A 71,677-nucleotide genomic window follows, 5' to 3' on the forward strand; every position below is an offset into this window, starting at 1 on the left:
AGATTAGGTTTTGTCACTCCGATTGTCGGAGAGGTATCTTTGGGCCCTCTCGGTAATGCACATCACTTAAGCCTTGCAAGCATTGCAACTAAATGAGTTAGTTGCGGGATGATGTATTACAGAACGAGTAAAGAGACTTGCCGGCAACGAGATTGAACTAGGTATTGGAATACCGATGATCGAATCTCGGGCAAGTAACATACCGATGACAAAGGGAACGACGTATGTTGTTATGCGGTCTGACCGATAAAGATCTTCGTAGAATATGTAGGAGCCAATATGGGCATCCAGGTCCTGCTATTGGTTATTGACCGGAGACGTGTCTCGGTCATGTCTACATTGTTCTCGAACCCGTAGGGTCCGCACGCTTAAGGTTACGATGACAGTTATATTATGAGTTTATGCATTTTGATGTACCGAAGGTTGTTCGGAGTCCCGGATGTGATCACGGACATGACGAGGAGTCTCGAAATGGTCGAGACATAAAGATTGATATATTGGAAGCCTATCTTTGGATATCGGAAGTGTTCCGGGTGAAATCGGGATTTTACCGGAGTACCGGGAGGTTATCGGAACCCCCCAGGAGTTATATGGGCCATGATGGGCCTTAGTGGAAAAGAGAAGAGGCAGACCCTCATGGGCCGCGCGCCCCTCCCCTCCCTTGGTCCGAATAGGACAAGGAGAGGGGGCCAGCCCCTCTCTCTCTTTTCCCCCCTCCGCGAATCCTATTCCAACTGGGATTGGGGGGGGGGCGGGAATCCTACTCCCAGAGGGAGTAGGACTCTCCTGGCGCGCCCTCCTTGGCCGGCCAGCCTCCCGCTTTGGTCCTTTATATACTGAGGTAGAGGCACCCTAGAACACACAAGTTGATCCACGTGATCTTTTCCTTAGCCGTGTGCGGCGCCCTAGCCACCATAGTCCTCGATAATATTGTAGCGGAGTTTAGGCGAAGCCCTGCTGCTGTAGTACATCAAGTTCGTCACCACGCCGTCATGCTGACGGAACTCTTCCCTGACACTTTGCTGGATCGGAGTCCGGGGATCGTCATCAAGCTGAACGTGTGCTAGAACTCGGAGGTGCCGTAGTTTCGGTGCTTGATCGGTCGGATCGTGAAGACGTACGACTACACCAACCAAACGCTTCCGTTGTCGATCTACTAGGTATGTAGATCACACTCCCCCCTCTCGTTGCTATGCATCACATGATCTTGCGTGTGCGTAGGAAATGGTCGAGACATAAAGATTGATATATTGGAAGCCTATGTTTGGATATCGGAAGTGTTCCGGGTGAAATCAGGATTTTACCGGAGTACCGGGAGGTTACCGAAACCCCCGGGGGCTATATGGTCCTTAGTGGGTCTTAGTGGAAAAGAGAAGAGGTGGCCTGAGATGGGCCGCGCGCCCCTCCCCTCCCTTGGTCCGAATAGGAGAAGGAGAGGGGGCCAGCCCCCCTTTCTCCTTTCCCCCCTCCGCGAATCCTATTCCAACTAGGATTGGGGGGGGGATCCTACTCCCGGAGGGAGTAGGACTCCTCCTGGCGCGCCTCTCCTAGGCCGGCCGCACCCCCCCTTGATCCTTTATATACGGAGGCAGGGACACCCCAGAGGAACACAAGTTGATCCACGTGATCATATTCTTAGCCGTGTGCGGCGCCCCCTGCCACCATAGTCCTCGATAATATTGTAGCGGTGCTTAGGCGAAGCCCTGCAACAGTAGTACATCAAGATCATCACCACGCCGTCGTGCTGATGGAACTCTTCCCCGACACTTTGCTGGATCGGAGTCCGGGGATCGTCATCGAGCTGAATGTGTGCTAGAACTCGGAGGTGCCGTAGTTTTGGTGCTTGATCGGTCGGGCCGTGGAGACGTACGACTACATCAACCAAACACTTCCGTTGTCGATCTACAAGGGTACGTAGAACACACTCTCCCCTCTCGTTGCTATGCATCACCATGATCTTGCATGTGCGTAGGAATTTTTTTGAAATTACTACGTTCCCCAACAGTGGCATCCGAGCCTAGGTTTTATGTGTTGATGTTATATGCACGAGTAGAACACAAGTGAGTTGTGGGCGATATAAGTCATACTGCTTACCAACATGTCATACTTTGGTTCAGCGGTATTGTTGGATGAAGCGGCCCGAACCGACATTACGCGTACGCTTACGCGAGACCGGTTCTCCCGACGTGCTTTGCACATAGGTGGCTTGCGGGTGACAGTTTCTCCAACTTTAGTTGAACCAAGTGTGGCTACGCCCGGTCCTTGCGAAGGTTAAAACAGCACCAACTTGACAAACTATTGTTGTGGTTTTGATGCGTAGGTAAGATTGGTTCTTGCTTAAGCCCGTAGCAGCCACGTAAAACTTGCAACAACAAAGTAGAGGACGTCTAACTTGTTTTTGCAGGGCATGTTGTGATGTGATATGGTCAAGACATGATGCTGAATTTTATTGTATGAGATGATCATGTTTTGTAACCGAGTTATCGGCAACTGGCAGGAGCCATGTGGTTGTCGCTTTATTGTATGCAATGCAATCGCGCTGTGATGCTTTACTTTATCACTAAGCGGTAGCGATAGTCGTGGAAGCATAAGATTGGCGAGACGATAACGATGCTACGATGGAGATCAACGTGTCGCGCCGATGACGATGGTGATCATGACGGTGCTTCGGAGATGGAGATCACAGGCACAAGATGATGATGGCCATATCATATCACTTATATTGATTGCATGTGATGTTTATCTTTTATGCATCTTATCTTGCTTTGATTGACGGTAGCATTATAAGATGATCTCTCACTAAAATTATCAAGAAGTGTTCTTCCTGAGTATGCACCGTTGCGAAAGTTTTTCGTGCTGAGACACCACGTGATGATCGGGTGTGATAGGATCTACGTTCAAATACAACGGGTGCAAAACAGTTGCACACGCAGAATACTCAGGTTATACTTGACGAGCCAAGCATATGCAGATATGGCCTCGGAACACGGAGACCGAAAGGTCGAGCGTGAATCATATAGTAGATATGATCAACATAATGATGTTCACCAATGAAACTACTCCATCTCACGTGATGATTGGACATGGTTTATGAAAGTGCAACTATCCCTAGGTGGTTTTGGTAATTCATAACAACATATAGCTCATTGAGCTAATGCTATTCCAAGATGATTATTTCAGGAAAGCTCAATGATTGGCATGGCATGGATGGTGAAAGTGGAACCCTCAAAATGCTAAGGACAAAGGATTGGCTCAAGCTCAAAAGCTCAAGACTCTTCATTTTATATTTTAGTGATCCAAGATCACATTGAGTCTTTAGGAAAATCCAATACTATCAAGGAGGGATGAGGTGTTGCTTAATGAGCCTCTTGCTTCATGTGCTTAGTGATATGCTCCAAAATCCTCAACTACTTTCCCATATCCACATATGACCTAAACCCTAAGCCAAACTCGGTCCTACCGATTCTTTCTATCCGGCGCCACCAAGTTTCACTTGTCATAAGCCACTGCCAAACCCTAGCAATTCGTTTCTACCGATAGGGATCTCGGTCTCACCGAGATGGGATTGCAAACTCTCTGTTTCCCTTTCGTAACTTTTCGGTCTCACCGAAAGAGTGAATCGGTCCCACTGAGATTGCAATGTAAATTCAGTGTTTCCTTTTTGTAACTTTTCGGTCTCACCGAAAGAGCAAATCGGTCCCACCGAGTTTGCCTGACCAATTATTTGGTTAGCTAATTACCAAAATCGGTCTCACCGAGTTTGTGTAATCGGTCTCACCAAGATTACGTTATGCCCGAACCCTAACCATATCGGTCCTACCGAGTTGCATGTCAGTCCCATCGAAAATCTCTAACGGTCACTAGGTTTACCTTTTCGGTCCGACCGAGTTTGTTGATTCGGTCCCACCGAGATTGGAAAACTGTGTGTAACGGTTGGATTTTGTGTGGAGGCTATATATACCCCTCCACCTCCTCTTCATTCATGAAGAGAGCCATCAGAACACATACACAATTCCAACTCATATGTTCTGAGAGAGAACCACCTACTCATGTGTTGAGACCAAGATATTCCATTCCTACCATATGAATCTTGATCTCTAGCCTTCCCCAAGTTGCTTTCCACTCAAATCTTCTTTCCACAAAATCCAAATCCTATGAGAGAGAGTTGAGTGTTGGGGAGACTATCATTTGAAGCACAAGAGCAAGGAGTTCATTACCTACACACCATTTGTTACTTCTTGGAGAGTGGTGTCTCCTAGATTGGCTAGGTGTCACTTGGGAGCCTCCGACAAGATTGTGGAGTTGAACCAAGGAGTTTGTAAGGACAAGGAGATCGCCTACTTCTTGAAGATCTACCACTAGTGAGGCAAGTCCTTCGTGGGCGATGGCCATGGTGGGATAGACAAGGTTGCTACTTCGTGGACCCTTTGTGGGTGGTTGCTTCTTCGTGGACCCTTCGTGGGTGGAGCCCTCCGTGGACTCGCGCAACCGTTACCCTTCGTGGGTGGAGCCCTCCGTGGACTCGCGCAACCGTTACCCTTCGTGGGTTGAAGTCTCCATCAACGTGGATGTAGGATAGCACCAACTATCCGAACCACGGGAAAAACATCCGTGTCTTCAATTGCGTTTGAATTCTCCAAACCCTTCCCTTTACATTCTTGCAAGTTGCATGCTTTACTTTCCGCTGCCAATATACTCTTTGCATGCTTGCTTGAACTGTGTGATGATTGCTTGACTTGTCCTACAATAGCTAAAATCTGCCAAGAACTAAAATTGGGAAAAGGTTAAGTTTTTATTTGGTCAAGTAGTCTAATCACCCCCCCTCTAGACATACTTTCGATCCTACAAGTGGTATCAGAGCTTTGGTCTCCATTTGCTTTGATCTCCATAGCTTTTGGTGGTCATAGCCTTGGTTTCACAACCTAGGAGAGTATGGCGTCTAGCGAGGGAAATTATCACCGTAGAGGTCCTTACTTTGATGGTACTAATTTTGCTAGTTGGAAGCATAAAATGAAAATGCATATTCTTGGACATAACCCCGCCGTTTGGGCTATTGTGTGTGTTGGTTTGCAAGGTGACTTCTTTGATGGGAAAGAACCAAACCGTGAAGCTACCGCGGATGAGTTGAAGATGTTGCAATACAATGCTCAAGCTTGTGATATTCTCTTCAACGGATTGTGCCCCGAAGAATTCAACAAAATCAGCCGTCTTGAGAATGCAAAGGAAATTTGGGACACTTTGATTGATATGCACGAAGGTACCGACTCCGTCAAGGAATCCAAGTTGGATGTGCTTCAAAGTCAACTTGACAAGTTCAAGATGAAGGATGGTGAAGGTGTCGCTGAAATGTACTCTAGGCTTGCTCTCATCACAAATGAGATTGCCGGCTTAGGAAGTGAAGAGATGACCGATAGATTCATCATCAAGAAGATTCTAAGAGCCTTGGATGGAAAATATGATACCGTGTGCACATTGATCCAAATGATGCCCAATTACAAAGATCTCAAGCCAACGGAGGTGATTGGAAGAATTGTTGCTCATGAGATGTCACTTAAGGATAAAGAGGAACTTCACAACAAATCAAGTGGTGCCTACAAAGCCTCATGTGAAGCCCCTACATCATCAAGTGAGAAACAAAACTTCAATGAAGAATTGAGCTTAATGGTGAAGAACTTCAACAAGTTCTACAAGAGTAGAAGCAAAGATAGAAGCTTCAAGTCAAGGTCCTACAATGACAAAAGATCTTCTAGTCGAGAGCGAAACTGCTACAGTTGTGGAAGACTCGGACACTATTCCAATGAGTGTACGGCTCCCTACAAGAGAAGAGAAGATTCTCCAAAAAGAAGAAGCAAAGAATCACCACCAAGAGAGAGAAGGAGTAGAGATGATCGTTATGAACGAAGATACTCACGGAGAAGCAAGGATTCGGAAAGGAAGGAAAAATCATCAAGGAGCTACACAAAACGAAGACATCAAGCTCATGTTGGTGAATGGGTATCCGGCTCCGACTCCGACAGCCACTCCGAGAGAAGTTATCACTCCGACTCCGAAGATACTCAAGATGAAGGTGTTGCCGGTCTAGCACTTGTGTCAACCAACTCCTACGACATATTTGACTCACCAAATGAAGGAATTGGAAGATGCTTCATGGCCAAAGGTCCTAAGGTAACACACCCCGAGTATGTTGATTTCAATAGTGATGAAGATGACTTGTTAGGTGATGATTTGCTTGTTGACAACTCTAGTGATGAATACTATGATGAAACGTCAATTAATCATGCTAATCAAGATAAAACGAATGACAATGATAAGGAGAAGATTGAGGCTCTAACTAAAGAACTAAACACTCTTAAGTTAGCTCATGAAACTATCTTCGAAGATCATCGAGAACTTTTAAGAGCTCATGAGAAATTACGCTTTGAAAAGCTCAATCTTGAGCAAGAGCATGAGTTCTTAAAAGCAATCAATGATGATCTCCGCAAGAAAAGTTCTTCTTACATTGCCAAGCGTTTACTCTTATCCACTTACATGCCTCAAGTCAAGTCTAGTAACAAGAACAAGAAAGATTCTTCCTCTAGCAGTAACAATGATCATGCTAAATCCAATATTGTTGCTTCTAGTAGTTCTCTTGATTCCACTAATGATTCTCTTAGCCAAGTTACACTTGAGCAAGAAAATAGCTTATTGAAGGGAATTATAGAGAAAGGAGTGTACAAAAGCCTTGCCGGGAGTAAGCAATTCGAGGAAATTGTGCGCAAGCAAGGAATGCACCGGAAGAATCAAGGTGTTGGTTTTGAACGAAAGTTCAATGCCAATGGAGTTGAGTGGGAAGAAGATCAATACCCCAAGACAAAGTTTGTTCCTCAACAAGAGAAGTATGATACTTCTTTCAAGGGGACACAAGCTCAAGATGATCTTCCACCACAAGACTACAAGCAAAAAGGCAAGGACAAGCTTCAAGAGGAAATTGATGCATTTGAAGAAGCTCCTAAGACCTTAGTCAAGTGGATTCCCAAGACTACTTCAAGTTCCACTTCATCAAGTACGACTACAACTCCAAGGATTCCCATCAAGATGGTGTGGATCCAAAAGAAGAAGAACTAGAGAGTTCTTGAGGGTGACTCCGCCAACATACTTCACTCTTATCATTTTGGCAAGAACAAGTGCAATCAACTTCCACATCTTGCACTAGTTCAAGGAGTCACAAACCCTCTTGTTGGTAAGACAAGGGACAAGGTAACCTAAAAGTTTTCATGGACATCATCTTGTGTGTGCATCACTCTATGTCTATGGATATCCTTGTTTGTTCCTTGTGGGACTAACCCATGTAGGTATTGAAAGTGCAATTCACTCAAATGGATAGCTCCAAGTGATCTACATCAACATTGAGCATCCACATCTTCAACATCTACATGAAGTCATCATCGACAAAACCCGAGGTTAGTTCATCCCTCTAAGGGGGGATATCACATCTAGGGGGAGCTTTACTCTAAGACTTGAGCTAAAGCAACTCTAAAGATGTGAACACAACAATGCTTTATGTAAAAGTGGTAACCCCACTTGAGCTTAAACGATGAGTATGACCTATGATCAAGTGTTCTCACTTGACTCCTAAGTCAATATACTCATATATAGATGACCTTGTCATCGCAAATTGCTTGATAGATGCTAGAATTGGTTGTGCATGCCTTGTCACATATTTCATTTGCCATCTTATTGTGTGAGCATGCTGGTTGCATATTTTACTCATTCGAGGACATCCACTTGTTGTTTTGATTGTTTGGTTTTATTTCCTTTTGCCAAGTGGATGGACAAGAATGCCTAAGAACCTCCTCTAGCTATCTATGCTTTTCTCGTCTCAAACTCTATTCATGCTACATCACAAAATTTGATCAAGTTAGATTCGAACCACTCTGTGTGAGGAGCGCTCGGAGTCCCCGATTCGTCATAGACTTAAACTTCCAAAACCTCTTTATGATTCTCGGTCTGACCGATACCCTACTTTCGGTCCTACCGAGATCATTAAGTTGATCTAGCTTTTCGATCTCGGTGCAACTGATTTGAACCTTTCGGTCACACCGAGTTTCAGTAACTGCTTGCAGTTATGAATCTCGGTGCCACCGAGTTGTTCCACTCGGTCACACCGACAGGGTCGGGCTATATAAAGTCACGGGCAAAAATTTGGAAATTTCTCCGAACCCCTTCACCCGCGCGATAGCCTGCTCTGCCAACTTGGTCTCCGGATCGTCTCCTCGCCGCCAACCGCCTCCAGTCGCTGGTCTCCATCGCCGTTAACGGAATTCTACCCCGATGTTGCTGCCGTAGCGAGTCTCCACCGAACTAGGGTATGGACTCGATCTTTGTGCTATTCTCCAATCCAATTCTTAGCACATTGTGATCATCATGATTCTTGCCACGATTGAAACACTCCTATCCAGTCAATGCGCTCGTAGATTAGGTTTGATTCGAAAATTTTAGGGTTAGGTTTCCGCAAAACCATCTCGGACCCACCGAGTTGAAAAACTCGGTCCCACCAATTTGGCTCATGCCATTGCACAAGTGAGACTCAGTCTGACCGAGAATTACTTATCGGTGTGACCGATTTTGGAACTTTGTGAAACCCTAGCAGTCTCGGTGCCACCGAACTATGACTCGGTCTGACCGAGTTCACTAGTTTAGGTGCCAAAACTGCTTCGGTATCACCGAGTTTAAAAATCGGTAGATCCGAGATGATTTCAGTGGGAAACTAAAACTAAGTTTTTGGATCATTCTTTTGCAAAAATCTTTGCATTTTGTGATGCTCATCCACTCTATCTCATCTATAAGCTATTCACAGGGTCAGTAGTCAGAGTTTGCAACATGTCTGATCAGAGTGACAGCCAGAACATGTCAGAACAACAAGTGCAGATGAGTGAGGGCACTAGTCCCTCAAGTTCTTCAGATGATGGCATCAGAAGTACTCCTAGCAATTTGCCAAAAGCTGCCACCAGACAGAGGAAGAAGAGAACTTCAGATTCAGAGGATGAGGACTATGTGGCAGAAGAGGAAGCAACTTCCAAGAGAGTTGAGTCAGCACAGGGCACAAAGCCAGGGTTAAATATCAAAAGGCCAGCAGGTAGGCAGCCTATGCCAAAGGCCAGAGTTTCAACTCAGATTCCTGAAAAGCCTGCACCCAAAGAGCCAGTTGCTGCTGAAGGAAAGAAAAGGAAGGAAAGAGTCAAGAAGACCGTAGCCAGAGTGCTTGGAAAGGCTTCCATCATGGAAGAAGAGGAAGAAGAAGAGGTTGCTGCACCAGCACCTAAGGCACCTAAGCTTATGGGTGATGCTATAAGATCAGGGGCTGCCACATCTAAGCCCAAAGAAGCACCCAAAGCTGCCTCCAAGCCCAAGTCTGCACCAAAGAGGAATACGAGGAGCATACCTGCAACTGAGAAGAACAAGGCCCCAGTGCCTGAGACTGTTGTTGAAGAAGATGATGAAGAGCAAGTTCTCAGAAAACTCAAGCCCAAGATCCCAGACCACAACGATGCTCATCCTATGGCTGGGGATATGAAGCTCAGGAGAGACTCGGGGCTGAGGAAGTGGAGAGAAGCAGATCCATATGCTTCAAGGAGGAGGACTGTTGTTGACTATAGGTTCCACACTAAGGAACAGCAAGATTTCTATGAGACAGTGCTGCTTGATAAGAAGCCCATAGTTTGTGACATGAGATGGGTTGATTGGGAGTACATGAAGGAAAATGAGGAACACTATCCTGGTGTGATTGACAGCTTTAGTGCTTGTGGAGTTGCAGACTTTGTTGGGCAGAAGCTCACAAAGTGGAACGAGGAGCTCATTATGCAATTCTACTCCACAGCATATTTTTATCCAGATGGGAGGATTGTATGGATGTCAGAAGGAACCAGATATCAGTCAACAGTTGTTGAGTGGGCACAGCTCATTAATGCCCCAGAGGAGCAGGAAGATGAGTTGATGTCTATTCCAAGAAGAAGATGGATCATAACTCAATGTCAAACATGTACAAGGAAATTCCAAATGAAGCACTTGACACTTTCAAGTTTGGCTCAATACACTATCTTCTGTCAGGGCTGCCAACCATCAATTGGATACTGAGGCACACCTTGTTGCCCAAGTCAGGTGATCACAAGATGATCAGAGGCCATGCGATCAATTTGCTACATATATTTGATGTGCCACAGAAGTTCAAGGTGATGAGCCTCATGGTAGAGACCATCAAGAGGACTGCAGCAGACCAGAAGAGGAGCTGTGGGTATGCCCCACAAATTCAGGAGCTCATTAACTCCAAGATGGGCACGGGCATATACTTGTTGGACAAGGAACACTTGCCCATCCGTCCAGATTTTGAAGATAATCAAGTGGTCATGACTGAGAATGAGCCATCATCTGCCCAAGCACAAGCCAAGAAGGAGAAGGCAAGGAAGGAGAAAGCTGCCAAGATGCCAACTCAAGAGGAGGCATCTGAGTATTTCTTGAAAACCAAACAAGAGCAGCTTGGTTACTTGATTGCATCCACCCTCGGATTAAGCAAGGACTAGCCACCCTAACTCAGAACCAGGCAAGCTTAGAGAGGATCATGGAACAGAAGTTCTATGACTTGGATGTCAAAGTGATAGAGATTCAGACTGCAGTGGAGCAGCTCCAGGATGACATGCAGGAGAGGAGAGGCAAGACTACAACTGATGCCTTTGCCAGAGTGCCACGAGGTCCGAGGTCGTCTGTAGTGCCAGTTACTGACACCAGAGCCACCACTTCTGCACCAGCTACAGCCTCAGTTCCACCAGCTCCAGCGTCCACTTCAGCTTCAACTCCAACCACGTCTACAGAAGGCTTCGTCCTTGGAGTGCTCCGGACTCCACCACCACCTGAAGATCAAGCCTGAGCATTGATCTAGCACTATGCATTTTCTAGGAACTTTTTGGTAACTTGTTGTCAAAGGGGGAGAAAAATGTATAGATCATAGGCTTTGAGAGAGAGAGAGTGTTGCTTTTTTTTCTCTTGCTTTATTTGGTGGTTTTTCGAACTTTGTTTGCTTTTGAGTGCTTGAGATACTATGCCGTTATCTGTGAGACATTGATGATCATGTGTTTGATCATAAGCTACACTTAATGCTTGGTGAATGCTATTATCTTATCTATCTTATGTGATCATTCACTATTCTTGGTGATGAGTGCATGTATTTCATTCTTATCATTTTAAGCGCTCCACCAAGATGTATGTGACATGGAAGAGTAACCCATGACTCTAACTCTTTGTGCATTTGCAGTCCAAAGCAAATTTTAAATATGCACAAATTTAGGGGGAGCTCTTACTTATCACATACTTCTCAAAGCGACGATATATTTCATGCTTATTATCATTTGTCGAAGCTTTGATCTATATGTTGTCATCAATTACCAAAAAGGGGGAGATTGAAAGTGCAACTATCCCTAGGTGGTTTTGGTAATTCATAACAACATATAGCTCATTGAGCTAATGCTATTCCAAGATGATTATTTCAGGAAAGCTCAATGATTGGCATGGCATGGATGGTGAAAGTGGAACCCTCAAAATGCTAAGGACAAAGGATTGGCTCAAGCTCAAAAGCTCAAGACTCTTCATTTTATATTTTAGTGATCCAAGATCACATTGAGTCTTTAGGAAAAGCCAATACTATCAAGGAGGGATGAGGTGTTGCTTAATGAGCCTCTTGCTTCATGTGCTTAGTGATATGCTCCAAAACCCTCAACTACTTTCCCATATCCACATATGACCTAAACCCTAAGCCAAACTCGATCCTACCGATTCTTTCTATCCGGCGCCACCGAGTTTCACTTGTCATAAGCCACTGCCAAACCCTAGCAATTAGGTTCTACCGATAGGGATCTCGGTCTCACCGAGATGGGATTGCAAACTCTTTGTTTCCCTTTCGTAACTTTTCGGTCTCACCGAAAGAGCGAATCGGTCCCACCGAGATTGTAATGTAAATTCAGTGTTTCCTTTTGTAACTTTTCAGTCTCACCGAAAGAGAAAATCGGTCCCACCGAGTTTGCCTGACCAACTCTCTGGTTAGCTAATTACCAAAATCAGTCTCACCGAGTTTGTGTAATCGGTCTCACCGAGATTACGTTATGCCCAAACCCTAACCATATCGGTCCTACCGAGTTGCATGTCAGTCCCACCGAAAATCTCTAACGGTCACTAGGTTTACCTTTTCGGTCCGACCGAGTTTGTTGATTCGGTCCCACCGAGATTGGAAAACTGTGTGTAACGGTTGGATTTTGTGTGGAGGCTATATATACCCCTCCACCTCCTCTTCATTCATGGAGAGAGCCATCAGAACACATACACAATTCCAACTCATATGTTCTGAGAGAGAACCACCTACTCATGTGTTGAGACCAAGATATTCCATTCCTACCATATGAATCTTGATCTCTAGCCTTCCCCAAGTTGCTTTCCACTCAAATCTTCTTTCCACAAAATCCAAATCCTATGAGAGAGAGTTGAGTGTTGGGGAGACTATCATTTGAAGCACAAGAGCAAGGAGTTCATTACCTACACACCATTTGTTACTTCTTGGAGAGTGGTGTCTCCTAGATTGGCTAGGTGTCACTTGGGAGCCTCCGACAAGATTGTGGAGTTGAACCAAGGAGTTTGTAAGGGCAAGGAGATCGCCTACTTCGTGAAGATCTACCACTAGTGAGGCAAGTCCTTCGTGGGCGATGGCCATGGTGGGATAGATAAGGTTGCTACTTCGTGGACCCTTTATGGGTGGTTGCTTCTTCGTGGACCCTTCATGGGTGGAGCTCTCCGTGGACTCGCACAACCGTTACCCTTCGTGGGTGGAGCCCTCCGTGGACTCGCGCAACCGTTACCCTTCGTGGGTTGAAGTCTCCATCAACGTGGATGTAGGATAGCACCACCTATCCAAACCACGGGAAAAACATCCGTGTCTTCAATTGCGTTTGAATTCTCCAAACCCTTCCCTTTACATTCTTACAAGTTGCATGCTTTACTTTCCGCTGCCAATATACTCTTTGCATGCTTGCTTGAACTGTGTGATGATTTCTTGACTTGTCCTACAATAGCTAAAATCTGCCAAGAACTAAAATTGGGAAAAGGTTAAGTTTTTATTTGGTCAAGTAGTCTAATCACCCCCCTCTAGACATACTTTCGATCCTGCTCCCTTATTGGAAAGTAGTACATCACAGAAAACTGTTTCTGCGACACCTACACCAATTAGTGAGGAAGCTAATGATAATGATCATGAAACTTCAGGACAAGATACTACTGAACCTCGTAGATCAACCAGAGTGAGATCCGCGCCAGAGTGGTACGGTAATCCTGTTCTGGAAATCATGCTGCTAGATCATGATGAACCTACGAACTATGAAGAAGTGATGGTGAGCCTAGATTCCGCAAAATGGCTTGAAGCCGTGAAATCTGAGATGGGATCCATGTATGAGAACAAAGTATGGACTTTGGTCGACTTGCCCGATGATCGGCAATCAATTGAGAATAAATGGATCTTCAAGAAGAAGACTGACGCTGATGGTAATATTACTGTCTACAAAGCTCGACTTGTCGCAAAAGGTTTTCGACAAGTTCAAGGGGTTGACTATGATGAGACCTTCTCACCCGTAGCGATGCTTAAGTCTGTCCGAATCATGTTAGCAATTGCCGCATTTTATGATTATGAAATTTGGCAGATGGATGTCAAAACTGCATTCCTAAATGGATTTCTGGAAGAAGAGTTGTATATGATGCAACCGGAAGGTTTTGTCGATCCAAAGGGAGCTAACAAAGTGTGCAAGCTCCAGCGATCCATTTATGGACTGGTGCAAGCCTCTCGGAGTTGGAATAAACGCTTTGATAGTGTGATCAAAGCATTTGGTTTTATACAGACTTTCGGAGAGGCCTGTATTTACAAGAAAGTGAGTGGGAGCTCTGTAGCATTTCTGATATTATCTGTGGATGACATATTGCTGATTGGAAATGATATAGAATTTCTGGATAGCATAAAGGGATACTTGAATAAGAGTTTTTCAATGAAAGACCTCAGTGAAGCTGCTTACATATTAGGCATAAAGATCTATAGAGATAGATCAAGACGCTTAATTGGACTTTCACAAAGCACATACCTTGACAAGATTTTGAAGAAGTTCAAAATGGATCAAGCAAAGAAAGGGTTCTTGCCTGTGTTGCAAGGTGTGAAGTTGAGTCAGACTCAATGCCCGACCACTGCATAAGATAGAGAGGAAATGAAAGATGTTCCCTATGCTTCAGCCATAGGCTCTATCATGTATGCAATGCTGTGTACCAGACCTGATGTGTGCCTTGCTATAAGTCTAGCAGGGAGGTACCAAAGTAATCCAGGAGTGGATCACTGGACAGCGGTCAAGAACATCCTGAAATACCTGAAAAGGACTAAGGATATGTTTCTCGTATATGGAGGTGAAAAAGAGTTCATTGTAAGCGGTTACGTTGATGCAAGCTTTGACACTGATCCGGACGATTCTAAATCGCAAACCGGATACGTGTTTACATTAAACGGTGGAGCTCTCAGTTGGTGCAGTTCTAAACAAAGCATCATGGCGGGATCTACATGTGAAGCGGAGTACATAGCTGCTTCGGAAGCAGCAAACGAAGGAGTCTGGATGAAGGAGTTCATATCCGATCTAGGTGTCATACCTAGTGCATCGGGTCCAATGAAAATCTTTTGTGACAATACTGGTGCAATTGCCTTGGCAAAGGAATCCAGATTTCACAAGAGAACCAAACACATCAAGAGACGCTTCAATTCCATCCGGGATCTAGTCCAGGTGGGAGACATAGAGATTTGCAAGATACATACGGAGCTGAATGTAGCAGACCCGTTGACTAAGCCTCTTCCACGAGCAAAACATGATCAGCACCAAAGCTCCATTGGATTCGTGTTCATACTTAGTAGTTGCACCACTTCATCCTCCGAGAGCGCCCATATACTGTTGGGTTTCGTAGTAATTTCAAAAAATTTCCTACGCACAAGATCATGTGATGCATAGCATCGAGAGGGGAGAGTGTTGTCTACGTACCCAACGCAGACCGACTGCAGAAGCGATGACACGACGTAGAGGAAGTAGTCGTACGTCTTCACGATCCAACCGATCAAGCACCGAAACTACGGCACCTCCGAGTTCGAGCACACGTTCAGCTCGATGACGATCCCTGGACTCCGATCCAGCAAAGTGTCGGGGAAGAGTTCCGTCAGCACGACGGCGTGGTGACGATCTTGATGCACTACAGTAGCAGGGCTTCGCCTAAACTCCGCTACAGTATTATCGAGGAATATGGTGGCTGGGGGCACCGCACACGGCTAAGGAATAGATCACGTGGATCAACTTGTGTGTGTAGAGGTGCCCCTTGCCTCCGTATATAAAGGAGTCAAGGGGGAGGTGTGCGGCCAGCCCTATGGAGGCGCAGGAGGAGTCCTACTCCTACCGGGAGTAGGACTCCCCCCCCCCAATCCTAGTTGGACTAGGATTCCCCGAGGGGGAAAGAGGGAGAGGGGGGCCGGCCACCTCTCCTAGTCCTAGTTGGACTAGGGGAGGGGGGGAGGTGCGCAGCCCACCAAGGGCAGCCCCTTTCACTTTTCCACTAAAGCCCAATAAGGCCCATATGGCTCCCGGGGGGTTCCGGTAACCTCCCGGTAATCCGGTAAAATCCCGATTTCACCCGGAACACTTCCGATATCCAAATATAGGCTTCCAATATATCAATATTTACGTCTCGACCATTTCGAGACTCCTCGTCATGTCCGTGATCACATCCGGGACTCCAAACAACCTTCGGTACATCAAAATGCATAAACTCATAATATCACTATCATCGTAACCTTAAGCGTGCGGACACTACGGGTTCGAGAATGATGTAGACATGACCGAGACACATCTCCGGTCAATAACCAATAGCGGGACCTGGATGCCCATATTGGCTCCTACATATTCTACGAAGATCTTTATCGGTCAGACCGCATAACAACATACGTTGTTCCCTTTGTCATCGGTATGTTACTTGCCCGAGATTCGATCGTCGGTATCCAATACCTAGTTCAATCTCGTTACCGGCAAGTCTCTTTACTCGTTCTGTAATACATCATCTCGCAACTAACTCATTAGTTGCAATGCTTGCAAGGCTTATGTGATGTGCATTACCGAGAGGGCCCAGAGATACCTCTCCGACAATCAGAGTGACAAATCCTAATCTCGAAATACGCCAACCCAACATCTACCTTTGGAGACACCTGTAATGCTCCTTTATAATCACCCAGTTACGTTGTGACGTTTGGTAGCACCCAAAGTGTTCCTCCGGTAAACGGGAGTTGCATAATCTCATAGTCATAGGAACATGTATAAGTCATGAAGAAAAGCAATAGCAACATACTAAACGATCGGGTGCTAAGCTAATGGAATGGGTCATGTCAATCAGATCATTCAACTAATGATGTGACCTCGTTAATCAAATAACAACTCCTTTGTCTATGGTTAGGAAACATAACCATCTTTGATTAACGAGCTAGTCTAGTAGAGGCATACTAGTGACACTCTGTTTGTCTATGTATTCACACATGTATTATGTTTCCGGTTAATACAATTCTAGCATGAATAATAAACATTTATCATGATATAAGGAAATAAATAATAACTTTATTATTGCCTCTAGGGCATATTTCCTTCAGTCTCCCACTTGCACTAGAGTCAATAATCTAGATTACACTGTAATGATTCTAACACCCATGGAGCCTTGGTGCTGATCATGTTTTGCTCGTGGAAGAGGCTTAGTCAACGGGTCTGCAACATTCAGATCCGTATGTATCTTGCAAATCTCTATGTCTCCCACCTGGACTAGATCCCGGATGGAATTGAAGCGTCTCTTGATGTGTTTGGTCCTTTTGTGAAATCTGGATTCCTTTGCCAAGGCAATTGCACCAGTATTGTCACAAAAGATTTTCATTGGACCCGATGCACTAGGTATGACACCTAGATCGGATATGAACTCCTTCATCCAGACTCCTTCGTTCGCTGCTTCCGAAGCAGCTATGTACTCCGCTTCACATGTAGATCCCGCTACGACGCTTTGTTTAGAACTGCACCAACTGACAGCTCCACCGTTTAATGTAAACACGTATCCGGTTTGCGATTTAGAATCGTCCGGATCAGTGTCAAAGCTTGCATCAACGTAACCTTTTACGGTGAGCTCTTTGTCACCTCCATATACGAGAAACATATCCTTAGTCCTTTTCAGGTATTTCAGGATGTTCTTGACCGCTGTCCAGTGATCCACTCCTGGATTACTTTGGTACCTCCCTGCTAAACTTATAGCAAGGCACACATCAGGTCTGGTACACAGCATTGCATACATGATAGATCCTATGGCTGATGCATAGGGAACATCTTTCATATTCTCTCTATCTTCTGCAGTGGTCGGGCATTGAGTCTTACTCAACTTCACACCTTGTAACACAGGCAAGAACCCTTTCTTTGCTTGATCCATTTTGAACTTCTTCAAAATTTGTCAAGGTATGTGCTTTGTGAAAGTCCAATTAAGCGTCTTGATCTATCTCTATAGATCTTAATGCCTAATATGTAAGCAGCTTCACCGAGGTCTTTCATTGAAAAACTTTTATTCAAGTATCCCTTTATGCTATCCAGAAATTCTATATCATTTCCAATCAGCAATATGTCATCCACATATAATATCAGAAATGCTACAGAGCTCCCACTCACTTTCTTGTAAATACAGGCTTCTCCGAAAGTCTGTATAAAACCAAATGCTTTGATCACACTATCAAAACGTTTATTCCAACTCCGAGAGGCTTGCACCAGTCCATAAATGGATCGCTGGAGCTTGCACACTTTGTTAGCTCCCTTTGGATCGACAAAACCTTCCGGTTGCATCATATACAACTCTTCTTCCAGAAATCCATTCAGGAATGCAGTTTTGACATCCATCTGCCAAATTTCATAATCATAAAATGCGGCAATCGCTAACATGATTCGGACGGACTTAAGCATCGCTACGGGTGAGAAGGTCTCATCGTAGTCAATCCCTTGAACTTGCCGAAAACCTTTTGCGACAAGTCGAGCTTTGTAGACAGTAACATTACCATCAGCGTCAGTCTTCTTCTTAAAGATCCATTTATTCTCAATTGCTTGCCGATCATCGGGCAAGTCAACCAAAGTCCATACTTTGTTCTCATACATGGATCCCATCTCAGATTTCATGGCTTCAAGCCACTTTGCGGAATCTGGGCTCACCATCGCTTCTTCATAGTTCGTAGGTTCATCATGATCTAGTAGCATGACTTCCAGAACAGGATTACCGTACCACTCTGGTGCGGATCTTACTCTGGTTGATCTACGAGGTTCAGTAGTATCTTGATCTGAAGTTTCATGATCATTATCATTGGCTTCCTCACTAACTGGTGTAGGTGTCACTGAAACAGTTTTCTGTGATGTACTACTTTCCAGTAAGGGAGCAGGTACAGTTACCTCGTCAAGTTCTACTTTCCTCCCACTCACTTCTTTCGAGAGAAACTCCTTCTCTAGAAAGGATCCATTCTTAGCAACGAATGTCTTGCCTTCGGATCTGTGATAGAAGGTGTACCCAACAGTCTCCTTTGGGTATCCTATGAAGACACATTTCTCCGATTTGGGTTCGAGCTTATCAGGTTGAAGCTTTTTCACATAAGCATCGCAGCCCCAAACTTTAAGAAACGACAACTTTGGTTTCTTGCCAAACCACAGTTCATAAGGCGTCGTCTCAACGGATTTTGATGGTGCCCTATTTAACGTGAATGCGGCCGTCTCTAGAGCGTATCCCCAAAACGATAGCGGTAAATCAGTAAGAGACATCATAGATCGCACCATATCCAGTAAAGTACGATTACGACGTTCGGACACACCATTACGCTGTGGTGTTCCGGGTGGCGTGAGTTGCGAAACTATTCCACAATTTTTCAAATGTACACCAAACTCGTAACTCAAATATTCTCCTCCACGATCAGATCGCAGAAACTTTATTTTCTTGTTACGATGATTTTCAACTTCACTCTGAAATTCTTTGAACTTTTCAAATGTTTCAGACTTATGTTTCATTAAGTAGATATACCCATATCTGCTTAAATCATCTGTGAAGGTGAGAAAATAACGATATCCGCCACGAGCCTCAATATTCATCGGACCACATACATCGGTATGTATGATTTCCAACAAATCTGTTGCTCTCTCCATAGTACCGGAGAACGGTGTTTTAGTCATCTTGCCCATGAGGCACGGTTCGCAAGTACCAAGTGATTCATAATCAAGTGGTTCCAAAAGTCCATCAGTATGGAGTTTCTTCATGCGCTTTACACCGATATGACCTAAACGACAGTGCCACAAATAAGTTGCACTTTCATTATCAACTCTGCATCTTTTGGCTTCAACATTATGAATATGTGTATTACTACTATCGAGATTCAATAAGAATAGACCACTCTTCAAGGGTGCATGACCATAAAAGATATTACTCATATAAATAGAACAACCATTATTCTCTGATTTAAATGAATAACCGTCTCGCATTAAACAAGATCCAGATATAATGTTCATGCTCAACGCTGGCACCAAATAACAATTATTTAGGTCTAATATTAATCCCGAAGGTAGATGTAGAGGTAGCGTGCCGACCGCGATCACATCGACTTTGGAACCGTTTCCCACGCGCATCGTCACCTCGTCCTTTGCCAGTGCCCGCTTATTCTGTAGTCCCTGTTTCGAGTTGCAAATATTAGCAACAGAACCAGTATCAAATACCCAGGTGCTACTGCGTGCTCTAGTAAGGTACACATCAATAACATGTATATCACATATACCTTTGTTCACCTTGCCATCCTTCTTATCCGCCAAATACTTGGGGCAGTTCCGCTTCCAGTGACCAGTCTGCTTGCAGTAGAAGCACTCAGTTTCAGGCTTAGGTCCAGACTTGGGTTTCTTCTCCTGAGCAGCAACTTGCTTGCTGTTCTTCTTGAAGTTCCCCTTCTTCTTCCCTTTGCCCTTTTTCTTGAAACTAGTGGTTTTGTTAACCATCAACACTTGATGCTCCTTCTTGATTTCTACCTCCGCAGCTTTCAGCATTGCGAAGAGCTCGGGAATAGTCTTGTTCATCCCTTGCATATTATAGTTCATCACGAAGCTCTTGTAGCTTGGTGGCAGTGATTGGAGAATTCTGTCAATGACGCAATCATCCGGAAGATTAACTCCCAATTGAATCAAGTGATTATTATACCCAGACATTTTGAGTATATGCTCACTGACAGAACTGTTCTCCTCCATCTTGCAGCTATAGAACTTATTGGAGACTTCATATCTCTCAATTCGGGCATTTGCTTGAAATATTAACTTCAACTCCTGGAACATCTCATATGCTCCATGACGTTCAAAACGTCGTTGAAGTCCCGATTCTAAGCCGTAAAGCATGGCACACTGAACTATCGAGTAGTCATCAGCTTTGCTCTGCCAGACGTTCATAACATCTGGTGTTGCTCCAGCAGCAGGCCTGGCACCCAGCGGTGCTTCCAGGACGTAATTCTTCTGTGCAGCAATGAGGATAATCCTCAAGTTACGGACCCAGTCCGTGTAATTGCTACCATCATCTTTCAACTTTGCTTTCTCAAGGAACGCATTAAAATTCAACGGAACAACAGCACGAGCCATCTATCTACAATCAACATAAACAAGCAAGATACTATCAGGGACTAAGTTCATGATAAATTTAAGTTCAATTAATCATATTACTTAAGAACTCCCACTTAGATAGACATCCCTCTAATCTTCTAAGTGATTATGTGATCCAAATCAACTAAACCATAACCGATCATCACGTGAGATGGAGTAGTTTTCAATGGTGAACATCGTTATGTTGATCATATCTACTATATGATTCACGCTCGACCTTTCGGTCTCCGTGTTCCGAGGCCATATCTGCATATGCTAGGCTCGTCAAGTTTAACCTGAGTATTCTGCGTGTGCAAAACTGGCTTGCACCCGTTGTAGATGGACGTAGAGCTTATCACACCCGATCATCACGTGGTGTCTGGGCACGACGAACTTTGGCAACGGTGCATACTCAGGGAGAACACTTCTTGATAATTTAGTGAGAGATCATCTTATAATGCTACCGTCAATCAAAGCAAGATAAGATGCATAAAAAGATAAACATCACATGCAATCAATATAAGTGATATGATATGGCCATCATCATCTTGTGCTTATGATCTCCATCTCCGAAGCACCGTCGTGATCACCATCGTCACCGGCGCGACACCTTGATCTCCATCGTAGCATCGTTGTCGTCTCGCCAATCTTATGCTTCCACGACTATCACTACCGCTTAGTAATAAAGTAAAGCATTACATCGCGATTGCATTGCATACAATAAAGCGACAACCATATGGCTCCTGCCAGTTGCCGATAACTCGGTTACAAAACATGATCATCTCATACAATAAAATTTAGCATCATGCTTTGACCATATCACATCACAACATGCCCTGCAAAAACAAGTTAGACGTCCTCTACTTTGTTGTTGCAAGTTTTACGTGGCTGCTATGGGCTTAAGCAAGAACCAATCTCACCTACGCATCAAAACCACAACGATAGTTTGTCAAATAGACTCCGTTTTAACCTTCGCAAGGACCGGGCGTAGCCATACTTGGTTCAACTAAAGTTGGAGAGACAGTCGCCCGCAAGCCACCTGTGTGCAAAGCACGTCGGGGGAACCGGTCTCGCGTAAGCGTACGCGTAAGGTTGGTCCGGGTCGTCTGGTCCAACAATGCCGCCGAACCAAAGTATGACATGCTGGTAGGCAGTATGACTTATATCGCCCACAACTCACTTGTGTTCTACTCGTGCATATTACATCAACATAAATAACCTAGGCTCTGATGCCACTGTTGGGTTTCGTAGTAATTTCAAAAAAATTCCTACGCACACGCAAGATCATGTGATGCATAGCAACGAGAGGGGAGAGTGTTGTCTACGTACCCAACGCAGACCGACTGCGGAAGCGATGACACGACGTAGAGGAAGTAGTCGTACGTCTTCACGATCCAACCGATCAAGCACCGAAACTACGGCACCTCCGAGTTCGAGCACACGTTCAGCTCGATGACGATCCCCGGACTCCGATCCAGCAAAGTGTCGGGGAAGAGTTCCGTCAGCACGACGGCGTGGTGACGATCTTGATGCACTATAGTAGCAGGGCTTCGCCTAAACTCCGCTACAGTATTATCGAGGAATATGGTGGCTGGGGGCACCGCACACGGCTAAGGAATAGATCACGTGGATCAACTTGTGTGTGTAGAGGTGCCCCTTGCCTCCGTATATAAAGGAGTCAAGGGGGAGGGGTGCGGCCAGCCCTATGGAGGCGCAGGAGGAGTCCTACTCCTACCGGGAGTAGGACTCCCCCCCAATCCTAGTTGGACTAGGATTCCCCGAGGGGGAAAGAGGGAGAGGGGGGCCGGCCACCTCTCCTAGTCCTAGTTGGACTAGGGGAGGGGGGAGGCGCGCAGCCCACCATGGGCAGCCCCTTTCACTTTTCCACTAAAGCCCAATAAGGCCCATATGGCTCCCGGGGGGTTCCGGTAACCTCCCGGTAATCCGGTAAAATCCCGATTTCACCCGGAACACTTCCGATATCCAAATATAGGCTTCCAATATATCAATCTTTACGTCTCGACCATTTCGAGACTCCTCGTCATGTCCGTGATCACATCCGGGACTCCGAACAACCTTCGGTACATCAAAATGCATAAACTCATAATATCACTGTCATCGTAACCTTAAGCGTGCGGACCCTACGGGTTCGAGAACGATGTAGACATGACCGAGACACGTCTCCGGTCAATAACCAATAGCGGGACCTGGATGCCCATATTGGCTCCTACATATTCTACGAAGATCTTTATCGGTCAGACCGCATAACAACATACGTTGTTCCCTTTGTCATCGGTATGTTACTTGCCCGAGATTCGATCGTCGGTATCCAATACCTAGTTCAATCTCGTTACCGGCAAGTCTCTTTACTCGTTCTGTAATACATCATCTCGCAACTAACTCATTAGTTGCAATGCTTGCAAGGCTTATGTGATGTGCATTACCGAGAGGGCCCAGAGATACCTCTCCGACAATCGGAGTGACAAATCCTAATCTCGAAATACGCCAACCCAACATCTACCTTTGGAGACACCTGTAATGCTCCTTTATAATCACCCAGTTACGTTGTGACGTTTGGTAGCACCCAAAGTGTTCCTCCGGTAAACGGGAGTTGCATAATCTCATAGTCATAGGAACATGTATAAGTCATGAAGAAAAGCAATAGCAACATACTAAACGATCGGGTGCTAAGCTAATGGAATGGGTCATGTCAATCAGATCATTCAACTAATGATGTGACCTCGTTAATCAAATAACAACTCCTTTGTCTATGGTTAGGAAACATAACCATCTTTGATTAACGAGCTAGTCTAGTAGAGGCATACTAGTGACACTCTGTTTGTCTATGTATTCACACATGTATTATGTTTCCGGTTAATACAATTCTAGCATGAATAATAAACATTTATCATGATATAAGGAAATAAATAATAACTTTATTATTGCCTCTAGGGCATATTTCCTTCATATACACCTTGACATAGTGCACTCCAAGAGTGCGTGTCTCCATGAGTCTTCCCTCCCGCACAGCAAACACTGATGAGTTTCTGACATGTGCCGCTGATGCAATAGGTCCACCGTCGCATAGTGTGCCTCGCCAGCCGCCACAGGAAGACCCTAAGTTTGGAAGGTACATTTATATTCCACAATGTCGTCCAGTCCCTTCAGTTAGCGTTCAGTGTCGAGCCACCCGGGGTTTGTTCCAGCCAGTCCCCTCGTTCCTTCTTCCTGGTCATGACTATCTGGTATGCTGAACTAACTGAAAATCTGCCGCTCCTCTCGGCTGACCAGGCCCAAAAATCCTCTACTGCCCTGGTGCATATCGGTATGGACAAGATGGCTTCAGCATCGAACCGCACAAAGGTGGTCCGGATCAGTTCCTCCTTCCACGACGCTATGGTCGAATCTATAAGTTCGGCCACCATCTCGGGCGGGTTAGGAGTGAGAGCTGTGATCGGTCTAAAAGGTCCAGTCCTCTGTAACCAGTTATCTCTCCATATATTCGTTGTTTGCCCATTGCCAATACGCCTAATAATGCCTTGCTTGAGAATGTCTCTTCCATCAAGAACAGCCTGAAGGAAATATGCCCTAGAGGCAATAATAAAGTTATTATTCATTTCCTTATATCATGATAAAGGTTTATTATTCATGCTAGAATTGTATTAACCGGAAACATAATACATGTGTGAATACATAGACAAACAGAGTGTCACTAGTATGCCTCTACTTGACTAGCTCGTTAATTAAAGATGGTTATGTTTCCTAACCATGGACAAAGAGTTGTCATTTGATTAACGGGATCACATCATTAGTTGAATGATCTGATTGACATGACCCATTCCATTAGCTTAGCACCCGATCGTTTAGTATGTTGCTATTGCTTTCTTCATGACTTATACATGTTCCTATGACTATGAGATTATGTAACTCCCGTGTGCCGTAGGAACACTTTGTGTGCTACCAAACGTCACAACGTAACTGGGTGATTATAAATGTGCTCTACAGGTGTCTCCAAAGGTACATGTTGGGTTGACGTATTTCGAGATTAGGATTTGTCACTCCGATCATCGGAGAGGTATCTCTGGGCCCTCTCGGTAATGCACACCACTTAAGCCTTGCAAGCATTGCAATTAATGAGTTAGTTGCGGGATGATGTATTACGGAACGAGTAAAGAGACTTGCCGGTAACAAGATTGAACTAGGTATTGGATACCGGCGATCGAACCTCGGGCAAGTAACATACCGATGACAAAGGGAACAACGTATGTTGTTATGCGGTCTGACCGATAAAGATCTTCGTAGAATATGTAGGAGCCAATATGGGCATCCAGGTCCCGCTATTGATTATTGACCGGAGACGTGTCTCGGTCATGTCTACATTGTTCTCGAACCCGTAGGGTCCGCACGCTTAAGGTTTCGATGACAGTTATATTATGAGTTTATATGTTTTGATGTACCAAAGGTTGTTCAGAGTCCCGGATGTGATCACAGACATGATGAGGAGTCTCGAAATGGTCGAGACATAAAGATTGATATATTGGAAGCCTATGTTTGGATATCGGAAGTGTTTCGAATGAAATCGGGATTTTACCGGAGTACCGGGGGGTTACCGGAACCCCCCGGGAGCTATATGGGCCTTAGTGGGCCTTAGTGGAAAAGAGAAGAGGTGGCCTGAGATGGGCCGCGCGCCCCTCCCCTCCCTTGGTCCGAATAGGACAAGGAGAGGAGGCCGGCCCCCCTTTCTCCTTTCCCCCCTCCGCGAATCCTATTCCAACTAGGATTGGGGGGGGGGGAATCCTACTCCCGGAGGGAGTAGGACTCCTCCTGGCGCGCCTCTCCTAGGCCGGCCGCACCCCCCCCCCCTTGAGCCTTTATATACGGAGGCAGGGGCACCCCAGAGGAACACAAGTTGATCCACGTGATCATATTCTTAGCCGTGTGCGGCGCCCCCTGCCACCATAGTCCTCGATAATATTGTAGCGGTACTTAGGCGAAGCCCTGCGACAGTAGTACATCAAGATCGTCACCACGCCGTCGTGCTGACAGAACTCTTCCCCGACACTTTGCTGGATCGGAGTCCGGGGATCGTCATCGAGCTGAACGTGTGCTAGAACTCGGAGGTGCCGTAGTTTCGGTGCTTGATCGGTCGGGCCGTGGAGACGTACGACTACATCAACCAAACGCTTCCGTTGTCGATCTACAAGGGTACGTATATCACACTCTCCCCTCTCGTTGCTATGCATCACCATGATCTTGCATGTGCGTAGGAAATTTTTTGAAATTACTATGTTCCCCAACACAGCCCTCCATATCTGTGATGGGTGATGGCCTAATTCTGCCTCCAAGAAGCTTGTGTTAGGAAAATATGCAGCCTTCAATATCCATGCACTGAGAGAGTTTGGATCTTCCAGTACTCTCCATGCCTGACGCGCCAACAAAGCAAGGTTAAAGATTTCCATGTCCCTAAACCCCATGCCGCCAAGATACTTCGGCTTTGTCTTAACGTCCCAAGATACCCAAACTGGCTTCCTCTTTCCTTGTTTACTCCCCCACCAGAACTATCGGATAATGGATTCAATGTTTTCACGTAGACATTTGTGCTATCGCCTGAGACGACTCCGAAAGGCGGGTGTAGCTCTGGGCTTTTACATGGTGTGGTTGGTGGTGGGGGTGTCGGCCGGCCGGCCGCTGCCTATGAAGCAGATGTTTATGTTTTTTACAGCCCAAGCGTATCTTGTTTACGCCAGCAAGATAAAGTTGACATGTCCCGGTGATGTCGCGTACTCAACTGGTAACTTATTCAACTTTTCAACCACACACAATGGCCATACCTGGGCTGGGCTGTCGGTTTCGTAGATGCGATGCGGGTATCTTATTCTCAAGTATACCACGGTTGGGAAAACTAATCAACCACGTTTTCCACGAAATTAAACAAATGCAGAGCGGTGAAAACGACTTAAACCTCCTCCTCCTTCTTCTACGTCGATAATAACAACCTCCAACCGTTGGGGCCGGGCGCCTAGCTCCGGTGCAAACGTGTACCCCGTGTACTCCAGTGTGTCACCGAGCCAGTTCAACATTCTAACGTCAATGCCCCGACTCACTTGCCCAACATGTCCTCATAGTCTCCAGCAGGAAACCTCCGTTATGCAGTGCTAAAGATTTAGGGTATTTCTCCGCCGCGGTAGCAAATAGCCAATACCTCTTCCACGGCTGCAGCAGGGAGAAATCCACAAAACCTTTGTCATGGCAGCCGTCTGAACTAGTTTTCAGAAAAACTTCCAGAAACTATCCAAATCAGCTCCAAAATAGATAACTCTCATAGCAACTCGAGCTAACTTTTGACAGTGAATGGAATTGGTCCGATTTGGTCCAGACGATAGCTGAATTGTCTCCTCTCTTCTACACACATACACAGCAGCACACAAGCAGTCATTGTTCAGCATCCCAAACCGCTCGTCTCACGTTTCTACACAACCTACATGCAGGTATCATCAGGCCTTGGCGGCGGGGGAGCAGAGGCGCTGGAGGTGCCTCTCGACGACGTCGAGGCCACAGAGCTCCTTGACGTCGGCCATGGTCGCCGGCACATCCATCTGAAATGTCAGTGGCGAGTTGACCGAGAATTCCCTCCTAGCCGCTCTGATGGCCTCCCGCATGGCGCAGTGCACCGATGCCGCCAGCAGCAGCGGTGGCTCGCCGGACGCCTTGGAGGAGAGTACCCGCTTCTTGTCGCGTGCGCTGCTGATGAGCTCCACGTTGAACTGCTTCGGGATGGTGTCCACCGTCGGGATCTTGTACGTCCACGTGCCATCGTTCACCACCAGCCCATCGGCGTTCGTCGTGTACTCCTCGTTTGTGAAGAACCCAACCCCTTGCACAAATGCGCCCTCCACCTGATCCATCAACCAAAAATAATTTCAGATTACAGCAATCTTCCAGCAACCAGCTGACTGCGTCGATTGGCGGCGAGCTCACCTGGCCAAGGTCCACCGCCGGGTTCAGGCTCTGCCCGCAGTCGTACACCAGGTCGCTCCTCAGGATCGTCGTCGCTCCAGTCAGAACGTCGATTTCCACCTCGCTCACGGCAGCTCCATAGTTGAGGTATTTTACAAAGGCTGGGTCGGGCGTCCAGAAGGCGTGCGCCGATAGGTTCACGCTCGCCATTGTCGCCTGGGCGATCAAAGCGCTCCATGGCGTCACTGCACCAGATTTGGTCTCGAGGCGCTCTTTGATGGGTCTAAGGCGCTTGACGAGCACGGCGCACGCCTGCCGGACAGCCTCACAACTGACCTCAGAAGTGGTGCTTCCGCCAGTGAAGCTGCCTTGGATCAAGCTCAGCGTGTCGACCTGGATGACGCGCACCTTGTCGAGGAGCCCGTCGGTGTCAGAGCAGAGCTCCCCCAGCCCGAACGCCGTCATCTGCTTCACCTTGGTATGTAGCCCTTGCCCGATCTCCACGCCGCCGACCTCGACGGCAACGGACCCGTCGTTCAGGATGGACACCTTCCCCGGCGTCGGCCGGAGCCTCACCTCATATGTGATCGGGACACACGAGATGCCGCGCTTCTTCCACCTGCTCCCGCCATTGAACCACCCAACCGCCTCCGCCCTACTCCGGTACTCCGACGACGAGGCTAGCTTGTCGAAGATGTCGACGAGGCTGTACGTGGGGGCGTCCCCCGCGGCATCGCCGTAGAATTTCGTGAGGCTCTCAACGCTGTGGAGATTCTTCCTACGGATGGCGTTGGGGTCGGCCGCAAGCTCGGACGCAATGTGCTCGATGATGGCCTCCGCGATGAAGGAGCCTTGCACGTCGCCAGGTGCCCGCATCGCCGACTTGGACGACACGTTGGTCTTGCACAACTTGATGTCGAAGGCGAGGGCACCCCAGTTGTACTTCTTCAGAGAACCGATGATGGAACTCGGCATCAATGGGCTCAAGTCTGGCGATATCCCGGCGTTGATCCCAAGGTCGACGTGCAGTGCCGTTAGTGTGCCATCTGACTTGAACCCAACCGAGTACTTCACCTTCATCGGGTGCCGCCCACCTGTCATGATCATGTCGGTCTTGCGGTCGAGGTACATCCTGACAGGGCGCCGCAGCTTGAACGCTGCAAGTGCACACGCACATGCGACCTGAAGAACACACAGAAAAAATCATTAAATTCATAAATCAATGCGTATGTTGTTATATAGTGGGGCACTTACATAGGATCCTTTCATTGCCTTTCCACCAAAGCCGCCTCCAACTCTTCTGGTGATGATGCGAACATTGTGGCACGGAATGCCGAGGCAGTCCGCGATGACATTCTGCGTGATCTCTGGTAGCTGCGTTGAGGAGTAGACGGTGATGCAGTTATCTTCGTCAGGGATGGCCAATGCGGTCTGCGTCTCCATGTAGAAGAAGTACTGTGATTCAAGTTTCACCTGTTGGAAATTAACAAAAGATACTAGGTGTCAATATTTGGGCCTTATCTGAAACTAAGAATGCAGCCTCCTAAATATCAAGTGTCTACCTCTCCTGATAGGATCTTCTGATCTGCTTCAGACATCCCTTGGTCGAAGTCCCCAATCGGCTGAGGAGCCAAAAATGGGAGAACAGGGAAGTAGCTGTTATGTTGGATGGCGTCCTCTATTGTCAGAATTGGCGGCTCAAGATTCTCGGTGCTATACTCAATGATGGCTTGCTTTGCCGCCATATAGGCGTATTTCTGTGTTTCAGCTATCTGAGTGATGGCAAAGGAACATGATGATGCGATAAGTTCAAATGACCACTTAAAATTCAGGGTAAAAATATACTGCTGCTGGTTATGTATTTTCCTGAAATTGAGTTCAAGTGGTTCAGAAGTAGGTACCACAATGCCAATATTTTGACCAGCAAATTCAGACACCGGATGACCAAAAAGCGCTTCGTCTCCTAGCATCGGGAAGCCGGATCCAACATTTCTTCCACCAGCTGGAATGTCCTTTGCGGAGATAACTGTGATGACCTTTTTTGAAGCCAAAGATGATTTGAAGTTGACACCTTTTATATGGGCATGAGGGTGTGTGCTGTAGATAAATGCTCCATAGAGGCAATCCTTGGGAGCTGGGATGTCATCAACATACACAGCCTCCCCTGAACAAGACCAAGAATATTGTCAAGTGCATGTTTCAGAATAGAAATGCAGGGATGAAGCATATCAGATGGTCCTGCATTGATGGACCAATGTACAAAAATAACTACCAAATGATCTGAGTCTTCAAAAAAAGAAAAGATCTTGATTTCAACTATGCAGAAGAAAATATAAGTTATATTACCGTAACCTTTGTAAGAAGCTCAAGCTACGGGAAGCTAGAAATTGAAGTGCCAGGTCTAGTACATACACAGCTATAGTGAAGATTAATTGAATGAAACATTTGCACCAAATACTGGAATAAGAGTTTAGGAGTATACCAGAAGCTTGAAGCTCCGCCCCAGCTTTCGTGATTGGCTTGCCGACAGGTTCGTATTCATCATTGAAAACCAGTTCCTGCCTTGAGCGAATTGGCAAGCCATCGCTGGCAACCTTACCATGCTTCTCAGGCGATGACTCGGCACATGAGCCATTGGGAGCAATAGACTTTGCAGGTTCATTCAGGTTGTTACTAAGTGAAGAAACGAAACTGAACAAGAAACTGACCGCCAAGCTGACTCTGTACTCAGGGTGTGTGGTGCCTTCTGACGGCGAGATAACATCTTTCAGCAACTGAACCGCTTCAAGTATCACAGGTGCACTCGCTGGTTTCCCCTTCAGGAATTCTTCAACCTTCCGAGCCCGGGTGGCGTGACCAACGCCGTAAGCTCCGAATGCGAGGCAGATATCCTCAATGAGGAGCTCCCCTGATGCTGCATCCCCTGAAGTCCTTGCCAGGAATGCAGAATTCACATAGGACACAGCATTGCCGAACGGTCTTGGAGCTGCACGGGAGGTCTCGAAGATGACACTGTCTGAACCCCAATCTGGGACAAATATGGTGAGCAATATGGTCTTGGCGTCACAGGGAGGTTGCTCCAAGAACTCCTCCAGTGTCAGGCACAGCATCTTGGAAGCCGTCTGGATTGTCACTGTCGAACCCACGGCGAGAAGGACAGTGACGATGTCTGAAGCGAAAGGCAGCCTCTGCGCCATGATCATGTTCCCTCCGATCGTCGCCGTGTTCCGGACGAACGGCGAGGCCACCTTGCTCAGGTGATCGGAGATCTTTCTGAATACGGGAGTGCCATCGGAGAAGACCTCAATGGCTTTGGAGATGGACACGGCTGCCCCGATCTCCACCCCCTTGTTGCTCCTGTTGATGACCGAAAGCTCCGGTATCCCTTTGATGTCGATGTACTTTTCATAAAGGTCTTGATCCTTGTACACTCCGGCGCCGGTGTTTGACGCCACGATCTTAACTGAGTTTTCGTCGAACCAGTTGGAGTCAAAGAGGTTGCGGAGCTCCTGGATGCTCTTGGGACGGTACCAGCCATCGTACGTAGCGGCTGGAACATCGTTTGTTTGACCCTTGATTTCGGCCTTGAGGAACTCAGGGAAGGTACAGACGGCGCCGCTGGAGTACCCCGGTAGCTTGCCTACATCGGCACGGTCGATACCTTTCTTCCAGAAGGAATTGAGGCCAAGGTCCTCGAGGTCGACGTCAGCAGCGAAGCTCTTGCAGGCATCGATGATGGGCCGGTAGCCGGTGCAACGACACAGGTTGCCGGAGACGGCGTGCTCAGCCTCAGAGCAGGTGAGCTTGGAGAATCCCAGCGGTGGGGCGGGATCCCCGGTCTTGTCGGCCTTGACGAGGGCGGAGAAGATGGACATGCACATGCCGGGAGTGCAGAAGCCGCACTGCGAGGCGTGGAAGCCGGAGAGGCGCTGCTGTACTGGGTGGAAGCCATCGCGGGTGTTGCCGATTCCCTCGCTGGTGATCACCGAGCAGTGGTTGAGGCTGCCGACGAGTGTCAGGCAGGAGCTCGCTGAGAACTCAGTCACCTTGTCAGTGGCCAGGTCATACTTGGAGATAAGTACCACACATGCACCACATCCACCTGCACACAGGAATGTGACATTGTAAATAAGAAACACTGCCGGCTTGATCTAACACGCGCACTGGCTATGAATCGGATGAGACTGAAGATAAATCTGTAAATCTCAGAAAATCACGCTAAGTGCACCGTTATGTGTAAATATAAACACCAAGATACGAACAATCGTGAGTGAAGTGACTCTAAGATCTATCAAATCACTGTTGTGTGAAAAATGTAATCAATTGTTCAAGTCTACTCAAAATGAACGTTGTTTTTACTAAAATTAACAAATTGCACATTTATTAGCAAAGCATATTTTAATATGGACTGAAGTTTGCTAGCGTTTGCTAATTGAAACATGCGGCAAAGTTTCCAATATCGTTAATTGCATATGGGACCTGACCACCAAACAGAAAAAACAGCAATTACAAATCAGAGAGTGAAAAGTCCAATAATCAGAGACCATGTTCAGCAGTAGCCCCAACATCTTAAATGGGGTCTCCCCCTATTTCCTGATTCCCAAAATAATGGCTACAACTCGAGCAACAACCCCTATTTCTCAGCTCAATTTTCCTTTGTCCTATTTGCACAAATATTTCATGTTTTACTTTATGTTTGACATCACAAAAATTCAAATATAACTATTTCTAGTGCATAGTCACAATTTCAAACACAGCAATTAAAGTTCAAGTGCATAGGTAAATTTTATCATGAAAGAATATCCATCCGTGTATCGGTGTATGGCTTCACTTTTTATTCTTTCTGATTTCAACCACTCGAAAACACAAAACGTCAAGAAATGCACTGAAGCACTTCACATCCATGTATCGAATCTGATGAATCAACTCACAGCTGAAGCACTCAGTCATTCATAAACATCGATTTCAGAAGCATTTAGTAGCAGCATTACACCATCTATCCAATATACTGAAATTCCAATCAATCAAGCATCACATCTAATTTGCATCAAGGATTTATCCACAGCGGGGCTAATTCATAAGCAATCCCCATGTTGATCTTAGGCTCAACATGTATTACGAACACGAAGCAAAGATGTACAGCGGATAGGATGGACACAGATGCTAGCACGTGATCAGTGACTGATAAAATTGATCATGCACTCAATCGCCCTACCGTTTTACTTTTACCACATACACTAATTAGAAGTCATCAGCCAACCACAACCGCAGGCGCCTACAGTACACCGGCTGCGCGCGCCTGGGGGCTGCCCGCGCGCCCTCCAGCTCGACCTCAGGCCGCTGTCCCAGATGGGCGTACGCACGGTACAGACAGCCGAGCGGGGACAAAACGTCGAACGGGTTACGTGCAGCAGCATCAAGCTGTACCCGTGGAGTATGACATCGCGTACCTCGTCCCGGCGTACCTCCTCGCCGGCGAGGCGAGTGACGGTTTCCTGGCACTTGATGTCAGCCAGCGCGGCGCGCGTGAGCTCCACTCGGCGCTCGGCGGCCGAGATGAGTACCGCCCGCGGGCACGTGGTGCGGGCGGGGAAGAGCCGGCGGCGAGGAGCACTGGACCTCGGGAAACTCGTCGGTGCAGCCGGATTTGGTCTACAATACGGGGGGCGCTAGTGCGGCGTCGGGGAGATCCAAGCCGAGTTGCTAGAGTTCACGGGACGGCGACGGGGGGCGCGGCGAGGCATGGTGGAACCGTGGAGGTGAGCAGGACGTCCCCGTAGCCGGGAAGGATGGAACATTCTCTTCATATATATAAATGTTTTCTCTTCATATATATAAATGTTTTCTTTTATGGTATAAAATAAATATTATTTTGTTATACTATACATGAACCTTTTTTTAACTCATGGGGATATTTTGAATAGGCGTTGAACATTTCTTTAGACAGGTAAATGCATCCTTGGAGTTTGAACTTGTCGCGGATTACCATTTTGAGTTATGACATACACAAAAGTGATGAATTTGTCTTTCATGGATAACCGTGCTGATGCGGCACCATATTTTTGTTTGAAGTAGTCTACTCTGCCGACATGGCGGATGGATCCCACTCATGAATAATAAAAAAATAGTAGTTGCCCATGTGGGTCCCATCTATCAATGACATACAAATAGTATGTTCGGCTTGGGGTCTGAAATAGTGATATGTAGCTAACAACACCGTGCACCAAACATCCGCAGCACGGCTTGAACGATTAAGAGGGTGCTTGGATACGTTTTAGTCCCATGACTAAAAGTAGTGAGACTAAAACTTGCTAGCCTCACCCATGCTTGGATCCAAATACTAAAGAGACTAAAATCAAGTTATTGAGCATTTATTATCCTTCAAACCCTCCAATCCAGAACTCGCATGTGTTAAAGGAGAGGAATTAAATGAGGAGAGAGAGGGCTAATACATATTTTAATAGGTTTCCTATGACTAAAAATTTTTAAGACTAGTCCTAACCTCTCTTTAGTCAGGGGTGCTTGGAACTTTAGCCTCTAAAAAAGACTATTTTTAGTCAGATTAAAAATAGCCCCTTGGATCCAAGCACCCTCTAAAATCCACAAGCCGAAAAAAAAGTTGGGAGAGGTTTGTCACCGTCCGGACATGTGCCACGTAGGCCTCCAACAACCCCGGTCTACACAAAACGCTCTCCCTCATTCCACTCCAACCGCCACTTCGTTGCCTACGCCGCATTCATGCCAATCCAGAGTGAACACGACTAGTCACTGGCGCATGCCGGTTGAATGACATGGCATTCATATAGGTACAGCTGTCGAGACGTCTACTCTAGCCCGCCGCTCGCGCCCTGTTAATGCCGGTTCAAAGAGGATGTGACTGGACTAGGCAATGGGATGACTTCCTACCACAATCAAGTGAGCCGACCGTCCGTTCGCCTGCCCGACATTCACGTTGGCATGACGAACGAGAAGCCAACTCCAGGCTCATTCAAGCCGTCGCTCGAGTGCCCGCTATTTAAAGAACGCTGGCCACGGCACAAACTAGTACCACCTCCGAGCCTCGTCGATCACGCCCTCTAGGATTTTGTGCACAATGCATGCACCATCCACCGTGAGCGTGACCTCCAGTTCGACGGTGACGGATGAGAATGCTGCTAACATTGACAGCTCCGCATCGTTCGTGCCGGGCTGCAATGGATACGGGGCCGGACGGTCCGATTTGATTGTCGACGTCCATTTGATGGTTTTTTTGTGTGCATGCAATGTTGAAGTTGCCCTTAACGGACACATTTTCTTTGCATCCTTTCAGATGAACAACATAAATTAAGAATCTTAACCCGGGTTTGAACGGCGACATCAGGCTATCATGTGACCGTGTCTGCCACTCCAACGAATGACATTTCCTCTCTGTGAAGGATGAGAAGTATAATTATTATTTATGTCAATAACAAAATGTGCTTGTCGGAATTAAATGGGTTGGTGTGGCTCATTTTTCACATGTTAGATTTTACTTTTTTTAGAAATTTTGTAAATATGTAAATTATAATCATGTGTTTTAAATAAAATGAATTACATTAATAATATGTTCATTTAATTTCATAAAATATACAATTATTATTTAAAAATATCCATATAAATAAATTATGAATTATACATATATTTTTATTATTTAGAAATGTGTTCGAATATTTAATAAAAATACAAAAGTAAATTTTTAAAGTTCTTATGAACTTACATAATAGCACGTATAAGTTTTAAAAGGTTCGGAATTTAATAAAATGTTCATGTAGTATATAAAAGTGTTCATGATTTAATAAAAAATTATGTTGCTCTAAAAAGTGTTCACATGTTTTAATAAAGTTTGTGTGTTTTCCAAAATATATATTTATATGTATTTTGAAAACTAAATAGTAAAATATGTATTGAAAATAAATACAAGACTAGTGTGCACCTACACCGCAGATCCTCATATGAATAATATTTAGTCATACGAAAATACTTATTTTTATTATTTATTTTTAAATGATAATATATTTATAATAATACATGAGGATTTTATTAAATAACATGGACATTTTTTAAATTTAATTTATTTGTATGGATATTATTTATAACACACAATTTTTCTAAATTTATTGTTATTATTGTGATTATAATTTACAAATTTCATAAAAAATCTAACATGTGAAAAAGGGCCTCATTGACGGCAGCTCCAATGAGTGTGTTTTGTTATAGCCATAAATGGTAATTATCCTTTACAAACAACAAACATCTTCGATTGGATTAGCTAGCAGGGAGGGCATGATAGCATGAAGTCACTGTTTTGAACCCCTGAGACAGAATCATTTTTCATATTCGGATCAAAGTTCTTAATTTATGTTGTTTACCCGAAAGGATATAAAGCATATGTATCTATTTAGGACAACAAATCTCAACGGTTGGCGTTGCTAGGGACACACGTCGGGTTAGCGGTAGGTCTGTAGCTCGAATCCCTGAGCGGTCCATCTTCCATTTCAATACAACTTTTACTATTTCACTAACATGTAGGACCCATCTATTCATTTTGACTGTTGGATGGCAGGTGGGACCCACCTAATGCCATGTCGGTAGAATAGAAGGATCAAACAAAAATATGATGCCACATCAACGCAGTTAACGTCTACAGACGGCAAATGCATGATATTGCACCCGGAAGCCAAATTCATGCATCACTTTTTTGTATACCACAACTGTAGGGCCCAAAGTGATCATATGTGGTAAGTTCAAGCACCAATGGTGCATTTACCTCTTTTAAAATACATGTTCAACATTTTTCAAAGATATTAATATTTTAAATACACGTCAAACATTTTCCTAAATGTGCAGTAAACATCTTTTGAAAACATTAAGAAAAGGAACACTTTTTACAAGTTCTAATGTAAACATTTGTATACACAAATTAAATAAATAGAAAAAATAGAAAAATAAAAGTAGAGGGCCTACAAGCCATAAAGACCGCTTGATCGGCGATCGAAAATGATAAAATTGAAGTTAGCTGGCCCGACCCATCTGGCAGGTGCGTGTGTGATCCAGCAACATCAGTAACCGTGGATACCCTATATCAACATTTTTCCCTTGATCTGTCGACTTCACCCGCAGGAGAAGGGGCTGGAGGGTTATTCTTGGGTGCCCCCCATCTCAAGGCTATGCAGATCATTTTCACTTTAATTAAAAACTATTCAAAGGTTGTGTATACGAAAATGGTAAACTTACTCATCAGTTTTTTTACTCCAGTATGACATAGCTTCAGCCTTATATGACTTTGCTAATTACTAGTGTGATTGTGTGTGTGATGTTAGATATGTGTATCCTAACTATGTAGAAGCTTGGTGTACGCTTATTATGTTTGTATTCCTTAATGCTACATTTTAAATTAATAAAAGCAACACTTTGTCGAGAAAGAGACCACGCTAAGAGACACTAGAAAGCCAATACCGATATCCATTTTAAGTGGCGAGACAGGTTGTGTTGTATGCATGAGATCCGAGTCGCCCGTCGGCTGGCAAAGCAGCATAACTTGATTAACTACCGTGAACAGGAGGTCCCGTGCATGGTGCAACCGTTGATTGTTGCGGCACGTTTTGTGTTGGAATTGGTCAAAACTAATGTACCAATCTTGTATAATGTAATATATTTTTTGCACAGTTTGTATAATGTAATATTAAACCACCCACCCATGCATGTTTTTTATATGATTAAAAGATTCTATCAATTTTATTTAAAATTTGAATTCGAAAACATGGTAAAAATTTATGAAACTTAGTGATACACGATGCAACACAAAATAGACCTAATAAAACTTGATAATGTTGTTCCATAGCGTTTAGTTTTTTATATTCTATTTTGCCTTGTACCATAGTGTATCATGCCATTAAACTGTGTGTTAAAATGATGAATAGAAAACTTGGTGTATCATAATTCTTCACTATAGAACTTGAGAAACTTGGTGAAAACTCCATGCGCGTGTAATGCAAAATGTTTCATAGAGTTTCATCATGTTTCAGATTTCAATTTTTAAAACTTGTCAAAAATGTATTCAAGTGATCTTGTTTCAAAGTATTCATTGCAAGGAACACAAAGATACAAATGATCATAAATTAGACTTTCCATTCAATGGATAAATTAGATTCGAACTTTGGAATCAAATGGGAAGGCATGGGTGGGTGAAATGTTATATGTGTAGTCTAAGAGGGAAAGGAGGAGAGAGATTGACCCATGCACCGGACCTCGGGAGAATTTCTTTTCTCATGGTAGCATGCTAAGAACATAACAGGTAGCATGTGCCTTCTGATCTCCGCATCTGCGTTGCTTGCCATTTCTGTTATCAGATCATTGCATACTACACAGAGTCTAGACAAGGCAAGGAGATTTCTCCGGGCTCTTATATTTTGGTACAGAGGTGGGGGCTTCTCCAACATACTCACACTGCGTCTGCTTGCTTGTAGTCTTTGTCGCTTTGTTGTCCGGTGGTGGCTTTCAGCCCTTTGTATCTGGTTTTCGTCTGTCTTTCTTAATTAATTAGGCAACTCTTTTCTATATGAAATACAGGAACTCCCTGCCCGCTCGAGGGTTACTTGAAAAAGCCGTCTCACATTTTTGGTACGAAGTTGTAGTAGTACATATTTGTGATGTTTGATGAGTGAAGGATATGATAGCGCTACTCCGCTAGCTAACCTAGTTCGATCGTGCGGCCTCCTTGATCCGGCTTATGCACCTAAAGCTTTTCTCTGACCGGAACGAACTACCCATCAAAGTGAAAGAATTGAACAAGCTAGCTAGCCACTGGAGATGTACCGATCGAGTCGTCGGAGGCGGCGCTCACCTTCGCCGCAGCCGAGCTTGGGGCCCCTGACGGGCGTCCGCGTGCGCAGGAACTCGAGCAGCGTCATGGACGGGTCGACGCCGGCGGCCTCGTGCCGCGCGCCGTTCACCGCCAGCACCACCCGATCAGCTGCCGCCTCCTTCCCCAACGACCCCATCTCTCCACAACGATCGACGGGCTTCATCGATCCAAGTGCGCTGGGCACAGAGCGAGGCCGCCATTTTATATACTCGGCCGGCAGGGCTCCCGCTGGAGCGGCGGCAGCGCTATGCAGTGACGTTGGACGGGAAACGGGCCATCCCGGGGCATGCATTAGCCGGCCGCCGTCGCGATCTGCATCAGCAGTGAAGGTAACGTGCGAGAGCGCGGTTGGTGCGGCGGTGACACGGTCGATCGGGTAGTCAAACTCGTGACGCCGGCCGATACTATTTTCCGCTCCTACATCGGTCTTACCTCTCTTAATCAACGAGGAATCCGGGATCTTTCCAGTGCCGGCCGGGGAGAGTGGAGACGTAGAATGTTCTTCCACTTTCGGTGATGGACGTACTGGCTGACGCCATTCCACTACAGAGGGAGGCGGCTAAGCGATGTTTATGTTTTATTCAACCGGAGCGTTATTGGCCTTCGGCTCAATCACATCTTGCCACGCGAGCAAGATTAAGTGACTTGTTCCCTTAAAAAAAAGATTAAGTGACTTGTACCGGTAATCTGATGTCGCGTAGTCAACTTCTGGGGCCGTCCGTTTGGTAGATTGATACCTGAGGGTATTTTATTTCGAGTAGACGACTGGAACCACCAATCACGTACTTCTTGACGAAAATGATGCAGCGCAGTGAAAACAGCGTAAACCATAGCCGGGTGGTAGCATTTTTTCTAGAAAGAAAACACAAACCATACATCTTTATCTTTACCTCTTTACCTATAACAATGATTTTATATATATATATATATATATATATATATATATATATATATATATATATATATATATATATGACAAATGTTTCCTACAAGCAGTGATAGTTACCATCACTTGTGTTTTGTATGTTGTATGTAGTATCTATCGAAACCGAGAGTATGTACGTGTAGTATGTTATATATAACAATGATTAGGTAGTATATATACTAATTTTTAGGTAGCATGTACCATCTTTTGAGTAAAATTTTTTACGAACAAATATGTACGTATTTCACAAATATAACAAAAACTATGGGCTCATATGTAATTTTTTTATGTAGCTTGCTTTGAAATATCTTAGATATAGTATATGAACATATTTAAAATAATAAAATAGTATATATAGTAGCACATGGTAGTATACGAGATATGTGGGGTAACTACCACTGGGTGGTAGGATGGATTTTCCCTATATATATATATATATATATATAATATATATATATATATATATATAATAAAGCAAATTGAGTTTCTTTCGTCCATCATGGCATTTTTTAGAAAAGTTTCTCTATTTCAAAGAATTCAACCCACAATCCTGTTTTAAGTTAAAACGAATCGTTATTTTCGTATTTCACACAAAAGTCCCTGTCTTTTCTTCAAATCAACCCACCGTCCGGATTTAAGTCACACCAGAACCGTTATTTTACATTTTTCAAAACCCCCCCTGATGTTTTAGATAATTCATCCACGAATCATATTTAAGTCAAACAAATGCTTTTTAAAATCATCCATATCTTTTAAACCGTAACTCCGATTTGAACATGTTATATATGAAATTTGATTAGAAAAATATGTAAAATATGAATATGAGATTACTTTTACCTGTTAAGTATTTTTAAATATTTTTTTGGATTGTATTTGAGTCAAACCAAATGATTTTCTAAATTATCTGTATCTTTTAAACCGTAACCTCGATTTTAACATATTATATATGAAATTTTATTAGAAAGATGTGTGGAATCTAAATATGATGTTAATTTTACATGTTAAATATTTTTAAAATATTGTTATGGAAGCAAACTTATAATTTATAACGGAAGATTCATTTTTTTTCATACCGGCGACGATCCGGATTGCAAATAAACACCCCACTATAACCATATACGGAAAAAAACATCGATAACCACACATGCATACCTCTGAAAAATGTCGCAGGGGAAAACAATAGATTTCTCATCGCGAGAGAAAGCGAGAGAGAGAGAGAGGGGGGGGGGAGGGAGGAGAGAGGGGAGAGAGAGGAGAGAGGGAGAGAGACGCCTTATGATTAACCATATTCAACACACGTTTTTTATTGTTTTGTGTGAACACCGAGGCCATCGTCGGCGAGGGTGAAAAGAAGTATAAGCGGCAACACAAATATGATACCTCGCAAAAATAAAGGAGATGGACCTATTGTGGTCTTGAGTGATGGTTGTTGAGTTAAGAGCATGTGTTATGTTTTCTCTCCCGTTGCAACGTACGGACTCTTTTGCTAGTATATCTCTACTTCCTAATTAAAGAAGGAGTTCGTACGTGGTTCGTTTGTGTACTCCCCGATCGATTCTCCCACCGATGAACAAGGTTAGGTTGGTTCGATCTCCTCCTACCGGCTCCTCCTGTTTCCGCTTTTCTCCTGTGATTTTTTATCCTTACCAAATAAAACATCGTTCCAGGCTTCCAGCCTCTACTTCTCCCTTTACAACCTGCGCGTCACGGCTAGGCCATTCACCAGCCACACGCCGCTGCCGCCGCCACGATTTTGCTCCCACGCTGCCGCCGTCTCGCTCGACCGCTGGCAACACCGCACGCTATCTCCGCCACTCCCGCTCGCACGCGACCTCACCCTCCAACAGACCGAGCAGTGGCGACAGCGGCTCGTGGCTCCCGCCGCGCGCTCCTCGTCCTCTTGGAGATGGAGCTCTGGGAGCTCGTGTCAACATCGGCCAGGTAACCAGAATCTGCTTGGCGCCATCCCACCTTTAATATGCACCGGCATGTCCCCAAGACGCACGCCGCCCTGCAGGTCTTCTAGCGGTTCCGCGGCTGCTGCGACGCCCTCCGTGATCCTCGTTACCTCGTAGCAGGCCCGCCGGAGGCCGTGCTAAGCCTCTAGACATAGCGGAGCTTTTCGGCCGTACTCCCTTGCCGAGAGGTGCTCTGGCCATGGAGTAACACACACCACCTGTCCGATGGCTTACCGCACAAGATGTATCAAGCTTTTTTTCGTTGACATTATTTTTCAATGAATTGCAGCAATGGAGCACTGCTTCAGATTTGATCGGGTGCTACTTCGTTAACTGGACAACAAACTGATATACGATTTAAAAGGTAAATAAGCCATTGCGCTTGTGTAGGCGTTAGAACTTTCAGCGCTAAGATTACCAACAAGCAGCTCCACGAGAGACAAGGTGCTTTTGTTCTTTACAATACACACTAACATAAATGTTATGCAAGTTGATTTCTATTCCTATATGATATCTGGGGTCTTCATGAATCCCTGCCTACAACTTTTGAATTAAGAATTATGTATCTGTTGATCTTGTGCAGGTTTCGGTTGTCGTTCCGGTGGCGTGTAGGGCAGCTGGAGATGCTGACATTCACCCTGTGCGCGTCACAAATTTTAGGTGAATTGTTCCTTTGGTCCTTGTACTTTCACTGGTAGAAAAAGTGTTTGTTGTCCCGGTTCGTAAGGGCCTTTTGTCCCGGTTCTGGAACCGGAACTAAATGATCGGTACTAATGCCCTGTTCCTTTAGTCCCGGTTCAATCCAGAACCGGGACAGATGGGCCTCCACGTGGCCTGTGCGCGGAGCCCAGGCAGGAGACCCTTTGGTCCCGGTTGGTGGCACCAACCGGAACCAATAGGCATCCATGTGTCAGCATTTCTGTGGCTGGGAATTATTTTTTTGAAAGGGGGAGGGTTTGGGGGGTTAATTTAGGTGTTTCATATATTGTGTTAGCTGGCTATAATTAATAGAGAGAAGTGTCCTCTCTTATGTCCGTGTTTGGTCGACGCTACGTACTATACATACGTATAGAGAGGACTAGACACGCTAGCTAGCTAGTAAGCAAACGAAGGAAACAGAAGATCGTCATGAACATATATGCATACAGAGAGAAGTGATATCGACCACCTCTCCTTCTCCGAGAGATTGGTCGAACAACAAGTTCTCGTATATCTATCCGACACTACCGGCTACATATATATAATAATTATCTCTTACAAATATAATCATACGGACTCAGGGTCCACATAGTATTCTCCATCTTCAGGGATCACGTGGTCAAGAAAGAATGCCGCCAAGTCCTCTTGAATTGCTCGCATGCGAGCTGGTGCTAGGAGTTCATCCCGCTTTTTGGTACAAAGTTCAGCAAGAACCTTCCAAATATCGTTATTTGGAAGGCCTTTGCTGAAATTCATACAAAAAGGCAAATTATCCTATCCGGGACACCATTTCAAAATAACTTTGGAGGACTTCATCATGCCCTGGTTACTTCCGGCTAATGATGAAGCCATGGATTTCTTTAATACTTTGACACTAGGAAACCTCTCTCGACCCCTCGGCGATCCTCGACCCCTCGAACCCTCGACGACCCTGGAACCCTCGACCCCTCAGCGATCCTCTTCTTCCTCTCATGTTCGAGAGGATCGCCGAGGGGTCGAGAGGTTGCCTAGTGTCAAAGTATTCAACAAAACCATGTCTTCATCATTAGGCGAAAGTAACAGGTGCATGATGGTACGAAGCTCTCCAAAGTTATTTTGGAACAGAGTCCTAGATAGGATAATTCGCTTTTTGGTACAAAGTTCAGCAAGAACCTTCCAAATATCGTTATTTGGAAGGCCTTTGCTGAAATTCATACAAAAAGGCAAATTATCCTATCCGGGACACCATTCCAAAATAACTTTGGAGGACTTCGTCATGCCCTGGTTACTTTCGGCTAATGATGAAGCCATGGATTTCTTCAATACTTTGACACTAGGAAACCTCTCTCGACCCCTCGGCGATCCTCGACCCCTCGAACCCTCGACGACCCTGGAACCCTCGACCCCTTGGCGATCCTCTTCTTCCTCTCATGTTCGAGAGGATCGCCGAGGGGTCGGGAGGTTGCCTAGTGTCAAAGGATTCAACAAAACCATGTCTTCATCATTAGGCGAAAGTAACAGGTGCATGATGGTACGAAGCTCTCCAAAGTTATTTTGGAACGGAGTCCTAGATAGGATAATTCGCTTTTTGGTACAAAGTTCAGCAAGAACCTTCCAAATATCGTTATTTGGAAGGCCTTTGCTGAAATTCATACAAAAAGGCAAATTATCCTATCTGGGACACCATTCCAAAATAACTTTGGAGGACTTCGTCATGCCCTAGTTACTTCCGGCTAATGATGAAGCCATGGATTTCTTCAATACTTTGACACTAGGAAACCTCTCATATATATCCATCTATAGCCACATACATATATAAATGGAAAAAATGCTATGAACAAAAATACATATATACTTGGTAAATATTCTATGAAACATCGTTTCTCATATATATCAATGCATACATCCATGGATCATCATTGCTCATATATCCATAGTCATATATAAAAAATTTCTGCCTATGAACAAAAAACTTTTTATGAACAAAAAACTTTGTATGAACAAAAAAACATTTTTGACATATTTAGCACATTCTAAATTTTCCTAACTCTTTTACAACCACAAAAATTACTCCAACTTCATGACAGTACCCACACTCCATTTCACCAAAAACCTTCTGATCCATAGTTTAAATTTTTTTAATTTCATTCAAATGAAATTTGAACCAGATTCAAATTCCTTGCTGAAAACCTATTCTAAACCAATCAAAAAATTCTGAAATTTTGCCATCACCTTTGTCTTGCATCAGTACCTCACCACAAAAAATATCATAAATCCTAAAAATGCCCAAAGCCATCTAGCATTTGATCAAACACCCTCTATATGCACTGTTCATATCTGTAAAAAAAATTCAGAAATTTCAGAAAAGTTTGCTGCTGCTCCACTCCTTCTCCTCTCCTCTCCTTCTCCTCTCCTTCTGCTCTTCAATGCGTCGGGGCCGGCGGCAACCATGGATCAGGGGCAGAGAGCAAGGGCCGCACTCGATCGGGACCATGGGAAAGGGGGGGCTCACTTCGAGGGGGGCGGCGATGGTAGGAGTCCGGCGATGAGGACGGCGGGCTCGGGGCGGCACGCGGTGACGGGGACGGCGCGCGGCCGGCGACAGGGACGAGGAGGGGTGGGCTCGGGGAGGCACGCAACGACGGGGACGACGAGGACGGCGGGCTCGGGGATGCCGGCGATGAGGACGGCGCGGGCTTGTGGAGGCGACGACGTTGGCGGCGGCGGCGTAGACGGCGAGGTGGAGCAGCCTGACGGCGTCGTCGGCGGGTGAGGGAGGAACTGGCGATGCAAACTGAAAATTTTCACAAGTGTTTGTTATATAGTCCAAGCTTTAGTCCCGTTTGGTGGCGTAAACCGGGACTAATTTCCCCTTTAGTCCCGGTTGGTGCCAGCAACCGGGACCAAAGGCCTCTTTTCAGCAGCCCAAAGGGCGGGAAGCGGCGGCCTTTGGTCCCGGTTGGTGGCACCAACCGGGACTAAAGAGGGGCGGGACTAAAGGGGGGCATTGGTCACGGTTGGTGCCACGAACCGTGACCAATGCCCCCTTTAGTCCCGGTTGGTGCCACCAACTGGGACCAAAGGCCTTGTGCTGCCCCGCGCCCAAATGTTTAGTCCCACCTCGCTAGTTGAGAGGGAGCCGCACCTGTTTATAAGGTGCGGTGCGCCTTCCCTCTCGAGCTCCTCTCTAAAGCAGGCTTTCGGGCCTAACCGTGCAATGTGTGCCTGTGGGCCTACTGGGCCTCCCGCGGGCCTGAATCCTGGCCCATGGCAGGGTTTCTAGTCGTATTCAGGCCGTGGGTGCCCAGTAGGTGGCACTTTTTTTGTTTTTTTGTTTTTTTTGTTTTCTTTGTTGCTTTATTTATTTTATTTTGTTTCTACTTACAACAAAATACTTATTGTTGCTATTTTTATTTTTATTTTCAGTTTTTTGTTTTGTTTTCTGTATTATTTATTTTCTTTTGTTTTTTGCTTTATTTTTTTAATTCTTTTTTGCTTTTTGGTCAGCAAAATTATAAACTTTCTGTTGCTTTATTTATTTTATTTTGTTTCTACTTACAACAAAATACTTATTGTTGCTATTTTTCCAGTTTTTTTGTTTTGTTTTCTGCATTATTTATTTTCTTTTGTTTTTTGCTTCATTTTTTATTCTTTTTGCTTTTAGTTTTAGAAAAAATGTAAACTTTCTGTTAGTGCCATTAGTTTTCATATTTAAAAACACTTTTTTAGTTTTTTTTGTTTTCTTTGTTGCTTTATTTATTTTATTTTGTGATTAACTTTACTATAAAAATAGTTTTTTTCTTGTTTTTTGATTTGTTTTTTGCATTATTTATTTTCTTTTGTTTTTGCTTTAATTTTTAATTCTGTTTGCTTTTAGGTTAGCAAAATTATAAACTTTCTGTTAGTGCCATTAGTTTTAGAAAAAATATAAACTTTCTGTTAGTGCCATTAGTTTTCAAATTTGAATAGTTAAAATATGAATTCTTTGAAAATTGTTTGAATCACAAGTTTGTGATTAACTTACTAAAAAATGAGAATAGATGCGCTTATAGAGAAAATTCAACCTAAATTCCTAGTAAATTTCTATGAATTTCAGAGAAATTCACTATGAATTTAGGTTAAACTTTTCTCTATTAGGGCATCTATTTTCACTTTGAGAGGAGCTCAACAAGGCAGAGAGGGAAGGGCTTATAAACCGGTGTGAGCCCCCTTCGGTTGGCGAGGTGGGACTAAACTCTGCCCGCAACGAGGACCAACCCTTTAGTCCCGGTTTGTGGCACAAACCGGGACTAATGGTCATGAGCCAGGGGCGAGGAGCAAAATTATAAACTTTCTGTTAGTGCCATTAGTTTTAGAAAGTTGAAAGTTGGCATGTGCCAGGGACTAATGGTCATGGTATTACGAGGGCCGAACCATAAGACATGAAAGCATTTCAAACGAACTCTGAAAAAGTTGAAAGTTGGGATGGTATCATAATTTCACCCACATAGCATGTGCATGTACAAAACGGACAATGGTAGCATGTTCGTGTGTTACAAAGTTGGCATGGTATCATCATAATAGTTGCGGGAGAAAGTCTTCACTTTTTCTTCGCTTGTGTCATTTGCTTATTGCGCCGTAACTATGGATAATCTTCATTGTTTATCAGGATGCTTGGGTCAGCCTTGACATTGAAGGGAGGAATTTCATGAAACTTTTCGTAATCTTCAGACATGTCTGTCTTGCCGTCCACTCCCAGGATGTCCCTTTTTCCTGAAAGAACTATGTGGCGCTTTGGCTCATCGTATGATGTATTCACTTCCTTATCTTTTCTTTTTCTCGGTTTGGTAGACATGTCCTTCACATAGATAACCTGTACCACATCATTGGTTAGGACGAACGGTTCATCAGTGTACCCAAGATTTTTCAGATCCACTGTTGTCATTCCGTACTATGGGTCTACCTGTACCCCGCCGCCTAACAGATTGACCCATTTGCACTTAAACAAAGGGACCTTAAAATCAGGTCCATAGTCAAGTTCCCATATGTCCACTATGTAACCATAATATGTGTCCTTTCCGCTCTCGGTTGCTGCATCAAAGCGGACACCGCTGTTTTGGTTGGTGCTCTTTTGATCTTGGGCGATCGTGTAAAATGTATTCCCATTTATCTCGTATCCTTTGTAAGTCAATACAGTCAAAGATGGTCCCCTGGACAACAAGTACCACTCATCACAAACAGTGTTGTCACCTCTGAGACGTGTTTCCAACCAACTGCTGAAAGTCCTGATGTGTTCACATGTAATCCAGTCGTCGCACTACTCCGGGTGTTTGGAGCGCAGACTGTTCTTGTGTTCATCGACATACGGGGTCATCAAGGTAGAGTTCTGTAGAACTATGTAGTTTGCTTGAGACCAAGAATATCCGTCCCTGCATATTATTGAGTCTCTTCCAAGAGTGCCTTTTCCAGTTAGTCTCCCCTCATACCGCGATTTAGGGAGACCTATCTTCTTAAGGCCAGGAATGAAGTCAACACAAAACTCGATAACATCCTCTGTTTGATGGCCCATGGAGATGCTTCCTTCTGGCCTAGCGCGGTTACGGACATATTTCTTTAGGACTCCCATGAACTTCTCAAAGGGGAACATATTGTGTAGAAATACGGGCCCCAGGATGACAATCTCGTCGACTAGATGAACTAGGACGTGTGTCATGATATTGAAAAAGGATGGTGGGAACACCAGCTCGAAACTGACAAGACATTGCGCCACATCATTCCTTAGCCTTGGTATGATTTCTGGATCGATCACCTTCTGAGAGATTGCATTGAGGAATGCACATAGCTTCACAATGGCTAATCGGATGTTTTCCGGTAGAAGCCCCCTCAATGAAACCGGAAGCAGTTGCGTCATAATCACGTGGCAGTCATGAGACTTTAGGTTCTGAAACTTTTTCTCTGGCATATTTATTATTCCCTTTATATTCGACGAGAAGCCAGTCGTGACCTTCATATTGAGCAGGCATTCAAAGAATATTTCTTTCTCTTCTTTCGTAAGAGCGTAGCTCGCAGGACCTTTATACTGCTTCGGAGGCATGCCGTCTTTTCCGTGCAAACGTTGCAGGTCCTCCCATGCCTCAGGTGTATCTTTTGTCTTCCCATACACGCCCAAGAAGCCTAGCAGGTTCACGCAAAGGTTTTTCGTCATGTGCATCACGTCGATTGAGGAGCGGACCTCTAGGTCTTTCCAGTAGGGTAGGTCCCAAAATATAGATTTCTTCTTTCACATGGGTGCGTGTCCCTCAGCGTCATTCGGAATAGCTAGTCCACCGGGACCCTTTCCAAAGATTACGTAGTGTAAATCATTGACCATAGCAAGCACGTGATCACCGGTGCGCATGGCGGGCTTCTTCCGGTGATCTTCCTCACCTTTGAAATGCTTTCCTTTCTTTCGACATTGATGATTGGTCGGAAGAAATCGACGATGGCCCAGGTACACATTCTTCCTGCATTTGTCCAGGTATATACTTTCAGTGTCATCTAAACAGTGCGTGCATGCGTGGTATCCTTTATTTGTCTGTCCTGAAAGGTTACTGAGAGCGGGCCAATCGTTGATGGTCACGAACAGCAACGCCTTAAGGTTAAATTCCTCCTGTATGTGCTCATCCCACGTACGTACACCGTTTCCATTCCACAGTTGTAAAAGTTCTTCAACTAATGGCCTTAGGTACACATCAATTTCGTTGTCGGGTTGCTTAGGGCCTTGGATGAGAACTGGCATCATAATGAACTTCCGCTTCATGCACATCCAAGGAGGAAGGTTATACATACATAGAGTCACGGGCCAGGTGTTGTGATTGCTGCTCTGCTCCCCGAAAGAATTAATGCCATCCGCGCCTAAAGCAAACCATACATTCCTTGGGTCCTTTGCAAACTCATCCCAATACTTTCTCTCGATTTTTCTCCACTGCGACCCGTCAGCGGATGCTCTCAACTTCCCATCTTTCTTTCGGTTCTCACTGTGCCATCGCATCAACTTGGCATGCTCTTCGTTTCTAAACAGACGTTTCAACCGTGGTATTATAGGAGTATACCACATCACCTTTGCAGGAACCCTCTTCCTGGGGGGCTCGCCGTCAACATCACCAGTGTCATCTCGTCTGATCTTATACCGCAATGCACCGCATACCGGGCATGCGTTCAGATCCTTGTATGCACCGCGGTAGAGGATGCAGTCATTAGGGCATGCATGTATCTTCTCCACCTCCAATCCTAGAGGGCATACGACCTTCTTTGATGCGTATGTACTGTCGGGCAATTCGTTATCCTTTGGAAGCTTCTTCTTCAATATTTTCAGTAGCTTCTCAAATCCTTTGTCAGCCACAGCATTCTCTGCCTTCCACTGCAGCAATTCCAGTACGGTACCGAGCTTTGTGTTGCCATCTTCGCAATTAGGGTATAACCCTTTTTTGTGATCCTCTAACATGCGATTGAACTTCAGCTTCTCCTTTTGACTTTCGCATTGCGTCCTTGCATCGACAATGACCCGGCGGAGATCATCGTCATCAGGCACATCGTCTGGTTCCTCTTGATCTTCAGCAGCTTGACCCGTTGCAGTATCATTGGGCACATCGTCTGGTTCCTCTTGATCTTCACCAGCTCCCCCGTTGCAGCATCACCGTATTCAGTGGGCACATAGTTGTCATCGTACTCTTCTTCTTCGCCGTCTTCCATCATAACCCCTATTTCTCCGTGCCTCGTCCAAACATTATAGTGTGGCATGAAACCCTTGTAAAGCAGGTGGGAGTGAAGGATTTTCCGGTTAGAGTAAGACCTCGTATTCCCACATTCAGTGCATGGACAACACATAAAACCATTCTGCTTGTTTGCCTCAGCCGCATCGAGAAACTCATGCACGCCCTTAATGTACTCGCGGGTGTGTCTGTCACCGTACATCCATTGCTGGTTCATCTGCATGCATTATATATAATTAAGTGTCCAAATTAATAGAAGTTCATCATCACATTAAAACCAAAGTGCATACATTGTTCTCATCTAACAACATATAGCTCTCCAGAGCATCCAATTAATTAAACCATACATTGAAACTATGTAAACATTTCAATGCGAAAACAAATGCGATCATAATTGCAACCAAGGTAACAATTGATCCAACGGCATAATGATACCAAGCCTCGGTATGAATGGCATATTTTCTAATCTTTCTAATCTTCAAGCGCATTGCATCCATCTTGATCTTGTGATCATCGACGACATCCGCAACATGCAACTCCAATATCATCTTCTCCTCCTCAATTTTTTTATTTTTTCCTTCAACAAATTGTTTTCTTCTTCAACTAAATTTAACCTCTCGACAATAGGGTCGGCTGGCATTTCCGATTCACATACATCCTACATAAATAAAATCTATGTCACGTTGGTCGGCATAATTTTCATAAACAATAAATGAACCAATAGTTATACAGATAATCTATATACCACATCCGAATCATAGACAGGACGAGGGCCGACGGGGGCAGATACCAAAACCATCGCACTATATAAGATGCAATAATAAAAGTAAGAAAATAATACAAGTATCTATGTAAACATACAAGTAAGAATATTTTTCCTTTCAGAAAGAAGATAAGAACAAGAGGCTCACCACGGTGGTGCCGGCGATGAGCTCGGAGCGGGTGATCGACGGCGGTGAAGACGGGGACGGGGCGTGATGGACCGCTAAATCTAGACAAATATTATGGAAAATGGAGTTTGGAGTTCGAGCTTGGAGAGGAGAAAGCTTAAGTAGTGTGGCTCGGGCATTCCATCGAACACCTTGTGTGCATAGGAGGTGAGCTAGAGCACCACCAAGCCCTCTCCCCCTCGGCCAGAGAAAAACAGAGCACTGGAGTGCTCTGCTCGCGAGCGAGGGGTATATATAGGCACCTCATTGGTCCCGGTTGGTGATATGAGCCTGGACTAAAGGGGAGCCTTTGGTCCCGATTCAAGCCACCAACCGGGACCAATGGTGGTGGGCCAGGAGCTCAGCCCATTGGTCCCGGTTCATCCCACCAACCGGGACCAAAAGGTCCAGATGAACCGGGACCAATGGCCCACGTGGCCCGGCCGGCCCCCTGGGCTCACGAACCGGGACCAATGCCCACATTGGTCCCGGTTCTGGACTGAACCGGGACTAATGGGTTGACCCGGCCTGGGCCAAAGCCCTGTTTTCTACTAGTGTTTTGGCCACCATCACCACTGCTAGAAGAACTCATTTGAAGGTTAGTCCAGTCGCCCCGCCTCCCAAAATTTACATTCACAATTTTTAGGTGAATTGTTCCTTTGTTCTCTGTACTTTTGTAGATTGTAGCATTAACAGTTAAGGAACATGGATGCAACTTCTTGTGTTCTTCATGTCGTGCTGAACCAGGGAAGAAGCCCACATGGAGTGCATGGCAATCCTTATCTCTTATTTTGTCTTTTTCTTGATTTCAGATTTAGGAATCACCTAAATACAGGCTCTACCTTGACACTGGCTACTATCCAGGGCATGTCTTTTGTTTGTGTTACTGCTCAAGTGGATATATGTTCTTACACACACGTATTCTACTTCTAGCTTATACGTTGGTAGAATCCCTCTTGATATTTTCTTTAAATGTGTGTAAACTAGCTAGACTTGGACAATAATGCTTATGTGTGTTAGTGGGTTGCAGGTAAGGAGTAGTTTAGTAGACATATCCACTGAAGTACAGATGGTCATGATTTGTGTGAAATCACTAGAATATGTGTGCCATCTACTGAGCTGCTTGGGAGGTCCGTCTCTCTCTCTCTCTCTCTCCCTCCCTCCCTCCCACCCCCTCCATCTCTCCCTCTCTTTCTCTCTCTCTCTCTCTCATGAATATTCATATCATAAACCCACAATTCATTGGATCCCAACAAACACACCACAAAAAAAGATTACATCGGATAGAACTCCAAGAACATCGAGGAGAAGAAGCCATCTAACTAGTAGCTATGGACCCGTAGGTCTGTGGTAAATTACTCACGCATCATCGGTAGGGCAGCAAGGTTGATATAGAAGCCCTCCGTGACTGATTCCCTCTCCGGCAGAGTATCGGAAAAGGCCTCCAGATGGGATCGCGAAAGAACAAAAGCTTGCTGCGGCAGAAAAAGTGTTTTGGGTGGCTCTCTGTTGGTTTGGGAATATTTGGGAATTTATAGGCCTAGAATTAGGTCAAACGGAGCTGCATGGGGCCCACAAGCTCAGCCCCCCCCTAGGGGCACGCCTTACGAGCTTATGGCTCTCTCGTATCTCGTCTGGTCTCCCCCCGAAGCTTTTAGGGCCCCTTCTGATCCGGAAAAAATTAATCCAATTGTTTTCATTCATATTTTGTTTAATATTCACTTTTTGAAAAGCCAAAAACAAGCAAAAAACATAAAACTGGCATTGGATTGATACTATAATGATATAAAATTGCATATAAAACATCCAAGATTGATACTGTAACAACATAGAATAATACAAAACTATAGATACGTTGGAGACATATCAATTACAACTACCTAGTATTAGATAGATATAGATCAAAGTATTTGTTAGGAACTTTCTGTCTAGGTTGTGTGTGTATTCACTCACTAACCACTAACATAGAATCGCAGAAGACTAAATCTGAAATATTGGTGGGAAGTCTAATATTTTGAAGTTTCTTAGGCTTCAAGAATAAAGAGCTTTTTATTAAAAAACAAAAATAAAATAATCAAGCATCACTCCACTATTGAAAATGCAATCTACTTGTGGAGACATCTTGATCGATTGCTTTGCAAACTCCCAATCGAAATATTGTGACACGTGTAAAAATCCCAAATAAGCTAAAACTTATAGAAAACCTTATTGTGTATTCACGTGTTAGCCCACATATCTTGTGACATATGTTGCCATTGTCCGCTTTGCCCGCTCCAATGCTCAAATCCTGGCTCCGGCACTACAAGTTACAACTGCTGAAACTTGATAAGAACAAATGATAATTTAGCATGTCTGGAAAGTAAAACTTAAACACTAAGTCCTATGTCATAAACCTCTGACGCCCGGATAATTAGGCTACAGTGAACCTCTGCTAATGATGCCACGTCACCTCGATTACTGTTGCTAATCTCGCGTTAGTTTGAAAACGGTTCGAATTCAAATTCAAAATTAAGCAAACAATAAAAAATTTCGAATATTAAAACTAAAATGTTCGGTGTGTGTCCAATATTGCTATGGTAATTATAGTGAAGAAAACATAATTTTACAAAGTGCCTAAGTGCTTTAAACTAAATAAAATAGAAAAGGAAATAAAAGAAAAGAAAATACAAATCAGACAAGAAAAAGAAAAAGAAACAAAAGAGAAAAGCCCCCCCCCTGCTGGGCCAAGTGGCCCAGCTGGCCTCCACCGGCCCAACCGGCCGGCCCACTCCCTCTCCCTCTCCTTAACCCCCCGAAACCCTAGCCGTAATCACCCGTCGCCCCACTCGCTCCCCTCACTCCTCTCGACCCCCACTCCGCTCGATCCCCTTCCCCCATCTGGATCGGGCCATGTCCCGACCCCTGGCGCTCGCCCCTCCCGACCCCGCGCTCCCCGACACCGGCGCCTGTTCCCAGCGCCGCCCCGCTGCCGCTGTGGCTCACGGCCTCGACGCGCCGTCGCCGACACCCGTCGCCTCCCCGACCCCGAACCAGCGCACCGCCACCTCGACATCGTCGCTCTGGGCCTCGTCCGCGACCGCGCCATCGCCGGACTCCCTCGTACCCGTCGCTGTCGTCTCCCTCGTCCCCGTCGCTGTCGTCTCCCTCGTCCCCGCCGTCGTCGGACCACCTCGACCCCCGAGCCCACAGCCGTCTCCCTACAACCCCGCCGTGAGCCTCGTCCGCCCCTCTTCTCTCCTCGTTACCAGATCCAGCCCGCGCTCGCACCCACCACACCTGCGCATGCCCCGCCGCTCGCATCCCGCGCCGTCGCCGCCGTTCACGCTCACTGCCCGGTGGCCACGCCCGCACCTCGCCCACGCGCCCCGCTCACCTGCCACAGCTCCCGCGGCCGACCGCGCCCCCTGGCCGCGCCGCGCCGGTGCCTCTGATGCCTCCTCGGGCACGGACGCCCACGTCCGCAGCGCCCTGCGCTCGTCGACCCACCGCACCGCCACCTTGGGCCGCCGCTCGCCGCTCCTGACCGTTGCTGGCGCCTCGCTGCGCCCAGACGGGCTCCGGCCTCAACGGGCGCCCATGCCCACGCCCCGCGCCCGTTAACCCTGTTGGCCCGCTGGCCCTATGACAAGTGGGGCCTCAAGCCCCCGGAACGTATTTAAAAAAATAAACATAATTAATTAATTAATTAAAGAATTAATTAACTTAATTAATTTGGTTAATTAAACTAATCAAATAATTAAGCTAATACTAGTTATCTAATTAAGCTGGTTAGTTAATTAGCTAATTAATTAGTATGATAGTGGGGCCCACCCATAATTAATTCTAATTAGATTAATTAAATTTGGATAATTAACATGTGTCCCTGATCAGTGGGACCCACTGATCAGGTTGACCAGTCAAACCCCCATTGACTGCTGACGTCAGCATGACATCATGTTGATGTCATAAATCCAAATTTCGAATTAAATTAAATAATTAATTAAATTCCAGAAATTAATAAAATCTTTAAAAAATCATATCTTTTAATCCGTAACTCGGATTAAATTATTTTCAACATGAAAGTTGCTCAGAACGACGAGACGAATCCGGATACGCAGCCCTTTCGTCCGCCACACATCCCTAGCATAGCGAACACGCAACTTTCCCCCTCCGGCTCCTCTGCCCGAAAACGCGAAACACCGGGGATAATTTCCCGGATGTTCCCCCCCTTCACCGGTACCACCTCGTACCGCGTTAGGGCACACCTAGCATCACACTTTTTCATGTCATGCATCATCATGCATTTGTTAGCATTATATTTATTGTTTCTTCCCCCTCTTCTCTCGCTAGACATCGAGACCGACGCCGCTGCTACCCAGTACGACTACGGTGTTGACGACCCCTCTCTCTTGCCAGAGCAACCAAGCAAGCCCCCCTTGATCACCAGATATCGCCTACTCTTCTCTATACTGCTTGCATTAGAGTAGTGTAGCATGTTACTTCTTTCCATTAATCCTATCCTGATGCATAGCCTGTCCTTGCTACTACTGTTGTTACCTTTACCTGCAATCCTAATGCTTAGTATAGCATGCTAGTTTATCATCAGTGGCCCTTCATTCTTGTCCGTCTGCCATGCTATACTATCGGGCCGTGATCACTCGGGAGATGATCACGGGTATATACTATATACTTTATATATGATACTTGAGGTGACTAAAGACGGGTCGGCTCGTAGGAGTACCCGCGAGTGATCCACAGATTGGGTCCGAAAGGACGTTTGTCCTGACGGCCCTCTGAGTGGATCTTTGTGGCGAAGCGACAGGGCAGGTTGAGACCACCTAGGAGAGAGGTGGGCCAGGCCCTGGTCGGTGTTCGCGGTTATTTCAAAATAACATGTTTAATGAGATCTTGGTATTTGATCTGAGTCTGGCTACTGGCCTATACGCACTAACCATCTACGCGGGGACAGTTATGGGCACTCGACATCGTGGTATCAGCCAAAGCCTTCGTGACGTCAGCAACTGCACGCCGGATTGGACTGGAACGCCTGCTAGGCTAGGTCTGCTTCCGGCCGCCCACGCAACGTGCAGGTGTGCTAAGGGCGATGGGCCCAGACCCCTGGGTGCTTAGGTTTAGACCGACGTGCTGACCTCTCTGTTGGTCTAGGTGGGGTTGCGACGTGTTGATCTTCCGAGGCCGGGCATGACCCAGGAAAGTGTGTCCGGCCAAATGGGATCGAGCGTGTTGGGTTATGTGGTGCACCCTTGCAGGGAAGTTAATCTATTCGAATAGCCGTGATCTTCGGTAACAGGACGAATTGGAGTTGTACCTTGACCTTATGACAACTAGAACCGGATATTTAATAACACACACCCTTCCAAGTGCCAGATACAACCGGTGATCGCTCTCTCACAGGGCGACGAGGGGAGGATCATCGGTTAGGATTATGCTATGCGATGTTACTTGGTGAACTTACCATCTACTCTCTTCTCCTACTGCAAGATGGAGGTTACCAGAAGCGTAGTCTTCGAAAGGACTAGCTATCCCCCTCTTATTCCGGCATTCTGCAGTTCAGTCCACATATGATAGCCTTATTCCAGTTGATACCAATGCATTCATATGTAGTGTAGCTCCTTGCTTGCGAGTACTTTGGATGAGTACTCACGGTTGCTTTCTTCCTCTTTTCCCCCTTTCTATAGCCGATTGCAGCGACCAGACGTTGGAGCCCAGGAGCCAGACGCCACCGTCGCCGACGACCACTACTACTCGAGAGGTGCCTACTACTATGTGCAGCCCGCTGACGGTGACCAGGAGTAGTTAGGAGGATCCCAGACAGGAGGCCTGCGCCTCTTTCGATCTGTATCCCAGTTTGTGCTAGCCTTCTTAAGGCAAATTTGTTTAACTCTTGTCTGTACTCAGATATTGTTGCTTCTGCTGACTCGTCTACAATCGAGCTCTTGTATTTGAGCCCTCGAGGCCCCTGGCTTGTAATATGATGCTTGTATGACTTATTTTATTTGTAGAGTTGTGTTGTGATATCTTTCTGTGAGTCCCTGATCTTGATCGTACACGTTTGCGTGTATGATTAGTGTACGATTGAATCGGGGGCGTCACAAAACCCTAAACCAGAATCCTAAGTGTTAAACATAAAACCCAAACCTCTAAACTCCTAGAAGCAAACGAAACTTGGTAAAACTTGGCAATGACTGTCAAGTTGAATATTTGAATCTCGGTAAAAAAATAAAGTTGTCAAAATGTATCAAGATTGTCTTGTCCAAAATTTCTCGTCGCAACAAACACTAATATGCAAATGGAACTTAATTTGAAGTTTTGGTTCAAAATATATAAAGCATTCAAATTTGGAGATGAAATAAAAACACATGAGAGGCAGGGTGGGTGGAGCTGGCAACTCTGCCAAAATCCTACATGCATGGACCCCTCTACAGTAATCAAGAGGCTTAAATCAAAACAACTTCACCAATCTTGAAGCAAATGTGTGGCCGCATGCATGCGAGCTTCAGCACCTAAGTGCCCCGACGAATTTTAGTTGTTCCTATTCCCTGCGTAGGTCCCCTACATAGGCCCCGTTCGGGAGCTCGCCTGGCTCCCGCGCAGCCAGCTTCTCATGGGAGCCAGCGCTAGCCAGCTTCCCATGGGAGCCAGGAGCGTTCGGCTGCTCACGCGCTCCAAGTTCTGCTGCATGGGCTGGCAGCCCAGGAAGGGAGCCTGAAGCCTGTTCGGGGCAGTTGTTTGATGGCCCGATTTTGTGGGGAAGGCAGGCTGGGCTGAAAAGAGCACTACAGGCCAGATTACAACTAAAAAAAAGTTGCTTCTATTTTTTTCCTGTGTAGGTTTCTGCGATTTTAACAGTACAGAGAGCATTATTTCCTATACAGAGAGCAGTTTTGGGTAGTACAAGGGCAAATAATGTAATGAACATGTAGATTTTGGAACTTCATCCAGTTTAGATAAAGAGCCACAAGGTTTGAGATATCTCCAATGACAAAAGCTTTCTCAAATTTGCATCAAATCAAAGCGGGGACAAACATTTATACAACTTGAGCATGACTTCACCAACCAAGAGCAATGGCGGTAGCTAGTTCATTCCTAAACCTATCCATGTCAGGAGTACTTGCCTCCGAAGTTGAAGCATCTGATGCACTCGAAGGAATAACATACTTCTTATATCTATCCGGAATTGTTGGAACATAATTCGGATCCCTTTCACATCGAACAAAGTGGATATCATCTTTGTCATGGAGGCGAACATAGTTGTGCAATTTCATAGTAGCTGCAACTATCTTCATCTGTGTTTGAAATGAGTAGTTTGGCATCTTGAGGAGAATTTGCCATTTCATCTTCCGCACTCCAAAGGTTCTCTCTATGCAATTTCGTTTGGAGGAGTGAATCTTGTTGAACTTCTCCTTGGGAGTATTTGGAGGTGCACCTCTTTGAAAGTCAGGGACATGATACCGTTCTCCTTTGTATGGTGCTAGATATCCAACTCTATTAGGATAACCGGCATCTACAAGGTAATACTTGTCTAAAAGGAACAACGCACAAACAAGTTAGTTGGAGGATAGATCACATTTTGTGTAAGCTTGTAATCAAAAGAAATGCTTACCCTTTGGAGGATGGGGGAAGGAGGGCTTGTCCTTCTCAATTGCATGGTATAGCACATTTGTATCATGCATAGAACCAGGTTGGCCAATTGAAGCATAAGTAAAGTGCATATCAAAGTCACATACCGCCATCACATTCTGAGTTGTCGCGCCCGTTCTTCCAATGTACCTCACTTTCGGAGGCCCTTCAGGAATAGAAGCTCTTATATGAGTCCCATCAATTGCACCAATGCAGTCTTTGAGATGCGGATAAGCCCTTCTATCTGTCTTAATGATATCATGCACATTGTGGAAGTTTGGGTCTTGTGGCTTAAGGTAGTGAGATGCCATGTTGACCACACATTGTAGAACCTCATGGAATTTACGATGGATTGTATCCGCTGAATGTTTGAAGCGGTTTTGAGTTCTTCAATTTGACTCACAACCTCCCAATGTCCACAAGAACATAGCAAGAGACTCGTAAGTGCTAACAAAGCTTGTCTCTTTTAGACCATAATTACGTACCAACAAGTCATGAAGATCAAAGAGCACACTTGCCGTCATTCTCAACATTGTGTAGGTCTCTCCCGGTGTAGCAATAGTCTCTTGAAGCCATCCAAATCCACTCAAAATAGATTTCCTAGGCTCGGTCTTCATCACCCAACTTTCACAATACTTGCCAAATATGACCGCCACACCAGAACAAAGCATGTCCATATTATGTTGTTGATGCATAACCAAATTCCTCATTGTTTCATAACTATTGTCATCATCACTATCACTATCTGATGACATCTGCACATAGACAATCAATGCCATAGCAAACAATAGTTAGCATCAACATAATAATGGATTCATCAACATGTGCATAAATATTTTCCCAAGGCACAACAAAATAGTAGGTTCACCAACATAGGCATAAATATTTTCCCAATGCACAACAAAATAATAGGTTCACCAATACATAGGCATGAATATTTTTCCGATAGCACAAATAATACTAGGTTCGCCAACACATAGGCATGAATATTGTTCCGATAGCACAACATAATACTAGGTTCGCCAACACATAGGCATAAATATTGTTCGATAGCATAGAACATAAGCAAATATTATCAATAGATAAGATGGAACAAACTAGTTCCCATACTTGAGGTCAAACCTCCTACGCAACCAACCCTTTTGAGAGTCAGCTGTCATGTGCAGGAACATCTCCCTTTGCTCCCTCTTTATAAAGAGCTCAGTAGCAATGAAGTGCTCATCTGTGCCTTCTATTGCGCTGCAAGCACGAACTAAATCCATCGTAGAGGCAACAGAGGTGGTCTCATCTTTCTGTAGGAAAGACTGAAACGATGTGTGTGAAGCATGGGCAATGGAACTAATCTTTCTAATCTCCTCCTGCATCACTTGTGCGGTCTTCGGTCTCTTGTTCTTCTCCGAAATCGTGATCCCAAGCCTCACTTTAGATCCACTAGCTATTGTCGGAGATGCTTGCTCCTCGGTATCATCCTCCAAATCCAGACCAGTGATTCCATCGACATTCAAGGCGTCTTTTAATGCTGCACTAGAGGGGGGAGGCATGCCAGATGCGGGGTTCCAATGGTCACTACCATCGACACTGATATCCTCAAACAATAGGCGCAAGCCTTCTTCATTACGAAGTCCATGCTTCTTGAACTTGCCACAACCTGGGAGGTCCTATTGTACAAAAGATATAACATTAGTAAACAAAGGATGACAAGTTTAGATTCTTTTTAATGAGAAACATAAGCATGAGAACTTACAACTTTTGCCTTCTTCCACCACTCATTATCTTGTTTCACCGTGTTTTTCTCAAAGTCCCACCCCCACCCGTCTCGCGGTGCTTGAGCTGCTTGAATAGGTTGTACTCACGTTTTAACTTGTCCCATTTGTTTCTCACTTGCTTATGCGTGTACTCAAGTCCAGTTCTCATCAGGAACTCCTTTCCCACATCGTCATATGCATTGGGTGTCAAATGAGTGTTTGGCATATTTCCAGCCCACAATTGTTTGACAAACAACTCGACGATGATCCGGGTGTTCTCATCAGTCCATTCGGCAGCCATACTTAACACTTCTCTATAAATAGACTAGCAAATTCAGGTGTCAACATCCATAACCAACAAGCAGGTCAGCACACAAACACATGTCGAAATATTTTCATTTTTCATGTCCAGATTACATTAGCATTATCAAACAGATAAGAACAGAGCATGTCACCTAAAATATGCTACCATGTCTACTAGGACAGCACATAAACAATGACCAACAACCATATTATGCCATATTCCTTGATGTTCACTTCACATTATTACCACAAAGATGTCCAAATGTAACTCAGTTTTTCAATTTTTCAGTCACATTCATACATCAGATCTGAAGAGAGAGAGAGAGAGAGGTAGGGGGAGGGGCAGCTCACCTTGAGCTAGGAGGGCGAGGAGGGCGTCGGTCCACGGCGTCGGCCGAGATGCGAGGGATCAGCGGCGGAGACTGGCGACGGCGCGGCGGCCAGCCGGCCGGCGGCGGGGTGGCGGCAGGGTGGGCTGCTACTAGGTTGGCAGCAACAGAGAGGAGGAACGCGCGAGTGGGGGGACAGAGCAGTCACTCGATCAGGAGGGGCGACGTTGACCAGATCGAACCGGTACGCGCTCCCCACTTCGGAATGGCATTCGCCCGTAATTTGTCTCAACTCCGTCTTCTGTTTTTTCTGGAGCTGGGATTCTGCTGCTCCACCAATTTGCACTGCGTTGGCGCTGTCTCCACGGAGCTGGCTTCGAGGAGCGAGAGCGTTCGGGGCGTCTCCACATGCGGAGACGCTGAAGCTGGCCGCGGGAGACGATCCGAACAGGGCCTTAGTGTGAAAACGGGTAAACCCTATGGTTACTACGCATGGAAATTGAGGCTGGCCCAAGTAGATTGGCAGGGAGTATCTCATTCAAGAACCTTTCAAGATCGTTTTTTTTTCTTCTGTGTTTTTTTTTCTTTTCCTTCTATTTCCTTTTTCTTTTCTTTTCTTTTTCTTTTTTATTCTTTTTATCTAGTTTCCTTACTGGGTTTTATTTTGTTTTCTGATTTTTCATTTATTTTTTTCTGTGTTCCTTTCTAACGATTTTTCTTACTAATTTCTTCATTTTCATTTTCTTATTTTTTTTCGATTTCCTTTTCAATGCGGCCTACATTTTCAAAATTCACGAACATAGTTGAAATTAGTGCATTATACAAACTCACAACCTTGTTGGGAATTCACAAATATTTACTAAATCTGTGAATTTTCTGACATCAGATAGATTTTTTGAATTCATGTTTTTTTGGATTCTTGTATATTTTTAATTTGCAATAATTTTTAAAAATTGTGAAAAAAATCAAAGCCGCAAATTTTGTTGAATTCATGAACATTGTCCAATTCACGAATATTTTTTGAACTTTTTGATTTTTTTCATGAATTTTGTTCGTATTCATGAATAATATTTGTGACTTTTGGATTTAACATAATATATTTGAAATTTCTGAATCATTTCAAAAATTTCGAACATTTTTAGAGTTTATGAACATTTTTTATTTACAAAACAAATAAAAGTCATGAACATCTTTTAGATCTGCGAAACAATATAATCCACAAACATTTTCTCAGCCAATTTCTGAATGTAAAAAAACTTTGTATTCGTGAACATTGTCCAATTGGAGTTTTTTTTTCGAAATCACAAACATTTCGGTGACCACTTTTCGAATTGATGAATTCTTTTTATATTCAGAACCAATTTGACAATTGTGAACAGTTTTTGATTTTCACAAATATTTTCTGAAATTCCTGAACATTTTAGAAAAAATATGAATAATTTTTAAATTCAAGATCATTTTTCGAATTTCAAACCATTTAAAATTCATGGGTATATTTTAAAATAGGCAAGAAAATTGAATTCGCAAACATATCTATGACTACTTTTGTAATCTAAGAACGTTTTTCGAAAAAAAAATTGTAAAAAAGTTTGGAATTCACATTTTTCTTAAAAAATCAACATTTTTAAAAATTTATAGAGTATTTTAGTAGAATACTAGAAAAATAAAAAAAGCAAAAAAATCAATCAGAAAATTCTAAACGATATGCTTTTTCGGTCGCGCTCCAACAGTCGGCCTGGCTAGTTAGTTGTGGCGCGCTGGCTGATATGCCTGTCTTGCTTTGTGGAGACAGAAGCTGGTCTCGCCTCAGCATCGCTACTCGCTACTAATTGGCTGGGCCAAGTAGCTTCCTCCAGATAATTTCGTTTTCTGCTCTTTTTTTCATTTGTTGTTTTTTTCTTATGTTCATGTTAAAAATGTATTCCAAAACTTATTTTTTTAAGTAAACATGAATTTGTAAAATGTGAACACAATGTAAAATAATTGGTTTACACAGCGTAGAAAAAAGGGTTACCATAATTTTGAAAACTTTCATAGCATTACAAAATGTTCATGTGTTTCAAAATATTGCATGTGATATTAGAAAAATTATAATATATTTCTTCCATGTAAATAAAAAATATTTCGTACAATTCTCAAAAGCACTTTACATTTATAAAAATGACGCATTTAAAAATGTATTCATGACAATTTTAAAGAATATTTATACAATGTACAAAAAATGCTCGTGTAGTTAAAAACATATTTCATAGCCATCCAAAAATGATTATGTATTTCAAAAAATTAACACATATTCAAAAAAATAAAAACATGTATTTATAAAAAGGTTAATTACTTATTTGGAAAATGTTAAGAATTTATAAAGATGTTTCGGATGCATAATAAAATGCAGAATGTGTATGAAAAATGTAAACATCAAAATAATATTTGAAAAAAAATGTTTTCATGCATTTCAAAAATGTTTTGCGCTTATGAGAAAAAATTCCTGATGCACACAAAGAATGTATAATATGTGTGGAAAAATAGTCGTGTGTTACAAAATAAAATAAAAAGTAAAGAAAAAGAAAACCAATAAAAAGACAGTCCACCGAAACCCGAAAGATAACCATTGAAATCGGACACAAAGGCCGTTGAAGACCGATACTGAAATAAAATAATAGTACGGCGCCCCACTCCAGCTGGATCGAAGAACAACCAGTGCCTAGCCCAGTGCTGGTTTATGGCCCGGGCCACCATATAGTCAAACAGAAGTGCCAAACCAAACTTGTCTCCGCCATTTGTGGCTTATGCAACATGCTATCAATTGTATTCCTCTAAACATTATTGAGCAATAAAGAGTAAACGTGTTTTAGCCTAAAAATAAACTTGCCTCAAAAGAAAAAGTGCCAAACCGAACGTTGGCCAAGTCACCTCAGGTTGAGGTGATCTCATTTATTATACTCTACTTCTTCCGTTCCCAAATATTTGTCTTTTTAAAGATTTCAAATGGACTACCACATACGAATATATAGATATATTTTAGAGTGTAGATTCACTTATTTTGCACCATATGAGTTACTTGTTGAAATATCTAGAAAGACAAATATTTAAAAATAAACGAAATATATGATAGTTAGTCCTCACAGATGCATAAATAAAGTATCGTTTGTCAAACAAACAAAAAACGCGAATCCGCGCCACCCTTGCATGGCAGGATAAGAGAATTTCATCAACAAATGCTCATCAACTCAACTTGAGATAGCTGACCACACATGCCAGAGATGTTGATGTTGACACGTAGTGCGTTTGCCTTCAGCCTCTCGTCGCTGGACTCTGCTGCATGTAGTGGAGAAAGCTAGGTGCTCCGCCGGCCGGAGGCAAGCTTACATATACACAGCCAATAACGTACGACCAAGGGCGTCCGTCCACGCAACAGCGAGGCTCGGCTAGCCATCGATGAGATCGATCGGCAATGCATGACATCAGCGTGGTTGTAATGGGGAGTATCATATGCTAGTATCATGCATATAATATTAGTGTATGATACTATCTTCATAATGCATAGTATCATATATTAGTATCATATGGTATTTTATTTATTATCATACATGACATAAAGTAGCATAGCATTAATTATGATACAATACTCTCTCTATTTTTATTTAGTTCGCATATTAGCTTTGGTCAAAGTCAAGCTTTACAAACTTTGACCAAGTTTTTAAATAAAAATATTAAGATATACAATAACAAATCAACAACATTAGATTTATTGTTGAATGTACTTTCACATCGTATAGATTTATTATGATAAATGTCTATATTGTTTTCTACAAACTTGATCAAACTTTACGAAGTTTGACTTCAGTCAACTCTAATATGCAGAGTAAATAAAAACGGAGAAAGTATTATGATATGATACTCCACCCTCTATTTCTTCATTTAATGCTACGACATCTCATCAAAATTTCCTAATTGACATGCATGATACTAGCTATGATATTATCACTACGACCAGCCTCACAAGTGCTTAACTGCCGAGTTACCTGACGACGGCCGTCAGTAGGCACGGGACTCTCTCTCTCGCTCTCGGGCTGTTGGAAATGATCTTGTATCCGAGTTGTACCCTGGCTTCCTCATCATGGGACGCACACAGCCAATTTCCACTTTCATTTTGTAGTTTCCTTTTCTATTTCCGTAAAAAAAATTCTGAAAGGGACGGCTTCCGCTTGGTTTTCATCAATGCATGACGGCACGAGATGGCAAAGCGCACGCACAAACAACCTTGGACTTGGACATGCTAGCGCTGCGCTGGTGACAACGAATCCGGCTTGCCTGCTTCCTTCCCATGCTTTCATCTGTGCTTCCACCTCATCCTACAACTGTCTTTTTTTTCTTTTTCTTTTTCTAATCTAATCATCTCCCCCCTGATTTTAAAAGGGTGGGACCGGGTTTTATTTTATTTCAATCAAATTAAGCCACGTATGCGGGAGACAGATGGGCACACGCGAGGAAAGCAGGCAAGTCTCGTCCGGTGACAACCGACGTTTAACTGTCGCGAGGCCCACATGGCGGCCGGGTGAAGTCGGGCGGAAGGAACCCGGCTCCGTCGACATTAAATACGCACACTACGGCCGCTCATGCACACACACAAGTCCGGCGAGCTTCTCTCTGATAGTCCTACTCCTGCAACCCCAAGTCTCTGTCGCAGCAGCATCCCCATGGCCAGCCTCAACAACGCTTCCTGGTCCAGCGGCCTCTGCGGCTGCTTCGACGACGTCGGCGGCTGTAAGCTCATTAATTCCCCAGATAGAAGCATGCAATGCATGCATGCCCTGGACCCTGGTTGTGAGTGAACTTGTGATGACCGGGCCGGACGTGTGTGCTGCAGGCTGCCTGACGTTCTTCTGCCCGTGCGTCGTCTTCGGGAGGATCGCCGAGATCGTCGACATGGGCGCCACATGTGAGTTAATTAATTTTTCTTGTCTAGACGACGATCGAATGATCTATCTATCTATTGTCCGGTGAACCAAGAACTAACGACGGCACGAACGAACGAGCTCTGCCCAGCTTGCTGTGCGAGCGGGACGGTGTACGCCGCGCTGGCGTCGATGACGGGGATGGGCTGCCTCTACTCCTGCAGACGCACGCGGGGATGACTCGCTAGAGCATCCATGCGGCCACCGACGATGAATCCATTCCATGGTCGTCAATGTCAGCTTCCAGCTCAAGATGAAGAATGCCACCAGTGTACGGCGTCTACTTATGTCTTGTCGCGAGTCGGTTTGTGTTTGTGATCGATGTGTAGTGTGCCTTTCTGTTGTTGTAAATCGTCGTTTCCCATCCGTCCACCTCCACCATCTGTGATGTTTATGTGGACATTTGAATAAAAGATGTATCGGTCGGGTCTGTCTGTGGAAGCAGAGTCCATCATCGCCCTATAATTATGCTTTGAATTTTATGTAATCTTAAGCGTATGAAGTGTGGGCGTGTATATATATGATCAACTAGAATGATACGGTAAGCTACGAACTAATAAGCGTAGCTCAAATGGATAGATTCCTCATGATGGAACTAGTCCATCTCGGTTACTATACTAGCATTTCTAAAGACAACAACTCTTTATTTCTCAAGATAGGAATTCAAGATAAATAGATCCGCACTCAAGTTTCAGGCTTGTGTCCTTTCATCTAGAATGGTTGTTGTTTGGTCTTTAGTGAGCGAAGTCATTTCCTAGATAGAGTTCTTTGCCCGACAAAAAATGAATCTTGATCTTTCTTCTTGATAGTTTGTGACCGAGCCAATCTCACAATTTCGATCTTGCTACTACCACTATGCCCTGAGTTACTAGGGCTACCTGAACTGAAGGAGCCCAAGTCCTAAACTTGGCACTCGTGCTTGAATTTTTCTGGATTTAATTTCAGAATTTTTGATGATGTTCGTTCGGTGAGAGGGAAAGTTCCCGTCGACCACGAGACGTCTGTGATGATTTTATCAATCTCAAGATGTTGTGTTGGCTCAGTTCCTCGGAGGTGCTCATAGGGTAGGGCATGCATTCATCCGTCCATGATGAGTGTATGTATGTGTATAAGAGCATCTGTGATTGTACTGTGTTAAACAGTAAGATATGTGTGTGTCGTTGGATTTGTTTAACATAAGAATGATGCCTCACTTAGTAATGGGTCTTTAGACTACTCACTCAGGACGGTGTATGGCAAACCCTGCTATGCCAAAAAGACGTGTCTCGGTCTTATTGAAAACATGACGACTTACACTTTTTGGTTGGGCTAATGACGGCAAAGAAATATATTTTCCACTTTCGATCCTTCATGATAAAAGATGGGCCAGAGATTTGTTTCTGGGAGGACAAATGGCTATGCAATGCCAGGCTCTGCGAACATATCCAACTTTGTACCGCATTGCTCGCGATAAGAACGATATATACTCCGTCCTGAGTGTTGCCAATATACGCGATAAGAACTATGAACATATCCAAATTTGTATCCGCCCATGGGTATTGCCAATATTTTTGACCATTGGTTGGACAATATTTTAAATAGGTTCAAAACGCTAACATGGGTGGGAGTGCATGCCTTCTTATGGTCGTTTTGGCAACGTAGAAATGACTTGGTATTTAATGGCAAAAAATCTTCTTTGTAGCTTATTCTCCGCTGTACGGACTTGCTTTGTATGTTGTCTATGCTACAATGAATGGAGTGCCAATCGTTGTTCAAGACGGTCAATATGTGGTTGGATCAGGTGGCTATTGAGGTTTTTTTTCTAAAATGGGTGACAACATAGTCTCCGGATCAGTCCACCCCCGCGTTCGACATAGGCATAATGTCGGTTATATGACTCTTCTGTTGATGACATGTCAAATTTTATTTTCATTTTGCCAGATTGTTGGTTTTGTCTATGTGCATCTTAACTATGCAGATACCTGGTGTTGCTCATCATGCTTTGGATCCACTTGATACTTGACTTGGTTCTGCTTCCCCTATTTTTTTAAGAATACCGAGTCAGGTTCTTCTCCTACCAGTATCGAATAGAACATACTGAACAAGATCTTCTTCATGGAAACCTGCTCAATTTAGATCGGGAAAATTGTACATATTTTATGGAACCATGTGCGATGGCTCGAATCTATAGTCAATCCTACTTTTGATAGGACCAGTTGACAATTGAATCCAATTTTTCCCATTATTTAACTATCCATAATAGCGCGGAAAGAAAACCAAGAGGAAGAGTGGCCTTGAGTTTCTCCTTCCTTTGCCTTAGGATTCGTTAATTCTCTTTCTCAATGGGACGGGGAAGGGATATAACAAATAGGGGAAATGCTACACGAGATGGCCAAGGCATCGCTACGTTCAACTTCATTTGATCGAATGAAATAAAGGAGTTTGAAGACGGATTGTGTTCACTCGTCAAAGTTGCAGTCAGTTCCATCAAAAGCAAAGAGGGCAACAAATAAAATGCAAAAAAGGTGCTCCCTCCAATCCATAATAAGTGTGGCAATTTTGAACTAACCTTAGTTCAAAACCTCGATACTTATTTTGGATTAGAGTGAGTAGTTCAGACCTCAACCTAATCCCTCGTATATACAGGATGTGGGAACGTCATAGTTCATATACCCCTCTCCCTCCATCACACCTCGGAATGTTGAGATTGTGCTTTAAGTTCTCCAGGCTCTTTTTTTTCGGGTGAAGTTCTCTAGGCTCTTGAGAGGAAATACCTATAAATTCATTGGTAACTTTGTCCATACTATAGTTTTAGAAACTGAACCGGACCATTTGTCTGACCCAAAAACCATGAACAAAGCCTTGCCCTGTTTTCTAAGGAAGACTGAAAAAATATTCAAAAAAAGAATGTGCATCAACAAGGAATCAAACACCTAACCTTCAAACAAGGCATGCTAAAGACCTAACAACCAACTAAGCTAAACTAACAATTTATGATTCATTATCGGTTTACATTCAATATTGTATGTATTCTCTTGATGTGCGGTCATACTTTTTAGAAATTACCCGAAACATTCCTGTCTTTTATCGCAAATGAACCGATGAACCGACGGCCGACTAGTAAAATCCTAAACCAAGAGGCTCATCGGTTCGATTGCCGGTTCAATTTTTTAAACTACGCCAGCCATAAAATATGGATTTGCTATAAATACAGGATCTCAAACTAACACACCATAGACAAGGTACTCTTCCTTGAGATACCAAGCTCCATGCCGTGAGCATGGATTGCACCAAACAATTTCAACCATGACACTTTGCTAAAGCTTTTTATTTCGCCTTTGTATTCGATCTTCACACATTAGACATTATGGTCGTTCCACTTGTAGATATTGTCTTTAACATCCCCTCCACATGTCCACACACAAAAGTTGCAGAACCTCCGATACCTTTGTGTCATTTGTGCAAACTGTCCAGTTTGCTTCGTAAAGCCAGTAATCGTTAACTCAACTATTCTAACTGTCTATCTTAGATTTACAAAATCTTGAGGGCCGGTTCTTTTGACAGCTTAAAAGATAAACCGCCTTTTCTCTAGCTTTTGTCATAAGCAGCCTCTCTTATTTGATTGGGGTTTCTAAACTAGTAATTTAGAAGTCACAATAAATTTAGCAATGATTTTCTTTTTTTGCTTGGGAAGGCAGCTTATTTTTTAAGCCGCTTAAAAAAAAGTTGCCATAAAAACTGGCCCTTAATACTGTACCTCAAATTTATTTATACAGTTTTCCAACGGTCCTTGACTTCATATCATCACCCAGATTTGTAACAGGAACTGAAGTCTTTTTATCCTCATCACTCAAGCAGAATCCAAGCACGTGCATGCGTGCCGTTAGATGAAATCCAACGCTTCAAATCGATCCACGTAGCTAGTTGTATGCTCCCTTCTCGTCTATGCACACCCGCACACAAGCAGCGTCCCAAACCTTCGCTCGTGTCATTTACAGTACACACGTGTCACGTTTCTACATATATTTCATGCAAGTACCATCACGCCTTGACGGCGGCGTTGGGACCGGCGGCGGCAGAGGAGAGGCTCTCGAGGTGCCTCTCGACGACGTCGAGGCCGCAGAGCTCCTTGACGTCGGCCATGGTGGCCGGCACGTCCATTTGGAACGTCAGCGGCGAGCTGGCCGAGAAGTCCTGCCTGGCCGCCCTGATAGCCTCCCGCATCGCGCAGTGCACCGACGCCGCCATCAGCAGCGGCGGCTCGCCGGACGCCTTGGAGGAGAGCACCCGCTTCTTGTCGCGCGCGCTGGTAAGCAGCTCCACGTTGAGCTGCTTCGGGATGGTGTCCACCGTGGGGATCTTGTACGTCCAGGTGCCGTCGTTCACCACCAGCCCGTCCGCGTTCGTCGTGTACTCCTCGTTGGTGAAGAACCCAACCCCTTGCACGAATGCGCCCTCCACCTGATCCAACAATCAAAACTGAATTCAGATTCCAACGATCTTCGGCGACACCAAGCAATCATGTAGCTGTGCCGATCGGCGGCGAGCTCACCTGGCCGAGGTCCACCGCCGGGTTCAGGCTCTGCCCGCAGTCGTACACCAGGTCGCTCCTCAGGATCGTCGTCCCCCCAGTAAGCACGTCGACTTCAACCTGCAATTCGGGCAATTTCTCAATCAGAAATGAATATCCCTTGTTGTTATGATTTGGCGATCTTTGGACCATGGATCATGGTACCTCGCTGACGGCGGCACCGTAGTTGATGTACTTCACGAAGGCTGGGTCAGGCTTCCAGTACGCCTGCGCCGACAGGTTCACGCTCGCCATGGTCGCCTGGGTAATCAAGGCCTTCCATGGCACAGGCTTGCCGGACTTGGACTCGAGGCTCTCCTTGATGGGCTTGAGCCGCTCGACGAGCGTGGCGCACGACAGCCGGACAGCCTCGCAGCTGGTCTCGGACGTGGTGCTCCCGCCGGTGAATCCGCCCTGGATCATGCTCAGCGTGTCGGCCTGGATGACACGCACCTTGTCGATGAGCTCGTCGGCGTCGGAGCAGAGCTCAACCAGCCCGTACGCGGTCATCTGCTTCACCTTGGTATATAACCCCTGCCCGATCTCCACGCCACCGACCTCGACGGCGATGGACCCATCGTTCATGATGGACACCTTCCCGGGCGTAGGCCGGAGCCTCACCTCGTACGTGATCGGCACGCAGGAGATGCCCCGCTTCTTCCACCTGCTCCCGCCGTTGAACCGCTCCACCGCGGCCGCCCTGCTCCGATACTCCGGCGACGAAGCCAGCTTGTCGAATATTTCAACGAGGCTGTACGTCGAGGCCTCGCCGGCGGCGTCGCCGTAGAACTTCGTGAGGCTCTCGAAGCCGTGGAGGTTCTTCCTCCGGACGGCGTTGGTGTCGGCCGCGAGCGCCGACGCGACGTGCTCGATGATGGCCTCCGCGATGAAGCAGCCCTGCACGTCCCCGGGGCCGCGCATGGCTGACTTGGACGAGACGTTGGTCTTGCACACCTTGACGTCCAAGGCCAGGGCGCCCCAGTTGTACTTCTTCAGAGCACCGACGATGGCCGACGGGAGCGCCGGGCTCACATCCGGCGATATCCCGGCGTTGATGCCGAGGTCGAGGTGCAGCGCCGTGAGCGTGCCGTCCGACTTGAACCCCACGTTGTACTTCACCTTCATCGGGTGCCGCCCTCCTGCCATGATCATGTCCGTCTTGCGGTCGAGGTACATCCGGACTGGGCGCCGCAGCTTGAACGCTGCAACTGCACACGCGCATGCCACCTGATAACACAAACATTTCCTCCATGGTCACAAGATTGTACTCCCTCCGTCTCAATATTCTTGTCTTAGATTTGTCTAGATACGGATGTATCTAATACTAAAGCGTGACTTGATACATTTGTATTTAGACAAATCTAAGACAAGAATTTTGGGAC

At 44.9% G+C, this 71,677-nt stretch overlaps 4 protein-coding genes and 1 long non-coding RNA gene across 6 annotated transcripts in view; 1 reads left to right on the forward strand and 4 right to left on the reverse strand.

The window, feature by feature from the left end:
• Positions 1-27,027: 27,027 nt before the first annotated feature.
• LOC123105343 (indole-3-acetaldehyde oxidase) lies at positions 27,028-38,990 on the reverse strand. The gene is made up of 7 exons (XM_044527402.1): positions 38,554-38,990; positions 30,175-31,794; positions 29,594-29,856; positions 29,255-29,464; positions 28,947-29,165; positions 27,714-28,874; positions 27,028-27,631 (listed from the first exon to the last, which is right to left on the reverse strand). Exons 1-7 carry the CDS (start codon positions 38,864-38,866, stop codon positions 27,230-27,232), a joined length of 4,188 nt encoding a protein of 1,395 aa, XP_044383337.1. The 5' UTR covers positions 38,867-38,990; the 3' UTR covers positions 27,028-27,229.
• An 18,770-nt stretch (positions 38,991-57,760) lies between these two features.
• LOC123107958 (uncharacterized) lies at positions 57,761-59,176 on the reverse strand. The gene is made up of 2 exons (XM_044529834.1): positions 58,398-59,176; positions 57,761-58,316 (listed from the first exon to the last, which is right to left on the reverse strand). The coding sequence occupies exons 1-2, from the start codon at positions 58,723-58,725 to the stop codon at positions 57,844-57,846; spliced, it is 801 nt and encodes a 266-aa protein (XP_044385769.1). The 5' UTR covers positions 58,726-59,176; the 3' UTR covers positions 57,761-57,843.
• A 12-nt stretch (positions 59,177-59,188) lies between these two features.
• LOC123107959 (uncharacterized) lies at positions 59,189-60,976 on the reverse strand. 2 transcript variants are annotated; one of them, XR_006451814.1, is made up of 3 exons: positions 60,814-60,976; positions 60,159-60,484; positions 59,189-60,072 (listed from the first exon to the last, which is right to left on the reverse strand). It is a non-coding gene; the product is annotated as an uncharacterized lncRNA (long non-coding RNA). The 2 variants fall into 2 exon arrangements; XR_006451813.1 differs by having other exon boundaries at positions 59,190-60,072; positions 60,159-60,473.
• Positions 60,977-65,430: 4,454 nt separating this feature from the next.
• Positions 65,431-66,200, forward strand: LOC123107960 (cell number regulator 7-like). Its single transcript, XM_044529835.1, has 3 exons — positions 65,431-65,555; positions 65,659-65,730; positions 65,838-66,200. Exons 1-3 carry the CDS (start codon positions 65,489-65,491, stop codon positions 65,924-65,926), a joined length of 228 nt encoding a protein of 75 aa, XP_044385770.1. The 5' UTR covers positions 65,431-65,488; the 3' UTR covers positions 65,927-66,200.
• Positions 66,201-69,524: 3,324 nt separating this feature from the next.
• The window catches only part of LOC123105344 (probable aldehyde oxidase 2), a 7,878-nt gene continuing 5,725 nt past the window's right edge, over positions 69,525-71,677 (reverse strand). The window contains exons 6-8 of the mRNA XM_044527403.1: positions 70,461-71,522; positions 70,278-70,376; positions 69,525-70,186 (exon numbers count right to left, since the gene is read on the reverse strand). Of these exons, the coding sequence (XP_044383338.1) occupies positions 69,767-70,186; positions 70,278-70,376; positions 70,461-71,522 (1,581 nt within the window). The 3' untranslated portion in view covers positions 69,525-69,766. The remainder of the gene's footprint in view (positions 70,187-70,277; positions 70,377-70,460; positions 71,523-71,677) is intronic.

Source organism: Triticum aestivum, chromosome 5A, assembly GCF_018294505.1.
Source record: "Triticum aestivum cultivar Chinese Spring chromosome 5A, IWGSC CS RefSeq v2.1, whole genome shotgun sequence".
Taxonomy (NCBI): domain Eukaryota; kingdom Viridiplantae; phylum Streptophyta; class Magnoliopsida; order Poales; family Poaceae; genus Triticum; species Triticum aestivum.

What these genes read in the sequence shown, in the direction of transcription:
- LOC123107960 (XM_044529835.1), top strand. Translation starts at nt 65,489, where the DNA reads ATGGCCAGCCTCAACAACGCTTCCTGGTCCAGCGGCCTCTGCGGCTGC. An exon ending in CTTCGACGACGTCGGCGGCT is followed by an intron (nt 65,556 to 65,658) that starts GTAAGCTCATTA and finishes TGTGTGCTGCAG; the next exon opens with GCTGCCTGACGTTCTTCTGC. An exon ending in CGTCGACATGGGCGCCACAT is followed by an intron (nt 65,731 to 65,837) that starts GTGAGTTAATTA and finishes AGCTCTGCCCAG; the next exon opens with CTTGCTGTGCGAGCGGGACG.
- LOC123107958 (XM_044529834.1), bottom strand. Translation starts at nt 58,725, where the DNA reads ATGGCATCTCACTACCTTAAGCCACAAGACCCAAACTTCCACAATGTG. An exon ending in CTTCCCCCATCCTCCAAAGG is followed by an intron (nt 58,317 to 58,397) that starts GTAAGCATTTCT and finishes TGTTCCTTTTAG; the next exon opens with ACAAGTATTACCTTGTAGAT.
- LOC123105343 (XM_044527402.1), bottom strand. Translation starts at nt 38,866, where the DNA reads ATGCATGCCCCGGGATGGCCCGTTTCCCGTCCAACGTCACTGCATAGC. An exon ending in GGCGGAGCTTCAAGCTTCTG is followed by an intron (nt 29,857 to 30,174) that starts GTATACTCCTAA and finishes GGTCTTGTTCAG; the next exon opens with GGGAGGCTGTGTATGTTGAT. An exon ending in AGGCAATGAAAGGATCCTAT is followed by an intron (nt 28,875 to 28,946) that starts GTAAGTGCCCCA and finishes TGTGTTCTTCAG; the next exon opens with GTCGCATGTGCGTGTGCACT.